The 65,453-nt window shown below is 40.5% G+C and overlaps 2 long non-coding RNA genes and 13 other non-coding genes across 16 annotated transcripts; all 15 read left to right on the top strand.

Moving 5' to 3' along the window:
• Window positions 1-14,181: 14,181 nt before the first annotated feature.
• Window positions 14,182-14,252, top strand: LOC143396131 (small nucleolar RNA SNORD113/SNORD114 family). The gene has a single exon (XR_013091007.1). It is a non-coding gene; the product is annotated as a small nucleolar RNA SNORD113/SNORD114 family (small nucleolar RNA).
• A 3,464-nt stretch (window positions 14,253-17,716) lies between these two features.
• On the top strand, window positions 17,717-17,792 carry LOC143396133 (small nucleolar RNA SNORD113/SNORD114 family). Its single transcript, XR_013091009.1, has one exon. It is a non-coding gene; the product is annotated as a small nucleolar RNA SNORD113/SNORD114 family (small nucleolar RNA).
• Window positions 17,793-20,140: 2,348 nt separating this feature from the next.
• On the top strand, window positions 20,141-22,142 carry LOC143393591 (uncharacterized). Its single transcript, XR_013090635.2, has 3 exons — window positions 20,141-20,217; window positions 20,471-20,539; window positions 22,065-22,142. It is a non-coding gene; the product is annotated as an uncharacterized LOC143393591 (long non-coding RNA).
• On the top strand, window positions 20,752-20,826 carry LOC143396132 (small nucleolar RNA SNORD113/SNORD114 family). The gene has a single exon (XR_013091008.1). It is a non-coding gene; the product is annotated as a small nucleolar RNA SNORD113/SNORD114 family (small nucleolar RNA).
• Window positions 22,143-22,786: 644 nt separating the features above from the next.
• LOC143396128 (small nucleolar RNA SNORD113/SNORD114 family) lies at window positions 22,787-22,863 on the top strand. Its single transcript, XR_013091004.1, has one exon. It is a non-coding gene; the product is annotated as a small nucleolar RNA SNORD113/SNORD114 family (small nucleolar RNA).
• Window positions 22,864-25,413: 2,550 nt separating this feature from the next.
• On the top strand, window positions 25,414-25,487 carry LOC143396129 (small nucleolar RNA SNORD113/SNORD114 family). The gene has a single exon (XR_013091005.1). It is a non-coding gene; the product is annotated as a small nucleolar RNA SNORD113/SNORD114 family (small nucleolar RNA).
• A 5,726-nt stretch (window positions 25,488-31,213) lies between these two features.
• LOC143393590 (uncharacterized) lies at window positions 31,214-38,659 on the top strand. 2 transcript variants are annotated; one of them, XR_013090634.1, is made up of 7 exons: window positions 31,214-32,377; window positions 32,653-32,729; window positions 33,717-33,799; window positions 34,669-34,754; window positions 35,755-35,817; window positions 37,464-37,621; window positions 38,552-38,659. It is a non-coding gene; the product is annotated as an uncharacterized LOC143393590 (long non-coding RNA). The 2 variants fall into 2 exon arrangements; XR_013090633.1 differs by having other exon boundaries at window positions 35,750-35,817.
• LOC143396122 (small nucleolar RNA SNORD113/SNORD114 family) lies at window positions 31,654-31,725 on the top strand. The gene has a single exon (XR_013090999.1). It is a non-coding gene; the product is annotated as a small nucleolar RNA SNORD113/SNORD114 family (small nucleolar RNA).
• On the top strand, window positions 33,222-33,292 carry LOC143396124 (small nucleolar RNA SNORD113/SNORD114 family). The gene has a single exon (XR_013091001.1). It is a non-coding gene; the product is annotated as a small nucleolar RNA SNORD113/SNORD114 family (small nucleolar RNA).
• LOC143396126 (small nucleolar RNA SNORD113/SNORD114 family) lies at window positions 35,093-35,164 on the top strand. The gene has a single exon (XR_013091002.1). It is a non-coding gene; the product is annotated as a small nucleolar RNA SNORD113/SNORD114 family (small nucleolar RNA).
• Window positions 38,660-44,502: 5,843 nt separating the features above from the next.
• On the top strand, window positions 44,503-44,574 carry LOC143396135 (small nucleolar RNA SNORD113/SNORD114 family). Its single transcript, XR_013091011.1, has one exon. It is a non-coding gene; the product is annotated as a small nucleolar RNA SNORD113/SNORD114 family (small nucleolar RNA).
• Window positions 44,575-47,073: 2,499 nt separating this feature from the next.
• Window positions 47,074-47,148, top strand: LOC143396123 (small nucleolar RNA SNORD113/SNORD114 family). Its single transcript, XR_013091000.1, has one exon. It is a non-coding gene; the product is annotated as a small nucleolar RNA SNORD113/SNORD114 family (small nucleolar RNA).
• A 2,354-nt stretch (window positions 47,149-49,502) lies between these two features.
• Window positions 49,503-49,577, top strand: LOC143396127 (small nucleolar RNA SNORD113/SNORD114 family). Its single transcript, XR_013091003.1, has one exon. It is a non-coding gene; the product is annotated as a small nucleolar RNA SNORD113/SNORD114 family (small nucleolar RNA).
• Window positions 49,578-51,170: 1,593 nt separating this feature from the next.
• On the top strand, window positions 51,171-51,245 carry LOC143396134 (small nucleolar RNA SNORD113/SNORD114 family). The gene has a single exon (XR_013091010.1). It is a non-coding gene; the product is annotated as a small nucleolar RNA SNORD113/SNORD114 family (small nucleolar RNA).
• A 3,680-nt stretch (window positions 51,246-54,925) lies between these two features.
• LOC143396121 (small nucleolar RNA SNORD113/SNORD114 family) lies at window positions 54,926-54,999 on the top strand. The gene has a single exon (XR_013090998.1). It is a non-coding gene; the product is annotated as a small nucleolar RNA SNORD113/SNORD114 family (small nucleolar RNA).
• The last annotated feature ends 10,454 nt before the right edge of the window (window positions 55,000-65,453 follow it).

The following is a 65,453-nucleotide window of genomic DNA, read 5'->3' as shown; positions in this document are numbered from 1 at the left end:
GCACAAGACAGAGAGGCCAGGTCACGTCTCTGCAGTTACACAGCTCATGAGTGCCTGCTGGGGTGGAACCTGGTCTGTCTGTCTGTCTAGCACCACAGCTCGGGCGCTGCTGCAGTGGGAGCACAGATTTGGATGAGGGGCTCAGAGATGGGTGGAAGGGCTTCTACCTGGCTAACTTGGCATGCACATGATAACTAACTTTGCTGGGGCACTGGTTTTGTGACTATGTTGCATGGAGAGGTTAGTGAGCTTTCCTAATGACACTTAACTTAGTCAGAGCTTGGGGCTGGGCTAAAGGGACAGGCACAGTTGTGTGGGCCTTTGTGCTCCAACCCCTGGGAGACCCTGCCTCAGGATAGTGCAGGACAAGTGGTAGAGGAAATGGGGGTGGGGTGGGGTTGAGTCCTGGAGGAAACGCAGGAGGGAGGGCGTGCTTGGAGGAGGGGCTGGAGGATTTCCTTCCCCGTTGATTCCTGCACGTTCATCAGAAACCTGTAGAGGCCCAGCAAGCCATGGACCCACAGGAAACAGATTTCAGGAACACATACGTGGCCCACCAAAGACGGATTTTATGAATATACCTATCTGTTAAAATTTTTCTACATAAACAAGGGGAAGGGGATGGTATCCCGGAGACTTCAGAGTGGTCACAAAGGTTTACAGAGGCAGCGGGGAAGGGAAGATGGAGGTGGGGCCACGTGTGGTTTGCCACAACTATTTTTAACAATCAATAAAATGAGAGTGAGGGATGCAGGGGGCAAGGGCAGAGTGGGTCGTAAAGCAGGGACTGTGGCTAATTCACCACAACTGAGGGATATGGGGAAAGAGCTCAGAATGGTTTGTGGCTGTTAATTTTATTATTAAGAATAATAAAAGAATACGAAATAATGTAATCAAGGCCTTGAATGGAACAGTTGTGAGAATCCTCTGGACAAAAGATGGTGACTAATTCAGGCCTGCTAACCTGACATTAATGAACAAGGAGGGTCCACAGGCCTTTTTCTTCCTTTCAGAGTGGTTTTGTGTTCCCTCAAACGGGCTCGCAGGGGTTCCTCTGCCAGAGGGGAGACTGTGGACAGGTAAAAGCCAGGCTTAATGGAAGTTCTCTCAGTAGGCAAAAATGATGACTGTGTAAATACAAGTGAAGAGTGCCGGAGGTGGCCAGAGACGGAAATGGGCTCTCCCCCCTCCAGCTTAGTGAGGTTCAGGTGAAAATCAAATTTGTATATAGCCAAGGCATGATGTCTTGATGTACCTAGGTACCTCATTGTGCATTGCTCTCCAGATCCAAGCCAATCAGCATTTCATCCACATCACAGTGACTTCTTCTGTGTCTGTGGCAAGAATACTTACAAGGTACTCTTTGCAAATTTCGAGAATTATTAGCTCAAGTCACCGTGCTCCAGAATTTTTCTCACAACTGCACGCTTGTACCCCTTGACCAGCTTTGCGTGGTTTTTCCCACTTGCTGACCCCTGTTAACCACGTCTGTGTTTCTGTAAGGCTGTTATAAAACCCCAACCCCCAAAGCTCTAGGCTGTGGTGCTATGGGCAAGAAGCTACCAACAGTGTATAGAACTGACGTTGACTTTGGGCTGGAGGGGACTTCAAGTGTATTTGTTGTATATTAAGCATGAATAAAATGAATCAATAAATAAAGTGCGAAATGCAAGATAGTCAAAAATGGACCATCAAAAATGATGTATTTTGAACTAAGGATTAAGATTCATCTATTCATGTACAATTGTTGATCATTTAAAATGATTTTTTAAAAATAAGACCTCTGTGGTTAAGAAGCATTTGGATGTACTGACTAATCAATTTGTTGTGGATTAGTACCAGGTTCATCTGTATTTACTGTATTTAAAAAAATAAATAAAAGCAATAAAAGGGTGAGTAGGAAATTATGATGAGATTGTGGCGTTGAGGGTCGTGATGACTGTAACTCTGCATGCCTGTTTTTTAGGAATGATGTCTGTGGGTTCATTTGTGGGGAAGAAACGTAAGGGCAGATTCTTGTAACAGTACATATTTTTGATTTGGGTGGTAAATTAATGCATGTCTATTGTAATAATAAAAATGAATAAATACAAATACTGATACTCATGTTTGGGCCAGTGGGTGAGACCGTATCATGAACCAAAGATTATGATTCGTCCTGTTCTGCTCCCCAATGGCCATTAAAAAGTGTAGGCTTTATCATGTTAATATCTTCCTTATGTCTCACAGAATGATGGAGGCCCCACATTGGGTGTGACGTCACTTTACCAACAGCGACCTTGGAGGTGACCTCTGTGGAAAGTGCTGTGGACCAGCCAATGTGAGTTGTGGCTAGTGCTACTGTTTTGGGCTTGGGTGGTTGGTGGATGGATATTTACTGAATTATTAAACCTGAATGGATATGTAAGTAAAGTCAAAGGTGACCATGCACAGGACAGTGATGAGACTGTCATGAATCTAGAGTGATAAGTCCAAGTAGGCACACTGTCACCAAATTAAAAAGAAAAAAAAAATCATTAGGCTGTTCTCTGTGTAGGAAATAGCAAAGAAAAATGGAATATGTCTACTTATAGATAAATAATATATATCAGATAATATGTGAGATATAAGTGCTTTTTTTGTTTTGGGGTTGGATGGTGGGTTCATGTATGTTCATGGATTTATTAAAAATAATGGATATATAAATAAATAAAATCAGAGGGTCAAGGATGGAGTAATGAAGGTTGTATTTAATAACTTATAAACCTTAAGTCATCTATATAATTCTCCAAAGTTGAGAGGCATCAGCACAATAATGAGTGTTTTCATTTACTTTATTAGCATTTTACTATTTATGCACTATGGTTTATATAAACACTTATTAGTGAAGTCTGGGATATTATCTGTGAGAGAGGCTCAGTCAGGAAAAAGGTATCAGTAGTCTTTTGTTTGTTGGGTGTGATAATATGAGTGTTCTTTCAAGGATTTTAATTTTAATTTTTTTAGTATTGGGGATTGAACCCAGAGGTGCTTAACCACTGAGCCTCAGCCCCAGTCCTTTTTTATCTTTTATTTAAAGACTAATAAGCAACATAGTTTGCTTAATTTGAAAATTAAGTTGCTTTTTGGTGCTTTGCTAAGTTCCTGGAGCTGGCTTTGAACTTGCAGTCCCCATGCCTCAGCTTTCTGAGCTGCTGAGATTTTAGGCATATGCCACTGCACCTTGCTCTTTCATAATTTTTTTTTCTTTTTTTGCAGTGCTGGAAATTGAGCCCAGGGTCTGAGTACTGCCTCGGTCAGCACTCTACCACTGAGTCAAATCCCCAGCCCTCTTTCATGATTTTTAAGGGATAAATAAATTTGAAAAGGGCTAAGCACAGACCAAGGCTTATTAATTCAACTCTACACAAGTGAGTGCCACTAAAAACAATCCAGGATGTTTAGTTTTCTAACAGCTGCTTCTTGTTGGACAGAAGGACACATGCTAGTTTAATCATGCATTATTTACGAGGACTTTGACTCTTATTTGGGTAGGTTAGGTTCATAAAGAAAATGGAAGTAATAGTTGGTGTTTTGAAATCTTTGATTGGACAGTTGTTCAAAGGTGTTCAGAAATAAGTAAATGAATGAGCGAAGAAATCGATGAAGAAATCAAGAGAGAAAGAAAAATGGGATAACGATGATCAAATCTTACTTTAGTAAATTTTCTGTTGTCTTGGTATCTAGTTTGAACATGAGTTTAACTTAGATTAGAAACAGGGCTCAGTCACGGTTATGGGTTGGATATGTGGTGTCCCCCAAAAGCTCACATGTTAGACAATGCAGGAATGTTCAGAGGTGAAAAGATTAGAGTATGAGCACTGTAACTTAGTCAGTGGAATTAACCCACCTGGGTGGATTAATTATGTGGATTAACTGTAGGCAGGTAGGGTGTAGCTGGAGGAGGTGGGTCACTGGGTGTGACTTTGGGGTATATATTTTGTCCCTGGTGACTGGAGCTCTCTGTGTTTCCTGGTTGTCATGTCCTGAGCTGCTCGCCTCTACCACAACTATCCGTCATGATGTCCTGCCTCACCCTGGACCTGCGGCTAAGGAATCGTCTGACCATGGAGTGACCTTGAAAACTGTGAGCCAAAATCAACTTTTCTACCTTTAAGTGCTCTTGTCAGGTCTTTCGGGTGATGAAAAGCTGACTAAAACATTCACCCAGCGGTTTCCCATTTCCCTCCTCCTTGCCGTTCCTCAGGGTCTTCCCTGTACAAGCACCTCCTGGCGGCACTGCCCACCTGACTCTCCCACTCACTGACACCCTCTGTGTAGACCATGAGCACATGGCGACTGCTCTCAACCGCCAGGTGAACTGTTGGCTCTCCAAGGCAGGCTACCTTCTGCTATTTCCTGTTCTGAAGAGTTGCTACCTACGTGTTTTACCTGACTGATGCCCGAAGCTTACTTTGGTTCATGTCGGGGCTGTCCTGGAGGGTGGCTGACTTGGTAGGAGTAAACTGGGTACAGAACAGATAAGAGCCACAGAGCCTCTGCCAGAATAAACAGGTTTCCTGTGAGAAGGACACCTGGTCACTCCTCAGCGGCTTGGGCGTGGTGATGTCTGCCAGGAATATTTATTGGTTTTGTGTTTTGGAGAAGATGACGTACATGAACAAATGTCTAGTAAAGGAGAACTCTAGGAAAGAGGAGCACGTGGCCAAGGTGGAGAGAACCAAGCAGTGAGCCAAGGCAGGGTCAGGGAGCCCCAAAGTGCATCCCAAGGGTGTCCCGTCTCTGTGTGGGAAGGGACTCTGCAGCTAGGGTTATGAACACCTAAGAGTCTGGCTCATGGGTATTGATTACCTTATTGTATCAATGAGTAAATCACTAAAAATTGAATAAGTTTTACAAACTCATTAAATAAACATGTAAATAAGTGAATAAAGAACAATGATGAGTGCATGTAGTGAAACAAGAGCTATTATTAATATGCTTTTGAAGTACTTAAGTCCATTAAACTATGTACACAAACACACACACACAAAACTGGTGGATAGTGGCTCTTGTCTCTAAAAAGAGAAATTTTACATAAATAGGCAAGTGGAAGAGCACCAATGTCGAGAATTGCAGGATAAGAATTTCTATTAATCCAGTGACAATATAATTGATTATCTCTGTGGGTCGGGGACACATTGGCAGATGTTAGTTGTATATGGAATTTTTGTCCTGTTTCTTTGGATTCCCAGCTATGAATTATCAAGGAAGAAGTGAATAAGTTTATGTCACAATTAGTTAAGAGAAGCAGATGATGGGCCAGTCAGGAGAATGAATTATGAAGCTCATGTTAGGATCCGGGCATTCGCATGCTGCTCCTGTCCCTGTAGATGGCATCAAGTTAGGCTCCTGTGTGTTTAAGGCTCCCGTGTAGATTCATGTGATAGGACAGTGATAGTGTCAGATTTTATATGACATTAAATTAAGCAGTAAACAAACAGTTACAGGGAGGGTCGAGTGCTTTGCCAATTAACAATAAAATAGTAATTGAAGGACATACCATTATGACCAATGTTCCATGGAACAAAATTAATATTCCTTCAATTGTGAACAGGTGGGATCAATTAAAAAAGATAGAGGAAGAAAACTGTAGCTTAATAATTCATTGGCCTTACCCCTAAGAGAAGGAAAATGTGACGAAGGGCAGAAATATTGTTAGTGAGGTAAGACGAGAGGTTCCTGGATGTGTTTTGTTAAATATTTAACGTTTGGGCAGATTGAAGGAAGAGGGCCAGTCCATGCCCTGATGATGAGAGGGTTGTGTAAGGGACACTGGTCCATCCTCATGTGGTGGTTGTCCCCTGGGGCAAACTGTCCAGTGTGGTAGCAACTGGAGCAACCGGCACAAAGACTGGGGTGGGTCATGTGATCTAGCTTTGTTGTGATAATTATGAGCCAATTAATGAATAAACCAGTAACAAATCTGGAAGTGAATATGCAGCCTTGCTCCCCAGCCTAAATCAATGATCAGCACCCTAGGTTGTCTGAATCAAGGATTTCGACTGAACCCCGTGACCCAAGGACCATTGTGCCCACACACCTAATCTGTTGTCCTGGTGGGACATGAACTTGTAGTTCCCGTGAGGGGGAAGGGCATCTTGGTTTGGGTCTTTTGTAGATCTTAGGTCTGCCCCCAGTGAGTCCGGACAATGGCGGTTACAGATTCATTAATCATGACAGTAGGTAATGGATATTAATTATTATTAAATGATCTCTGAGAAGTTGGGTTGCAGTGAGTCCGTGGGTCAAGGGTGCTGCCGTGTGGTTAGTAGCAAACATGGATGTATGTGAGCTTCCGGTTCTTTCCTGCTTGGCGATAGCTAATTCTATTAAGACTTTTATCAGGGGCTTTGAGTGTAGTGCAGGTAGAACACTGGCCTAGTTGTACAGGCCCTGGGTTCCATCCCCAGCACTGAGAGAATCAGTTTTTTTTTTTTTTTTAATGTATATATTTTAGTTGTAATTGGACACAACACCTTTATTTATCTATTGACGTGTGGTGCTGGGGATTGAACCCAGTGCCTCACATGTGCTAGGTGAGCACTCTACCACTGAGCAACCACAACTCCAGCCCCAAGAATCAATTTTTTTTTTTTAAGAGAAGGGAAAAAAGAAAAACATAATAAATTATTGAGAACTTCCCAACTGATAGAAGATCAAGTCCTGGCCAAAAGTAAGAGGTGTTATAAGATAGGAGCAATGATCCCATGAGGCCCGCTCAGTAAGTTTCTAGTGTATGTGTGGGTGTTGAGACCATAGGCAGGTGTTGGCATTATTTAGGGCTCTATCCCTGGGTATGCAGTCTCACAAACAGTGATGGCATTCTTATCGGTGAATGAAGGAAGGGAGTATTTAAAAGAGGGCAGACATGGACCATGGAAGACCACCTGTCATTTGAAAAGTTAATTGCAGAGCTGGGGATGCATCTCGGAGCACTTCCCTAGCATGTGTGAGGCTCTGGGTTCCATCTCTAGTACTGCAAGTAAGTAAATAAGTCATCGAATGAACTAAGGAATGAAAAGCTCAACGTTCCTCTTGTTCTGATCTACTGATGCCCATGTCAATAAAAGGAGCCTGAGATTCCGCCCAGGTTATTACCTGTAATAATACTGCAGACTGTTTTGCATTTTCTATGAAGATTTAAAAAGTTATACTGTGGGTAAATAGAAAAAAATGAATAATTGAATGAAATCATAATGCAATCGGAGAAGATGTGGGAGGAAATGAGAAGGTAAACTGAGTTATGATTCAGGAGCACCCATGAGAGAAGACCCAGGTTCTCGCCTGTGTGGGGGGTCTTTTCTAGACGGAATCGAAATGTGCATAGTTGTGACTTGCCTACAGGGGTGTTTAGAATTAGCAGTTTTTATTGTAACACGTAAATTACTAATTGAAGTCAATAAATAAAGTGGGGGACATTTTGGGCTAGTAATGGGAATGTGATGAAAACTTGGGTACTTAACACGTTGGGTACAGCAGGATTAAAGTCCCACAAACAAAACCTAAATCTGCAGTGCTTGAATTTTCTAAAAACTGCTTTTCACTCCACAGATCCAAGATACCAAATCTGATTTATTTATTATCCATTGTTGAAAACCGTGGCTGCTGTTTCTGTGGCTGAGGAGCAAAGGGACTCGGGTAAGTACCAGCGTCTGTACTCCGGGTCTGCAGGGCGAGTCATGCTATCTGGGAACTGCCATCAAGGGAACTGGTGGCTGCTGCAACCAGACAGCATCACAGCTCGAGAGCTGAGGGGAGGTCGGAGTTCTCTCCACAGAACGATAACTGCTCCAGGTAACGCACACACTAATTAGCCAGAGTTCGTCACCCCGCCTCTCGTATACTTGAAAACATCCAGTAGTGCACATGCCTTTATCTTTCAATTAAAGAATAAAGTAAAACAAAAACAATCCAAGAACACCACACTGGGAATGTGCATTGAACCGTGGATCAGGCCATTTCCCATAACTGGAGTCCACTGGGGACAAAGAAGAGGGTGTCGCACTCATTTCCACAGGTGCTCAAAATCCTACTCTGTTTTTGTCTCATGTTTTAAGAAAATATATCTGCAGTTAAAGATCTGGGTTTCCAGGCTTTGAGGGGCAGGGTGCACAGTGCTGTCCTTGCTGTAGCAGTGAAGGTGGCCACTGGGTTGGTCACTGTACTGTCTTCAGTTATGATGAAGTTGAATGATTGACAGGCAGACAGCAGTGAAGTGCAGGGGCTGGTGGGAAGCCGTGCGCAGCCCTGCGGTCCAACCGAGAGCAGGTCTCGCCTCCCAGCTCTGTGGGAAATGGGTCCACAAGCAGCTTTCTGAAGTAGGCAAAGATCTGTGTGGCATTTTTGTGACTCCTGGATATTAATATTTTTAATTGCTGAAGCCAGGAGTAAAATACAAGATAATATGTAAAGAATACTGTATGAATAAGTAAATGAAGAAAAGGTGCTGAGCTTGGATCCATGATAAGTTCTAGGGAAGACAAATCAAGAATTTGGATTAAACTTGAAACTGAAGGCCATTAGAACCCAGTCATGAGTGGCCTGGGCTTCAGTGGGTCCTGGGTGGATACGTGAATTCATGAGTAAATGAGTGTGTAGGTAAGGATGAAGATTGCTAGGTGTGGGTCATTTATGAGGGTGTGTCCTGGAAGAAGTCTTATTAGGAATGAATTTGTCTAATACTGAGTTCCCAAATAACACAGGTTGAAACCGTTGACCCCTTAGTGCACTCAGGAACTCCAGACCCAAATAGACAGACACAGGAGCATCTACAAGTCCACGCTGACATTCTGGATTTGTAGGAGTTTGCTACTTGTTGGTTTTATTAAGAAGAAAGAGAAAGCATTTCCATAAACAAAAAATTACAAGAGAAGAGATTTAAGTAATAGCTATAGTTTCATGTTCTTTGTGATTTAAAAGAGACCAAGCAGGGGCCAGTTGTAGAGAACATATTATATGACAACAATCATGATTAATTCGTCTTCACTGAAGTTTATGAAAAACAACAACAAAAATTGACAAGAGGTATATAGTCCAGTATTCCTGTGGGCAATGAGCAGGTGGGCAGTTTCACATTTATGTTCACATTTATGGTGTTCACATTTATGTGAACATAAATGTGTTCACATTTATGGTGTTCAAGGGTAAGGTCTGGGCTGGGTGTGGTGGAGCGTGCCTTGGCTACCTGGGAGGCTGAGGTGGAAGGATCACAAGGTAGAGGCCAGTCTCTGCAACTTAGTGAGATCCCATGTCAAAAAAGGGGTGGGGGGTGTAGCTCAGTGAAAGCCTGTGCTCCCCTACCATGGGCCAGGCAGTGGGCTAGAGCCCAAGTACTAGAAAAAGAAAGGTATAGAGTGTACAGGTCCTTAGGCACCAAGATAACTTAGAACATTAAGGAAGGTGCTCATCCATTGATAACCTAAGAGAAGGCCGACTGGACAACACGTGGCAGGTGAGGAGGGCTGAGCTACTGTCTCCTCTAATTTGGAGGGAGCTTACTATTTTTTTTTAAATTTGAGAAAGGGTCAAACATGAGCCAATATTGAGAATGGGATATATAATTAGAGTTATGATTAGTCTAAATATATTCACTGAGTTTTATTTTTTAAAAAGTCCAGAGAGGGTTTACTTGGTCCCATCTGTGGGTCGTGAGCATGTGGGTAGATATTCCAACTTGTTGTCTCTTTAACTGCTCCTAAGAGAACAAAGGAATGTGTTCATATCTTGATCAGTTACACAAAAGAAGGGTCAAAATACCAAAGATCATGCTTATTACTGTTACACCCCAATGACTGACCAGATAAATAAATAGCACTTGAGGTTCCCACCAGCCCTTTGGGTAAAGTGCAGGAAAATGCATAATTAATTTGTTCCATGCATAATTATAGACACGGATAAATACATGAACCACTAGCCGTGGAAATCAGAAAAACCTGTTCATCATTTGTGAGGCCAAGCCATGAAATAAAGATTTACATTTATCCAATTTGGTACAAGTGAGGTCCATTAAAATCAATAAATTTAGTTCTCAAATTTATGGGTAGAGAGTGTGGAGACAGATGTTTATGGTAGATAGGACATGGTGATATTTATTATTCTGTTTAAAAATAAAAACTAAGTAAATCAATAGCTAAAAAGGACCCTTCAGGGAAATGATGAAATTATGAGATGACACGTTCGACTAATACTGCAAGATAAACTTCATTAAACTACCTGAGTGTAGGTTTTTTTCTTTTGAAAGTTTATGTCTTACTTCACCAAATGAACATCCCCCAGTTGATTTAGTGATGCTGTCATGCTAAAGGTCTTGGTTCTCACCTCTGGAGGGAGGAAGAGAAGAGATTTATGTCAGTAATAGCTATAGTTTCATGTTCTTTGCTTGGGAGGTTGGTTTATCGTTATTGTCTGCATTTTTCAAAGTAATAAATGAATGTATTCATAAATAAGACTAACTAACATCAGCTGTGACCCCTGATGAGTTTGTGCTTAGATTTGGGATTGAGGGTTAACCGTATCCAATAAAAATGATGCCGGATGTTACATTACATTCATTGCTTCCTACTCTTTTTTATTTTTGCTTTGTGATTCACTGAAGTACTCCCCACTGGTAAAGGTTCTGACGATTAATTCCTGGAATGAGAAGCACAAAGGAAGATAGGCAATACTGTCAGTGTTCCTTATGGAGTGAGATGACGGTTCTGTGGCTATTGGTTGCATCCTCTTTAAATAAAAAGGGGCCAAGTGTGGCTGGTATGGAGCTGCTAGAATGCCAATTATTTCATGTGTGCAAAACATGACGTCGTCTATTAGCTCCATGGGAAATAGGCACATAGACAGTTATAAGTAGCATTCAAGGGATGTTATTTTTTGGACTTTCGATTTATGAGAATTTATCCTATTTTTAGTGGATCGTTGGATTAAAGAATAAGGAATGTATATAAACAAAGGAAGAAGATACAGCAAGCCTTGAGCAATAGGTATTCTGAGATGTGTAAATCAAGATTTCGATTGAATTCTGTAACTTACAGGTCTCTTGGGAAATCTCTTCCTCTTTTGTGTGGTGGGGAGAGTATACAAAAGTCAGAATAGTCAAAGTCCTGGGTAAAGTGCAGGGAAATGCATGATTGTTTCATTCCATGCATAATTATAGACACAGATAAATACATGAGCCACTAGCCGTGGAAATCAGAAAGATCTGTTCATTATTTGTGAGGCCAAGCCATGAAATAAAGATTTACATTTATCCAGTTCTTCAGGTTTGTGAATTGTATAGATCAAGATGTGTAAGTGCACGGTGCTGCTTTGCAAGTCTGCAGCAAATAAGCTATTATTCACTGTTATCATTTTCTGAAACAATGAGTCTCATGAATGGATCAAGTCATTCTTAGCGTTTTCCCCAGAGGGCATGACTTACTCCATGGGAGTCCTTGTTGTTTTGTGGTTTGGTGCTGGGTAGCTGGTTGTTGGCTTTATTTGGAAAAGAAGCAAATCATTCATGTTAGAAATGATTGTTGGAGTAATTGCCTAATTGAAAGAAGGCCAAGAGTGGACTATAGTTGTGCATGTGATAGTTTCTGTCCACTGCCCACTATTTAAAAAGAAAAGGACCTAGTTGATGATATCTGTGAGCAATGAGATATGGACAGATCCCGGTAATGTTAGTTGATGACATTGTCTTTCCTTGACTTTTATTCATTGGTTGCATTGTTAAAAGTGAAAGAATGAATGAGTTTATATCTTATTCTCTTACTTAAAGTATGGCATATTGTGAACTGGTGAGGAGCAGGGGTCTTGAAACAAAGTTATGATTAATACTTTTTTTTTTTTTTTTTTTTTTTTGCATAGGAAGAAAAAAGAAATCTAGACTTATCCTACTTTGGAAAAAATGCCAAAAATCAGCAGATGCATGAAGTGGTATTTCAATCCTGAACTACTGGTGGGTTTTATTCTTTCTTCTTTAAAAATTGAATAGAAGCAAATTATTATTTGAATAAAAAAATCATGAGTGAGTCAGTTAATGCATAAATTAGGGTAAATCCGGGATCAATGCTTCAATGATACATTCTTAGCAACACACAAAAGATTAATGAGGTTAGGGTCTTTATGTGGTTAGGGAGTATATAGGTGGATAATCATGGTAGTTTTATTTATTCTCTTGTGTTGGGTGGTAGATTTAGGTGTTTATTATATTAAAAATTAAACAGTAAATAAGCCAGTACATAAAATGTAGCACTAATCTTAAGTCAGTAATGAGAATGTGATAGGAACCAAGGCTCATGATCCATCTAATCCCTCACGACTCAAGTCTATTAAAAGGAGTTAAGTCTACCCTGTTCCATTTTTTATAAAATGTGCATTTTACTTTGCAGAATAAGAAAGCCATAGCTGATTTAATTATTCAGCAATAATACAGACATTGGCTTTTTCTCTGTGGGTAAGGAGCTTAGAGACCATTACAGAGAGAACAGTCAAATTTCATGTGCTGGGTTTACATGGTTCTTTTATCTCTAAATTATATCAAATAAATGAATAAATGACTAAGAACATAGATAAAACTGTGTCGGGCACGAACCAATAGTGAAAACAAAACAAAGTTGGTGGTAAATCCAATTTAGCACAACTTAGGGGGCTTTTATGCATTTTTAGAAGTTTTGAATATTAAAATCTAGTTTGTACCATCATTGATTTAATGTTTTTTCAATCATAAATATGGAGACCATGAATTTGTTCAAGTGGGTAAAGACAAGAAGAGGGGATGTGGTGTGAGTTGAGATGGGGTTCATGGGTGTTCCTGGGCTAGTTTGAGCATCTGTCACCTGAAAGTCCAAAGTCTGGAGGGCTCTTGGTTCTGAATTTTTTTGAGCACAGCTAACCTCATGTGATGGGTTGCAGTCAAAATGCAGACACACTAAAAATATTGTTTAAAATTATTTTCAAGCCTTGCGGATAGGATGTGTATGAAATATAAAGGAGTTTCATGGTTAGACCGGGGTCCTATCCCTGGAATGCTCATTACGTATATGCAAATATTCCAAAACCAGAAAAAATCCAGAGTCTGAAACATTTCTGGTCCAAGCATTTCTGGACAAGGGACACGTACCTGTGTTGTGTTAGCTATCTGTGGCCGTATGATGAATCACCCCATGATTTAATGGCTGAAAACATCAAAAATATCAATGAACTTTGATCTTTCTCTTAGTTTCTGTATAACAAGAACCCAGGAGAGGCTTCCTGGGCAGTTGTGGCCTGTGGTCTCTTGTGAGGTTGCAGGTGAGACTTTAGGGGGAGTCACCTCTGCTAGGGACCTGATAGTGCCGTGGGGTCAGCTTCCTGGCTCACACACATGGCTGCTTGTTGGTGGGAGCCACAGTTCCCTCCTGCAGGGAGCTTTCCTTAGGACTCCCCTGAGCAGTCAGTCCAAGACGGAAAGGTGGAACCCTCCCTCAGAAGGTAGAGCCATCAGTCCTGCAGGATCTGACACGAGATTCTGTTCACCCCGGGGTCCCTGGTGCCATCTTGGAGGTTGCCTACTACATGTGCTATCTTTTTTTGGGGGGGTACAAAGGGATGCTCGACCACTGAGCTACATCCCCAGTCCTGTTTTTTTTTTTTTTGTATTTTATTTAGAGACAGGGTCCAACTGAGTTGTTTAGTGCCTCACTTTTTGCTGAGGCTGGCTTTGAACTTGTGATCCTCCTATCTCAGCCTCCTGACCCGCTGGGATTACAGGTGTGTGCCACTGTGCCTGGTGGTCATGTACTGTTTTTACCATGGAGACAGGTTACATAAAAGGAGGGCAAGCACAGACGGAGTATAGATGCAGGGTGATACAAAGCAAGGAAGTCGAGTGTCGGTTAACCCAGTAGAAGTATCTTGGTAATATTTAAGGATCTTGTTCAGAGGTTTATATTTCATGGATGTTGACTTTTAAAATTTTTTTTAGTTATTAATTCTTCTTAGTTATATAGGACAGTAGAATCCATTTTGACAAAATTGTACAAGCATGGGAAAAATCGTATTCTGATTAGGACCCCCTGCTTGTGGGTGGGCACGATGGGGGGCGTCCACCCAGGTATTTTCAGGGGTGTCAACTTTGTTAGCATTGACGACTAATGAGTGAAGGGCAGAGGGATGGCCAAGTGAGGAAAGGTGTGCTGAGCCTGGACAATGATGAGTATTCTGGGGTGTCTGAATCAATGATTTTGATTAAACCCTGTAACTCTGAGGTCCATTATGAGAGCTGCCGTTACTAATTCCTGTGTCATAAATTATCTCACAGCAGAAGGTAGGGACATTCAGGATTCTGTTCCCAGGCTACCAAGATTCATGGGTCTGGATGTTATTACTGTAATTACATTAATAAAAGAGTAACAAGGAAAATATGTGAAAGAGTGAAGACAAAGGATAACCATACATAGCTGAATTATGAGACTGGGTAATATATCTATTATTATTTTACATTTGAAGTGGTCAGTTCCAACACAAATTGATTAATTCTCATGCCTGTTTGGGTAAGGAGCAGCTAGAGATTAAATACTGAGAAATTAATGTTATTGTCTTACATTGTGTAGGTTGTTGGTTGCTTGTTGAAAATAAGATCTACTTGGTTATATCTGGGAATAATAAACACATGGACAGCTGTTGAGGCCATTCAGATTTCTTCCTTCCTTGTTTTTATTAATTTTTTGGCTGGGGATTGAAGCCCAGGACCTCATGCATGCTAAGTGCCAACCCTGAGTTCCACCCCAGACCCACTTCAGATTTCTCCTGCCCTTCAATTCCATGCTCACAGATGCTGATGAGATTGTGAGTGAATTTATAAATATCTTCATCTTTTGGCCAATTATTTTGGAGAGGGTAAAGCAGTGTTTTCTAACCTTAGCAGTATTAATATTTTGATTTGGATTTTTTTGTATGTGTGGCTTTAGGATGTTAGTTTTCCCCCATCTTAATCTATACATTCAATGCAATCCCAATAAAAATCCCAGAAAATTGTTTCTGGGGATGTTAACAAACTCATTCTAATTTTTTCATAGACAACAGATTCACAATTATCTACACAACATTGGAAGCTCAGCAGTGTTCCACTGGGTGCATGGACCATATTTCCCTTACCCATTCATCCATTGATGGACATTAGGTGGATTACATATGTTGTCCATTGGGAATAGTGCTGCCAAGAACACGGAATTTTGTTAACAACCCCAAAATGATCTTGACCATCATTTTGTTGACTAAAGAGAGGGATAGACAGAGGTTAGTATCTTCAGGATTTATTTTTAGTGTGTTTGCATTTGTATATTGATATATTATTATAGTCAAATAAATAAAATTTTATAAAATAAGACAAAACACAGATCAATGAGAATGAGGTTTGATGAGAAGATGATAATTATTTGATTCCACCACTGATGTTCATAGGAAAATACCTAGCCTGCTGCCATTTTCTTAAAAAAATTTTTTAGATGTAGATAGACATATACCTTTATTTTATGTATTTTTATGCGGTGCTGAGGATCGAACCCAGAGCCTCACTTGTGTTAAGCAAGTACTCTTCCGCTGAGCCACAACCCAAGCCCTACTGTCATCTTTTTAAAAAAAATTTTTTTTTGAGAGAGAGAGAGAGAGAGAGAGAGAGATTTTTAATATTTTTTTTTTTTTAGTTTTTGGTGGACACAACATCTTAATTTTATTTGTATGTGGTGCTGAGGATCGAACCCGGTGCCCCATGCATGCCAGCGCGCTACCGCTTGAGCCACATCCCCAGCCCGCTATTGCCATTTTTATAAAATAAAATATTTATTTTTTTAGTTGTACATTACCTATATTTCACCTATTTTTTTAAAGAGGGAGGAGGGAGAGAGAGAGAGAGAGAGAGAGAGAGAGAGAGAGAGAGAGAGAGAGAGAGAGAGAGATTGAGATTTAATATTTATTTTTTAGTTATCAGCGGACACAACATTTTTGTACGTGGTGCTGAGAATCGAACCCGGGCCGCACGCATGCAAGGCGAGCGCGCTACCACTTGAGCCACATGCCCAGCCCCTCACCTATTTATTTTTATGTGGTTCTGAGGAATGAACTCAGGGTCCCGCATATCTGAGACAGGCACTCTACCACAAGCAATCACCCTTTTTGCCACTTTTATAGAGGACTTTTTATTTTTATTTTTTTTAATACCAGGGATTGAACTCAGGGGCACTAGACTACTGAGTGACATCCCCAGCCCTTTTATTGTATTTTACTTTGAGACAGGGTCTCAATGAGTTGCTTAGTGCCTCAACATTGCTAAGACTGGCTTTGAACTTGAGATCCTTCTGCCTCAGCCTCCCAAGTCACTGGGATTACAGGCGTGCATCATGGCACCTGGCCTACTGCCATTTTTTATAAGGCACATGTAGATTACTGCACAGAGACTTTTTTTCAGTTGTGAATTACTGGCTCAGTTACAATTTTGGTTATTCTTTAGATCATAAACAGCGAATCATCCATGAGTAATCATCATTCAACTTTCGGTGGCCTATGCATAATTCTATCTTACAACATCTTAATTTATTGACTCATCTAATTACAGGTGGCACACACCTGTAATCCCAGCAGCTTGGGAGGCTGAGACAGAAGGATCACAAGTTCAAAGCAATGGCGAGGCACTAAGCAACTCAGAACCTGTCTCTAGATAAAATACAAAATAGGGCTGGGGATGTCAATCAGTGGTTGAGGTCCCTGAGTTCAATTCCCAGTGCCGAGAAAAGAAAGAAAGAAGTAGGTGAATATTTACCTCACGAGGCAGTGCTTACCAGTGTGAGTTGGGTATTTACACAACAGGTGTTGGTCATAGGGGTAGATCTTATTTTTGGGTGACAGATGCAACAGTGGTGATAACATTGTTTCAAAGCAAAAATAAAATGCTGAATTAATTATAAAGGACCACTGTTCACTACTATGTACTTCCACATAACACCTTGCAGAGTCTAAGTCAGGCTAAGTCTATGTTTCTCCCACAGGGACCATAGGAGAGTGGCTTATTCCCGAGAAACAAAGCCTGGGTGGTTGGCTCTGTGGGTAACGAACATAGAGAACAATGTAAGTGAGACCTCACCCTCCTGTCCTTGCCTGTGCTGCTTTTTTACTGTGTGCAGTGGTTGTGCAAAGGAACCCATGTACACAAGAGAAAGAAACATCACCAAGAACGGACCGGTGATGGGAATATGTCACGAACCAAAAAATAGGTTTAATCTAATTTGATGCAATGAAGGTGACTTTATTTTCATTTTTAATTTTGGAGGTGACTTTTAAAAGGTAGTAGTTGTTTCAGTTATTTTCAGAGCTGTTTAGCTTTGTAGCTTACTTTCCACCACACATGATTGGAACTTTTCCCTGTCTGTGTGGTCCATGGCAGCCGGGGAGATGGGGAAGACGCTGCGAGTAGAGCAAGATGGTGGTTTCATGGCTTTTCATTAAACCACCTTTGAAAGTGGGCAAACTGAGTCCAAGAAGGTCACGGAGGACCCGTGGCCCCTGCAGATCTTGGTGTGCAGCACAGACGCCAGTAGGTCACACATGTTCCCTGAGGTCCAATGTTAAAGGGCTCTTGTCTATGAGGAGAGGGTGGCTCCTATGGAGGTCCTGTTCCTAAAACATTGTGATTGTATTGTTGTTAATTAATTAATTAATCAATAAACAAAGGAAGAAAATGTGCTGGACCCGTGATGAGTACCATGGGGTATCTGAAATAGGATATTTTGATTAAACCCATATGTATCTCTGAGGTCCATAGAGAGAGACATAATTATTCCTCCTTTGGACGTGAGTTAAGGTAAGGTAATGTTTCCTTGGTTTGAGGGATATATTCCCCCCACCCTTTTTTTAGTACAGTGCTAGTTAGATCAAGCCCAGCAACTGTTCCACCACTGAGCTACACCCTCAGCCCAGATTTTACTTTTTGTAAAATTATAAAGTCAGCCTATTAATTTTAAAAAGTCTGAAAAAAGAAGGCAAATTATGCAATTATTAAGAAGGAATGTCATGCCACATGGATTATTAAAACTTGTCTGAGTCTCCCAAAAGATTTATAGTCAAGGCTCTTGCCATTTTGGTGAAGGTACAGGTGGTCATTTGTATACAGAAGCTTGTGATTTGTTGTGGTGATGGTTACTGATTGATTGTTTTGTTAAGGAAACAGGTGCATATTCATATAAATCGTTGGTAAATAACCACATAATTGTCAGGCAAACAGGGTCAATGATCCAACCATTCATCTTTTCACTTTTACTAATTTTTATTAAAATAACATAAAACCAAATGGATCTGTTATCCTGAGTTCAATGACTGTGGACATGTAAATACTATTTTGTGTCATGGCCCGGTGCTGTGACATTACAGATTATAGTGTCTTGATATTTGAAAAGCAAGGCATGATTTTTTCTTAATTTTTAGTTATACATGACAGCAGAATTTATTTTGATATGACTATACAAGCATGGGATCTATCTTATTCTAGTTAGGATCCCATTCTTATGAATATACATGATTTTATGACTTTATTTATTTTTTTAAGTCAGCAACCTGGACCAATTAGGAACAAATGTCATGAAGATTCCGATCCCTGTTTTTTTTTTTTTTCCATGACATTAACCAGGGGCTCTTGTATTTAGAAAGATGTATATGGAGTTTTAATCTGGTTCTTTAAAGCATGAGGACATTTTTAAAAGTAGGCTTTCTTTCCCCACTATAGAACGCAAACCACAGTGGAGATGTTATTGCTCTATAATCAGTAACCATCATTGTTACTTCTCAACAAGGAGCATAAAGACCCAAGTGAGGAAGCCTCAGAGTGATTGTTCTGGGCACAGATGGCCTTCCTCCTTCAAGGGAACCCACTAAATTATTTCAATAAAATAATTGTTGATTGGAATGTTCATGAACCAAAAATCACAAGTAATTTAACTCAGCCCCACTGAGGACCAAGAGTGAAGAGATGGAGGGCATTTCACATATTTAACTTTCTACTTTATGTCTCTTCCAACCATGACCTAGTGTAGTCCCTTATTTACAAACCTTGCCAACTCCTTATGGCAGGAGTGCTTTGAAAGGTAGTTTTGAAGAGCATGTACTTTGTTATTAGGTCCATGGCTGCAGGTTTCACCAGCCAATCAGAAGTTAGGATTGACATGAAGCATGTTGTGCTGACTGGTCCGTATGTTGGACCAGGGGCTCACTATGATAAGATGTCTCATCTCTTTGCTCTCAGTGAAGGGGAACAGTGAACAGATTCTGATTTCATTAAACCCATTTGTTCTTGGTCTTCTTGTCATTATGGGGTTCTGAATGTATAATTATTATTCATGAATCAGAGAATGATTGAACTGGTTCAAGGAGGGATAAATGCTTGAAGAGATGGAACGCCAATGGATCAGTGGTGAGCATTGGTTGAGGTGTCCATATCAACCTTCTGATGAAGCCCTCTGTGTTAACTCGGGTTTGTTACAGAATAAGAAGCAGCTAATATGTTCTGTAGAAATTACCTAAGAGCAGAAGTTAGGAAAATTCAATAAACTTGGCCCTGGGATTTTGTGGTTTGAAGATATGGAATGTATTATACCAAGCAAATCAATACCTTCGTGAGTTGAGAAATATACATGAAAGATTAACAGAGCTATTCACGGAGCAATTAGTAGAGGACAATAAAACAAATATTATTAGCATTATTACTTGCCATAAAGAAGGGCAATTATTAATCTGAAGTAAAATGAACAGACGGAGTCTATAATGCTTTATTTTAATGTGGAGCATAATACCGATAGTTACAAGACTTTTTTTTTAAATTTGCTTCTTTTTTTTTTTTTAATTAAGAAAAGGGAAAGTGTTTGTATCAACCAGTAATCCTCTGAATACCCATCTACTTACTAGATGTTTATCTAGGCAGGTATTTGTAATTGTTATAGATCTTTTTTTGGGGATGGGTGGTGTACTCAGTAGTATTTATCACATTATTTAAAATTAAAAGTTCAATTCTGACTAATGAAAAATTGCATTTTGAGTCAAAGTTTATTGCTACCTAGTTCTGCTTGAATAATCCATTAAAAATAAATCTAAATCTATTCTAAATCTTTTTCCTCCCCAGAGTGAACACCAGGCAGCTGATTTAATCATTTAATCAAGAATTATTGTCCTGAATGAGGAGCAGAGATGCTGATAAAGGTAAGCCCCTTGGTTCATAATCTCTGCTTGGCTCATTTTTTTCATGGTTATTAGCTAAAGAATTTCAAAGTAATAAATGTCTTCATACATAAAATAAGTAAAACTCTCCAAATATGGAGCAGTAATGGAATGTGTTAGGAACACATTCCACATTAACACAACTGAAGTTATTTAAAAAAAAGACAGAAATTATTTAAATTATTCTCAGAACAGTTTAATATTATTCTTCCTTCTGTACCATAATTGATTTCAGCATTCCCACATGTGTGGAGATCCTGGCTGGTACTGCCTTTGGGACCGTCCACAAGAACATGGATGATCTGTGAGTGTCTCAGGTGATGGAGGACAGTAGGGTCATTAGTTTTCACTGAGCCATCTTTGCATATGGACAGATTAAATAAAATAAAACCTCTAAGTGCTGTTGAAGAACTTTGGTCACAGTTTAAAGGAATAAGAGCCTAAAAACTCATAAGATCTTTTCTTGGGGATTTTGTGACTGTTTTGTTATTTGTGAGTAGGTGAATTAACCAGAGATGGACCCGTGATGAATGGCATGGGGTTTCTGACACGAGGACAGTGATTAAACCCATCTGCAACTCTGAGGTCCATTGCCAAGCGGTACCGGTATTTATCCCCTGGGAGAGAGAAGCATCTGTATGGTCTTTTTCTTTTGGTTTAGGCATTTGAATGACATTATCATAACCAAACTAGCCATGAATGAATGTCAGTGAGTGAAGAATAAGAAATATATGTATGTAATTATTTTTTAAGACATATAATGAAACATGGGCCATTATTAAAACCATTTTGAGATTCTTAGTCCCAATTAATTAATAGTTGAGTCTGTTTGCCCTCTCAGACCATATAGTCATCTGAAGATAAAAGAGGCATGATTTTGTTCTATGTCCATTGATCATTTTATTAAGAAAGAAGGAATGCATTTACATAAATGAATCGTTGATTGAATGTTTGAGTGAGAGAGCATGGAGCAATGATGAGACTTTTATTCAACTGCATGTACAATTAATGCAAATTTTCTGTGCAGTTTTACTTAAGCAAACAAATTGAACCAATTTGCTACTCTTTGGGGTAATTACACAAGAAAAATGTAAATATTATTCAGGGTACTTATCTGGTGTAGGTGGGCTCACATATAATGAATTATAATGCTAATTCATAAATTTGTGTCTTAATTTTTGAAAATGTTACTAATCAAAGTGCCAATGGAAAACATGCAGTTGTGTATAAAGATCCTGATCATCTTATTATTCAAGCTTGTATTCATATTCAAGGCAAAGATTTCTAGACCTTTCCAGTGGTGCATATAGAATTTACTATATTACTGTTTCAGTTCTATTTTGATGGTTGTTTAAACTTCAGAGCTCTCTTAGACAAATTATCACATGAGTAAGTAGAGATATTAGTGAATTAATAAGTATATTAAAGGGGTTCACCTTGGACTATTGGCAAGATTGTGTCATGAATTGAACCTCCAGTGGATCCAGTTTTGCACAAAATTCAATAAAATGAGGATCCTGCTCTCGCCCATGTGGGTAGCAATAACGGACTGGCAATCCTAATAGTTATTTTTGTTGTTTTCAATGCTGGATTCAATGGTGTTCATTATATTATTTATCCCAAAATACATTATATTAGTTAATAAAGTTTTGTCCTCTCTTCTAAGTCACAGAAGTTAATAAATATAAAGTACTGCTCTCTTCCCAAATGTTTAGTATAGAACACAAACAAAGGTTTATGGTTAATTGATTACTACACAAGTATGGTTCATTTAAAACAATTTAATCCAACTATTCAATCCATTTGAATACTTGCTTTTTATCCTCCAGGTGAGCACATTCACCTATTCAATCACTGTCTTCCTGTGAAGACCTTGCCTTTCCTCTCTTTGGATAAGAAGAGAAGATGTCAATGTAAGTAAAGATCGAAGTTCATGTTCTTGCTGATGGTAGGGCTTAATCATGTATTCACAGAATGATTTCAAAGGGATCAGTTCAGAAGTGGTCATGTCTTGACCAGTGGTGGAAATCATTATATGTTAAGAATCATGTTTAATCCAATTCAGAACAATTGAACTTCTTAAAACAAAAAGATGAAAGGCATTTCTGTCATGTTAAGAATTTTTTAATATGTAATTTTGCTTTTATACCCCAGTGGATTTAAACACTTCTCCGGTGATATTGTTGTAGACTCTTAATCCATTGAGGTGAGAAGAAGAGGAAATGGAGACTCTGACCTTTTCCTTAGCCGTGGTATAAGATGGCAGTTCATTGCGTCATCTTGAAAACATGGATGCACTTTAAATGAAGGTGGCCCAACCATGGACCAGTGACTAATAGCAAATTGATGTGGTGCTGGGAGGTGGATCAGTTCATATCCGCATGTCTGGAGATGGCAGAGATTTAGGTCCCCAGCTCTGTGGGGGTGTGAACTTTGACAGCCGTATTTGGATCTTCAGAGCCCTTGATTCATGGCTGTTGATCATATTATTGGGGAATCAATGAATAAATCAGGAATATTAACATTGAATAAAAGCACAGAATACCAAGTCTGGATCAATGATGAGTGTGCGTGGGGCATCTGAATCAAATATTTTGATTAAACCCAGTCTGTAACTCTGAGGTCTGCTCTGTCTATAACATCACAATTCACTATTTAAAAGAAATGTGCTTATAGACATTAGAAATATCTGAGGGAACATGTTTTTGTTTTTGTTTTGACACTGGGGATTGAACCCGGGGCACTTTACCACTGAGTTACACTCCCAGCCCTTTCTTTAAAAATGTTTTATTTTGAGGCAGGGTCTCACTAAGTTGCTGAGGCCTTCTGAGTTGCTGGGATTATAGGCACATCCCACTGCACCTGGCAGAGGAAATGCATTTTTGCTCTTTTGTTTTTCATAGGTTTATACTGTGCTATTTTAAGTAAATCAATGCCTGAATAAAGACAAGGAGGGCCGTAACTCATATAATATGAGGGGAACAAATTAATCAAGGATTGTTTATTTCTGAAATTTTGAGTTTCAGTAAAGTGGGTGTTGACAGAGTTGGTCTCCATATTTTTGTTTTGGGCTAGTGGTGAGTTGCTCATTGCATTTCTTATTTTTAGAAGTGGCATATAATTAAATTATATATTTGACATAATAACATTTATTATGTTGTGATCATATTTATTATGTCATATTTATTATAATGTCATAATAACAATATAATATTTATTATTATGTCAAATACATTGTATTATTATTATGGAATATGCATATCAATTAACTAATAAAATTGGTATGTATATTCCATAATAACAATACAACTAATAGTTGTGCTGAATTCATTAATGTAGTAATAACTGGAAATAATTAAATAACTTGATATAATTAAAAACTGAAATACTATGACGAGATAGTTATTGAAATGTGGAAAAAGCCTAAGCAAGAAAAATTTGAGTATGAACATAATTACTACAAATCCTCTTATTCAATGATTTTTATTTAGAAGAAAATTATAAATGCATTTTTGTATGATTTTTGTTAATAAGTGAGTGTATAAATAGACACTTGCCCATTGCTCTCAGGGCTTACAAATATTGTTGCTATTTTTACAAATGAGTAAAAGAATAACATCACAATTCACTGTTTAAAAGAAGGACCAGTAAAAGACATGTGGTTTGTGAAGTGGCATCTTTTATTCTGTGGACCCTCTTGAAATCCAGGTGCACAAGGCTCAGGCCCCTGCACCTTGATGGAAGAGTGGTATAGACCTTAATCTTCATATGCAACTTGCCATTCGCATGCAAATTCGAATTACTTTAAAAACAAAGATTTGGTTCCTCAGTCACACCGGCCACTTTCCAAGTCACATGTGGATAATGGTACCATATTAGATGATACTGATAGAGAACTTCTGTTATCCCTGTTCCCTTAGGGGAGAGAGGGACAGTAGAGACAAGTGGCAGGAAATGGTGCTCAGTTTTAGGTAATAAATATTATTATTCATTATTATTAAATTAATAAACCAGTAAATATAGGTATTAAATTACAATGTGGCCCATTGACCAGATTGTGTCATGAAACATGAATTTAAATTCATTCTATTTTGCAAAATTTTTCTTCATTAAAAAATTCTCTGGCCTTGCTGGATATGGTGGTGCACACCAGTTATCCCAGCAACTCAGGAAGTTGAGGCAGGAGGATTGCAAAAGGGAGGCCAGTCTCAGCAATTTTACAAGATCTGCAGTAACTTAGGAAGATTCTGTCTCAAAAATAAAGGTCTAGGGACGTAGCGCAGTGGTAAAGCACCCCAGAATTCAATTTCCAGCTTCCCTCCCACCCCAGTATCTGGTCTTTTTTTGCTGTAAGGTAAGATTATCTAGATATATATTAATCATCTTTTTTGGGGGGGTGATAGAGTCAAAAAATTATGTGGTATTTTTTCATACTAAAGTACTTCAGTAGATGAAGATAATATCACTGTTGGATTGATGATAATTGTGTGATATAAGCCAATGATTGTGATTAATCAAATAAGGCAGAACTAACCTTTATTTAAAAATATTAAAATTTTATAGTTTTCATTTTTTTGGAACTCTGTCTTTTCCTCCTGAATGAGCACAGCACCTTGGATTTGGTCATTCTCCATGATGAAGACCTTGACAGTTGCTTCCATGGGTAAGGAGCAATGTAATTAACAATCGCAGTCTCCATTCTCTGTTCATATGTGGCCACTGAAGTATAGGACCAAAGATTGTGCACAAAAATTAAACGTAGGAAGTATGGACCTGTCCTAGAGATGTGTGAAGGGACAGCTCAACTTAAAAAAAGAAACTTAAGAAATAAAGTGGAAGGAATTTAATTTCCAGAGCTGTTTGACATTCTGCATCGTTTCCGCACTGTGGTTGATTTAGGAACTTCCACAGTGGTGGAGGTGCACATCACTGTGTCCTAGTTGTTGAGGATTTTGATTGCTCATTAAACCCTCTTTAAGAAAAAAACAACACATTCAATGAATGTGGCCCTCATGGGCCAGATTCACTGAATAGGTCATGAGAACGGCACTGAGCTCCTGTCTGTACGCCTTGTGGAGTTGAGTATAGGGACATATCGAAGTCATAGTCTTTTCTTTTGAGCCTGTGACTCATGGGGAAGTATAGGCATAAGGGAATGAAGAAGGAGAGTGCCGAGTCTGGACCAGTGATGAGATTGGAGGGTGTCTGAATCAAAACTTTTGATTAAAGCCATCTGGAACTCTGAGGTCCGATTTATACAGTAGTTTCCCATTTTTCTCTATCTTGATCAGCAGAGTACACATTTTATGGAAATAGACTGGGTTTATAAGTAATTCAGTGCATGAATAAATAAAGGAATGTAGAGATAGGTCTATCTAAAGAGAGCCCAGCGTGGTTCAGTTCTGTGATGCACCGTGCATTATTATTGCACGTTTCTGGAGTACTGAACTCCAATGCTACATATGAATAAAGATGGTTGCTTTTTTGGAAAGAAGTATGTGACAGGTGTATAAGAATTTATATAATATTTTGATGTAAAGGGTTTGTTTGCTAATTATTTTTGATTAGCAAAAGGAAAATTATATAAATAGTAAATGAAGTAGTAATGTAATTGGCAAAATGAATGAGCATTGTTCACCTTGAGGATATACCAATGAAAAGAATTATTATTATTCCAACTATGAATTATATTATAAATAAGCAAAACATCTGTTTTTTTTAATTCCTATTTTCATGTGCTAATTGTACACATTGTAAGTTGCCCAGGCTGATCTTTTTTTTTTTTTTTTTTTAAAGGAAGAGTGAGAGAGAGAGAGAGAGAGAGAGAGAGAGAGAGAATTTTTTAATATTTATTTTTTTTTAGTACTTGGCGGACACAACATCTTTGTTTGTACGTGGTGCTGAGGATTGAACCCGGGCCGCACGCATGCCAGGCGGGCGCGCTACCACTTGAGCCACATCCCCAGCCCCGCCCAGGCTGATCTTGAAGTTGTGATCCTCCTGTCTCAGCCTCTAGAGTAGCTGGGTTTTAGGTGCAAGCCCCCGCACCTGGCTCATAGCTAAGTTTTTAAAAGTGGGCAAAACATGGCCGAGGAAGAAGTGAAAATGATACTCTTTCTCATTCAGGTGTGGGAGTGTAGGTCCTTGACCATGAAAGTCAGCTCTGTTCTGCTTGGTCCTGAGTTGACCCCTGTATGTAGGTGTGCCTGTTGTGTGCATGGGAATAGATGAATGAACATTCTATCAGCAAACAAATAAAACAGTGAAAGATAACATTGTAGGGTCAAATGCAGATTATTGGTGAGGACTGACAATGAATCATGAATTTAAATTCACCTATTTATTTAAAAGACTACTTAAAAAAAGAGATTATCTGTGGGCTGGGGTCAGTGGACATGTGTGTGCAAAAGTGTTAGTTCTTACTTTTGATTGATGAATTTAATAATGTTCATTCTATTATTTGAAATTAATAGGCCAGTAAATAAAATAAATGAAAAGTTCTTTTTCTATAAAGTAAATAAAAAGAAGTCCTTCAATGGTGGAAACTGAACTCAAATCTAGAATGTGATTAGCCTACTGTATAAGTCAATGTCTTTTAAAATATCTAACCCTGTACTATTTATTCTTTTAAACATTGGTATTTGATGCCACAGAATGAAGACCACAGCTGATTTATTTAGTCTCTACTGTCAAAGATCTTAGCTGTTGCCTTTGTAAGTAAGAAACCTAATGACTAAAGTAAGTAAAAGCTCAAGTTTTGTCAATTTGCTTGATATTTTCATTAGTTGCTTATTGAATTGCTTGAATTAAGCCATATATGGAAAAGGGACATGTGTTATGAAACTCAGATTGATTCAATTAAGCACAGTTGTAGTTAGAGCATAGAAGATATTCCACTCATTTTCAGAGCTAATCATTCATCTAATTTCTGCTCTACATCTAATTCAAAATTTATCCAGTCACAAAATCTAGGGTCGCCATGTCAAATGGGGTTGCCCCATCCGTCCGTGGCTGTCTGTATTTTAAATGTTGGGGATTGCAGGAATTCTGGTGTTCGGTTGCTGTAGTCCTCTTGGTCGCTGCCTGGGGTTGTGGGGCAGTTGGTAGCACGTGTCCGTCACATACAAACTACCTGAGGAAGAGCGCAAGGGAAGGTGAGAGACAGACAGAACGTGTGGGCCAGGAGCAGGACGCTTGCTCCACCCGGGGCCACTCCGTCAAGAGGTCCTGTGGAGGGAGGAGGCCTTATCTGCAGGGAAACAACCTGTAACCAGATCCTGGTAGTAATCCAGGTTATTGTTCTTGGCTTTTTAAAACATCCATGATTATTGATGTTTTTTTACCCTAGTGAAGCCGTGCATAGATCTATAAATAAAGATAGAAATTAAGAACAAGATTGCTATCCTGAATCAATGATGAGCAGCACCCTGGGTGTCTGCATCAAGGATTTTTGACTAAACCCTATGCCTGGGAGGCCCATTGCAATAAGATTGAGATTTGTTGTCTCTATAAGAAATGAGCTGATTCTAGGAGTTAAAAATAATAGGGATAGTGTTTTGGGGGCTTCTGAGTGTGGAATATATTATTTTCAGTAGAGCAGGGCATAAATAAACCAAGAAACCTATAAATGAGAGAGAATGGATGACTCTCATTCAAGCATGGGGGTTGATAAGGCAACGAGAGTCCCCGCTGACACATTTTTGGAGGACAGTTCCAGGGACATAGGTGAGGAGCATTGTGATAGGTGGATGCTAGACACTGTTTTGTTCTAATTAGGTTTTATTTTTTAAAAAAGGCAAAATATTTACTTAATTTCATTATTGATTAATTGAAAGAGGGCATAGGTCGGGATCTATGTTGAGAGCCTGTCACGTGGCCAGTTCTGATTAATACAGTGATCTGCACTGTGCTTAACATCAGTTCTTTGGTTTAATTAAAAAAATAATAAAAAAAATGATTGGATCTTTTTTTTCCATGTCTAATGAGCATCTAGACAGGCATTAATATTGTGCAGTTCCTGTGGAGTCACAGATATATAATGGTCTCATTATGAACTTGAAAAATAGTAAGTTAATGCCGCAGTTAATCATTTAAAAGGAAACAAATCATGGACCAAGGAGGACCCAGGTTCTGAAACAGGGAGATGGATCAGTGTAGTTCCCCACGCGCTCCAGATAGTTTAAATAGACTTAGGACCTTGCATTTTTGGAATGATGGCTATGTTTATGAATTTAAATAGAATTTCCCTTTTTTGGCTTGTTGATACAATGTCCTTAAATATGGAAGAGCTAAATGACATCACGTGTACCTAGAGAGGTCCTGTGTGTCCATGTGCATGTGGATATAGCTGAGTGTGCTTCCATCCACATCCTGTATCAGGGTTTATTCAGAAGATTCAGCACTTCCCTGCATGGGTAGAGGCATGCAAATAGGCATGTGTGATAGTCAGGGTTCTTATTCTTTTTTCTGGTACTCATTATAGTATATTTAATATTCGCCCAATTGGTGGGTCCTCAGGGATGCCATAGGTATGTTTAAATGTATGACAGGCACTGAGTTTTATGCTGGTCAAATATTGACTTGAACTGAAATAGAAAAAAAAATCCCTCTATCTATCTAATCTGCTTTTTTTCTGTTTCTATTCTGCAGAATGGATGCACAGAGATACGATCTTTCTCTAGCGAGGAAGGTTTTGGTTGTTATCCTTTTGAGTAATGAGGTTAGAAATCTATGTAAGTAACAGATTAATTGATTCTGGTTTTATGGTTTATCATGGACGTTAATTCTGTCATTGAGAGGGAATAAGTGGGTACATATACAAGTGAAATGAATGAAGGTCAGACATGGACTAATTCATCATATCTTTGGTCCATTAAAAAGAAAGAAGCAAGACCATTCTATTTTCATACTCAATTTATTCGTGAATTAATTAATGTAACATTCATTATTCTGTTTTATTTCTGAGTGTCAGTTGATTTATCCTCCCTCTGCTTATGAAGACATAGTTCAGTCACATTCCAAAATGTAAGATATCGTCAGCTCTGTGTGTGTGGAGTAAAAGGATGGGATCATGCTCATTTTTGTCATCTCCTTAAAATTGGGTGAAGTAGCTAAAAGATGATCCAACCCTGACCTGTAAAAGAGTGGGATTAACATAAAGCACAGGAGCTCGCTCTTAATTACTAGTCTACAAAACTAAGCCTGTCACTCAAAGAGAACTATCTACTTTCTCTGTGAGAAATGGACTTTGGATAGGTATTAAGCACACCTCTCGAACATTTTTTTTTCTTTCTTTTGTGTTACTGAAGATAGTACCCAGGGCTTTGTACATGCTAGGCAAGTACTCTACTCCTGAGCATAGCCCCAACCCTGTAAGAAACTTCAGTTTCTTATTATTGTGTTTTGTGAACCATAAGTATTGATTATATTTTAGTGGATTCTTGAGCTGGGAACAAATGTATGAATGTCAGATGATGAAGAATGCTAAACAAGGAGCATGCTGGGTTTTTGTTGGCTTTGAACCAAGGGTTATGGGTAGTCCAAATTTGGTCAGTGCCAAATTAGTATTTTCCATTCCCACAACGACCCCTCTGGCTTAGAAACATATAAACATATCCTAGTAATAGGCATTGTTCTTATTATTCTAATAGGGTAATTTGGTATTTGTTCATTTTAATACAAAAAAAAGGAAAAGAAAAAATGTTGAATAAATAAATGAAAGTAAGCAAAAACGACCAAATGGCACAGGAAGTCTGGATTATGTAACAAGGATGATGGTTCATCCTGTACGTTGCAACCTCTACCCAATATAGGAGACACAGGCTGCTTGTGCCTTGGACATTACACATGCAGGGAGAAGCACTCATTTATTTTACTTCTGCATTGCTGGTTTGTTTACCCCATTGATTTTTTTTAAGCAGTGTGAATGCATGATCAAATTAGTCCATGAGGAAATACATATAGAATAAATACGAATGTTCAGCGACTTATGCGTACATCCACAGAGGTGATCAAGACCCATTGGTGGGGCTGTCAAACAGTCATTTAGATTAATTATATTTGAGAATATTCTATTTTTAAAGTAGACATACATTGTGATCTACATAGGATGGGGCATAGAAACAGCAGCTCATAGTAGATGTAGCTCTTTTCCTTGTGTTTGCTGATCAGTTAATCATGTTCATCATACAATTAAAAAGAAAATCTGAGAAGGTCCTAAGTGAATCATAAACCACCAGTGACAAAACTCTTGTCACATCTCAAGGACTTTAATTAGTTTAGTCATACATGACATCCACAACACGGAAAACAACCACAGAGTTTCCTTCCTTCTGACATCGGTTTTCTGTTCCGCAGCCTAAACGCCTGACAGCTGGTTTCATCAGTCTCTGGTGATGGAGGCTTGGATATGTGCCAGTGTGACGTGGAGTGCAGAGGCTGACCCCAGGAACTGTCAACGTTCTCCCATCCGAACACAGGCCCCTGTCATGAGGTTCTGAGTTAGAGAGTTGTGATTTTTATCATTATAAGTTGATTCATTTCACAACCAATAAGCAGATCTATAAATAAATTATAGAGGATGAAGCATTGTCCAACTCTGAATCCATGTGTTTAGGCAAGAAGTCCGGGGACTGATATTTAAGGATGCCTCCTTAAATATCTGAAAGGTAGTGACTAGAAGGGATAGTCCATGTTTTTTTCTGGGTCAGCTCAAGTTTGACAGCGTTAATTTTAACATAGAGGGAATATGTAGATATTATCACAGATTCATAAATACCCTAACAGAAAGGACAATAAACAGATTAATAAAGATAGATCAGCCAGTTTTATAATTTGCATTATTCTGAGTCTCCAGCCTGATTTTAGCCTTGTGGTCCCAACCTGCCTCTCTGTTAGCACGAAGACTCTTGTGAATAGTAGTGCAACTTTCCTTTTTGGATTAGTTTGTTTAAAGTGATTCTCTGTTATAGGAAAAAGATGTTCCCAAGATGGTGTTCCCAAGATGGTGTTCCCAAGATGGTGACTGAATTCTTCTGTAGTCATGAGGTTTGTGGTCACTGCCATGTTGTTCACAACGTAGGAGCCAATGTAAGTTGAGTCAAATTGCTTGTCCTGGAGTGGGTGGTATTTCAAGTATATTGGTGATATGATAAATGGATTACATACAATCTGAACATAGCAAATGTGGCTGGATGACAAATATGTCAAGAACATGAAATATTATATTGATTAATCATCATTTATACAAATAACATTGGTTAAGGAGAGAGGAGAAAGATCTAATAGTGGGCAATGCCCTATTCCTAAGGATCTTGTTCTCAGAAATTTGTGACTCATAGTTACATAAATACTTTCAGTGAGAAGATGAATTGGTCAATAAGCAGCTGTAGATATTATTGAGAAAAGAAGAGACAAAGTTGGATCGATGATGACCACTGGTGGCATATGAGTCATGGACGATGACTGCAGGTCTGGATATCTGAGGTCCAATACAGATGACACCTAGTAGATACTGGGTGATGTTTGGTCTAGATGTTAGGAAGAGTCAAAGATGTTTTTCTTTGTCTCTGGATTCCTTTTTTCTTTTAAAATATTTTTAGTTGTACATGGACAAGATATCTTTTTTTTTTTAATTTTTAATGTGGTGCTGAGAATTAAATCCAGTGCCTCACATGTGCTAGGCAAGTGCTTTACTACTGAGCCACAATCCCAACTCCTGTCTCTGGATTCTTGAATTTTGATTTTATTTTTATAATTGATTCAAAAGTCTGAATTACTAAAGGAGAAACACTATTCTCTGAAGGACAAATGATGTGTGAAGGCACAAAACACCAATGGTGTATATTGAATCACAGATATCCATTAGGAAGTGAAGGATCACTTTGGATGAGGATTGTATATTCATGAAAAAAATGTCCTATGTCTTTGTTCTGGGCTGAACCCCATTCAATGTTTATTTTCTCAAGGAAAAAGAATCATAGTTTAATACAAACATAAATGACTAATAAAATGAAACAAATGCATGGAGTAACAGTGTCTTTAAAATCTGTTGTACTTTGTACTCTTCGGAATGAGTGTTCCAAAGATGACCAGAGCTGCAAGGTCCATGGATCTTTCTTGTGTTCTTGGAGAAGAGACCAATGTAAGTGGAGTGAGGTTTCCTTTCCTGGATTGGGTGGTGTTTCGGGAGGCTCACTGTATCCATAAAAGCAGTATATATGTAATTTTAGAAGGGCAAAAATGACCAGAAGATAAACATGTCTTGGGCATGAATTGGCCAGGTTCTATATTCTTGGTTTCTTGAGCAAAACTGTGATTTAACTCCTACAGAATGAATTATGAAATGGAAGGAGAAAGGCAAGGATCAAGGGACAGAAGGTCAATCTTTTCCTAACCCCTTGTGCTCTGTACCCTCAGAGTGGACACTCTTCAGATGATTGACGCATTCTTCTCTGGCCCTGTGATATATAGTTCCCTGTGTGTGTTAGGAGCAGGTGAGTCAAGAGCTTTTGTGTTGGCTGGGGTGGTTTCTCCAGGCCATCACTGTCGTAGAAAAAGCATTACACATAATCTATGAAAACAACAATGGCTGAATGATAAATATGGCCTGGCCATGATCACATTGGTTGATCACAGTTTGTAAAATCAACATGGCGTCGGGGAAGAGATGAAGCCATGATGTTAAAGATCCTGTAGATAGCTATGCTGTGTCTTTAAGGTTACTTTTTTTAAAAAGTTTTTTTTTTTTTTTTAGTTGTAGATGGGCACAATGCCTTTATGTTATTTTTTAATTTTTTTTTATGTGGTGCCGAGCCTTGAACCCAGTGTCTCACATGTACCACATAAGCGCTCTACCATTGAGCTACAACCCAGGTCATCTTTAAGGTTCTTGATCTCAGATACTTGAGAGTCATAATTATATAGTGGCTTGAGTGACAATTTGACAATAAGCAACTGAAGATATTATTGAAAAGCAGGGTTGGTCTTGGACTAATGATGACCACTGTGATGTATGAGTCAAGGATCGTGATTATAGGTCTGGAAGTCTGAGGTCCAAAACCATAAGACAGCTAGTGTATTCTTTGTTACCCTAGGGATAGATATTATCAAGAGTCGAGGATGTTCTTCTTGAACATTAGTTCTATTTGTTATAATTGTATCAAAAATATAAATAAGGAAAGAAGTGGGCAAGGCTTTCTCCAGTGGGAAAACCGTGTACTCTGCTTCCTCAGACCCTTGATTCTTAAAACCAGAAATCTACCTGGGAGGAAACAGATGAGCTATGTTTTTTTTTTTCTGGAATGGATGCTGTGTCCAGTTTTTTTAAAAAAGTGTTGGGAACAGAATTCTGTTCAGTGTTTGTTGGTTTTATGAAGAAGAAAGTGTGATAATTTAATGCATGGTTCATGAAGAAGTAACGGAAAAATAAATGGACAGAATTCCAATGTCTTTAAAATCTGTTGTGCTCTGTACTCTTACAGTGGGTGCTCCCAAGGTGTTGACAGCATTCTTCTCTGGCCACAAGGTCGGTGGATCCTGCTGTGTTCACAGTATAGAGATTAATGTGAGTTGAGTGAGAGTTCTCGCCCTGGGTTGTGTGGTGTTACAAGGAGGTTCACTGTATTGGTAAAACCAGCACATGTCATCTCAGAAGGGCAACCGTGGCCAAACAATGACCATGTCATGGCCGTGAATCATTATGTTGACTACTCAGTAATGGCTATATTATTTTGAGCGAGTAAGAGTCATATTCAAAGTAGGGAAAGCTCCTGTAGAGAGCTGTAAAGTACATGTCAAGAAGTTACCCTAAGGCCTTTGGACCATTGTTATAAATATTATCAGTGAACGGATGGATAAGTCAGTAAACAATGGTAGAAATTAAGGGAGCAGAAGAGCGCCAATCTGGGATTCAGTATGAGTCAAGGATGATGACTGTCTCTGAAACTCTGAGGTCCACACCAGAAGACATCTAGCTTGTAATCCTAGGAATAGATATTAGGTATTATCTAGGATATTGTTCTCTGTCCTATGGTTCATGAATTTTCATTCTATTTTTATAATTGGAACAATGGTAAAATCCTTACATCAGTATATACAATATATAAAAAATGAAGATAAAATGAGGGAGGCATTGTCTGGTTATGAAAGTATATGTCAAGGCCAGAAGTAGCTTGAAAATGTTTGAAAAACATGGAGTCTATTCAGACATAAATAGTAGTGATGTTTTAGAGCCTTGGACGAGAATGGCATGTGCAGAAAAAATAATGGTTCTGAATCCTTGCTAGGGTCAAGGCCACATTCAGTGTTGTTGGTTTCTTGAGCAAAACTGTGATTTAACTCCTACTGAATGAATTATGAAATGGAAGGAGAAAGGCAAGGATCAAGGGACAAAAGTTCAATCTTTTCCTAACCTCTTGTGCTCTGTACCCTCAGAGTGGACACTCTCAGATGATGGAAGCATTCTTCTCTGGCCCTGTGATGTATAGTTCCCTGTGTGTGTTAGGAGTATTGTGAGAAAGGTGAGTAGAGTCAAGAGCTCTTATCTTGACTGAGGTTGTTTCTCCAGGACATTCATTGTCCTAGAAAAAGCATTACACATCTATGAAAACAACAATGGCTGAATGATAAATATGGCCTGGCCATGATCACATGGATTGATCACAGTTTGCAAAATCAACATGGCGTCGGGGAAGAGATGTAGGCCATGAACCTCAAGACCCTGTAGAAGGCCATGCTGCATCCTTCAGGATGTTGATCTTAGATGTTTGAGAATCTGCGTTATCTAGTTGCTATGCGTGACATTACAGATTCATCAGCAAGTAACATTGATCACACAGGAGGGAAAGAGGGCATGTCTTGGATCCATGGAGACCACTGGTGGCACATGAATCAAACATGATGACTGTAGGTTTGGAAGTCTGAGGTCCAACACCATAAGACATCTGGTGTTTACTCTGTTATCCTAGGGGTTGATGTTGGCAAGAGTCAAGGATGTTGCCCTTGGTCTCTGTGTTCTTGAACTCTATTTTTTATGATTTTTATCAGAAAATAAAAGTAAGGAAAGAAGTGGGCAAGGTGTTCTCCAGGGGTCCAATTGGGAGGAAAGGTATGGGATGGAGTCTTTTTCTAGAATGGATGCTGTAAAGTTCCAATGAAAATATCAATAATTAAGTGTGAATAAATACATACGAATAAGTGAAGCATGATAGCATTTTTATAGTCTGTGGACATGTAAAATGTGCCACCAATTTTTATGGAAAATGTAAATATATTAATTATACATTTTTTTAGTATTTCTCTTGTATCTAAAGCTGATACAGATGATAAAACAAAGAGCTACTCTTCTTATTCTGAATTTCTGAAGATTAGTTAACTAGTTTTTTTAGGGTCTAAGGAAATGTGAAATGTGCTACTCCAAATCAAAACCCATATGTATATCTCTCTGAAATGCCGACTGAAGGATCAGTGTAAAAAGCATGTCAATGTTTGATCCCTGCTTTTCTCTTCTTTCTAGAACAGATGCACTCTATTTGATTGATGGATTTCTGAAGTTGCCTGTCTTATTGGGGAACTGATAGAAATGTGAGTGGTGATAATAGTTTTTTGAATGTTTTTTTTTTCAGGAAAATAGCTTTTTGAATGTTTTTCAAGAAGGCGTTTCATGTATTAATATAATGTGTTTAATACTGTCAAAGAAAGCCAATTGTCTCTGATGATAGTTATGTATTCATATGAAATACTGTGTGGTGCTCCACCTGGACCCTAATGGTCCTTGGCCAGCACCATTCATGATGCATGGCTGATAAGCACCAGGTGAGGAACTGGAAGTTCCAAACAAAGGCAATCTAGCATGCTACCTCAGTAGGAAGTGATCCTGCAGGGAGATTGTAAGATGCGAGTATTGTGTTCTTGATCTTTGCATTCATGGATTTTAATTCCAGTATTATAGTTGGATATATTAAAAGTATCAACAAATGAATATAAATAAATAAATAGGTAAAGTATCATCCAATTATGAAAATGTGTGGAAGGAAGAGAGCCCATTAATACAAGTAAATTAGAAATGCTCAAGTCTATTAAGAAAGGCATCGTTTAAGAATGGTACTTTAGCTAATGATCATATAAACTGTACAAGTAATAATCATTATGATTAGTACAAATAGGGCAATGAAGAATTAATAAACTAAGATAAGCAAATATGTGAAGTATTTTCCAATTATATAAATGAGCATGTATCTAAGGGCCTGAGCTGGAAAGACTGGCCAGGGCGGCCCTGGCTCGGCGGTCAGTCACATTTTTGCTTTGTGCTCCTCAGGATGGATGTGCACGTGGGCTTACAGATGCCCCCGTGTGTGTGGCCCATGATGACAGTGTGAGTCCTAGCCCCAGACTCATCCTGCTAGCCCAGGCTGCTGCTGAGGTGCTCCCTCTGAATTTAAAAGCTGTGAAATGTCTTCTTTGAAAGCCGTCCACGACACGATGATATATATATTTGTGATATGTATGTGGCAATAAAAATTTACATGATGTGTGACATGAACAAATCCATGTAGAAGCATTAATAGCCAAAGTACCTAGAGGTGTCAGAAGTTAGTTTACAGAAAGCTATAGCACTGATCAAGGCTCCGGCCCATTATTTTTCTGTGCTTTTATTATTATTAGAGAATTAATGAATTCAGTCATAAAGAGGTATATACGAGAATGAAGACAGGCCCAACCAGGACCGTGGTGATGACTGTGGCACATGAGGGATGCAGGGGTGACCGCTGCACTGGGGACTGGAGCCACAGCTGTGTTGCCTCTGGCCGCTGCTTATTCCGTCCTGTTGGCAAATGTGGGGAATACAGAAGAACCGTGGTTTTGATTTTTGTGTTCGTGGACTTAGGTTTCATTACAGGTAGATCAGTGAGAGAATAGGCAAACAGGAATGAATAAATATGAATGAGCAAAATGTTGTCTGATATAAATCACATGAGATACGAGAAAGGAATAATGTACGTTGAAAACAGTGAGGTCTGTAAAGAAATGAATAGTTAAAGGGTGTTATCCTACGGGATAAGGAAGACGTAGAAAAATATACATACACAGATATATGCACCCATATACGTGTGCACATACATATGTATTTTAATGTTCTTGTTTTATTTGTGTCAAGATTGATATTGTTGATTTTTCTAAAAGAAAAATTAACATGTATTAATTCTGAATATTAAATTAATGATTGACAGGTGACCTGCATGGACCGGTAGAGATAAGGTGTCAATTTTGCTTCTGTGGTTTGTTCTGCTTTTCATTTCCCTGAAGGAGACCCCTGGGCTGTGTTGAGCATTCTGCCTCCATCGTGGGTTCAAAGGTCGCCTATCTTGGTAGGAGCTTGGGCAGCAAGGTGAGTCATGCGTGATGTGGTTTGCTCACGGTGTTCACTGTAATAATTAAGAAGTACCAAAAATAATTAAAGAAAAAGCTATCTATAACCCAACGATAAATATAGACAGGGCAAGAAACATGTTAGTTGTTGATATTTACAACTTTGAGAATGATTAAGGAGAATATAAAATGAAGTGAATGATTCTATAAACAGATATTGAGGATATTTAAGGATCTTCAAGGGTTTTTGGAATTGTGTATATTTTCCAGTCACACATGTTTACTTTATTGTTATTAGATTATAGATAAATGAATCATTAAGGACATAGAAACGAGCTAGACATGGTGACAAGCACCTGTAGCCCCAGGTACTTGGGAGGCTGAGGGCGAAAGATCTTTTGCATCCAGGGTTTCGAGGCCAGCCTGCTCCACTTAGTAAAACCCTGTGTCATTAAAAAAAAATGTAGAGGTAATGACTCTATAGAAGGACTTAGGATTTCATAAGGATCTTCTTTTTTGGTGGCTTTGGATACTTTTGCAATAAATGGATCAATAAGAGAATCAGTATAAAATTAAAATATGTTTCACAGTTTCAATGTATAGAATTTTCAGTCAGAATATTTTAAAAATTAAAAAAAATCAATGCACAATTAAAATAAGTAAAAATGAAGACACTGTAGCATTGTCTAATTATCAGGAGTAGGTGAGGTGAGAGAAAATACTAATTAATAGTGATAACAATCCGGTAAGGAAAAATGGTTCTGGCTTCCGATGACGTAGATAATGTGGATAATGCTGGCCTTCTAGTTCTGCACTGATGGAAGTTTCACATTGTTTTTTCTTAATGGAATGTGAAATGTATCGCCTAAGTGACTGAATAATGACCTGTGGGTGTGAGATCAGTGGAGGGAACATCGCAGTCATGTTGTCATCTGCTCTTTCTCTCCAGAGTGGACCCGCCCCGACCGGTCAAAGCATCTGGCCCTGACTGTGACCTCTGTGGCAGACCATGGGTGCGGGAGCATAAAGATCAACATGTGGTCGTCAGTTACCATCTTTGGGAAGTTTATTTATTTTGTTTGGAACATTCAAAGTTAATAAAAGAAGTATATTTAAAGTAAAAAGAACAATTGTTGTCCCAAAAAAAAAAAAAAAAAGGTGGGATTAACGTGAAACATTGTGTTGATGAATCATTTTTGTGGCGATCAGGATGATTGAAGTGGGGCCATGGATTCTGGAGACATTTCTGTGGACACTTGAATCATCATATTTAATACATCCCTGAAACACTGAGGACCGTGTCTTGATATGCCCAGGTTGACAGTGAATCTGTAGCTAATGTGGGTGTCAGGTCTTTCCTTCTTGTTTTCTCTTTGTCCCTTGGAGTTTAAAAATCATAGGATTTAAAAAAAAGTAATATTAATGGATTAATCAATGAAGAATTGTAGATGGGAATGAAATGCATGGGGCACGTGGACCCTTGATGGCAAGGGGCGGCGGCGAGTCCTACGCAATGCGAAGTCAGACACAGAGTAGTAGCTGCCCGAGGCAGGGGTGCGGTGGGAGAAAGGGGCAGATCAAAGTACACCAAGCATCATTCAGAAAGGCAGAAGTTTAGGGGAGCCTCACCCAGCCTGGTGAGAGTGGTTGCTGACAATGGGTAGCACTGTCTCAAAATGGCTCAAAGACTAGATTTTTAAATACGAGAATATTTACAAAAATGTACAAATATGTACAAAAATGACAAGGCTATGAATTGATAGACGTGTTTCATTAGCTTGATTTAAACCATTCCACAGTGAAAACATATGTCAAAACAGCACATTGTATCCTGGAAATATATATAATTATTTGTCGATTAAAAATGGAAAAAGAAACCCTGACTAGACCGATACTCTCACATGAGACAGATTTTAGAAGTATGAAAGAATTATTTTCGTGGATTTTGATCTTAGTGTAATTTGTGGCCCCTTGGCAGAATTGCATGCACAGTGAATGGGAGGGGGCGTGGAGGGCGGAGAGTGCCTACTCTTAATGCCCCTCTAATACTGTTAATGTAAGCTGAAACCTAAGGTCCTCCAGGGAATGTCGGTGGATCACGTGTCTTATCTCTGACTTAGGATGATACAGATAGTATGCTCAGTTTTTATTCTGGGCCTATGGCAATTTTGATATTTTTCATTTTCTTACGGAAAAATAACAAATATGAACCCAAAGTCATATAAACTTAATTGCTCACTAAACAAAAGGAGGATTGTGCAGATCAGCCTTAGTCATCGACTCTGTCCTTCTCAGGATGGGCAGAGCCGGGTGGGTAGGACGAGGCTGTGCGGGCACCTCTGTGTGTCGGACCGTGGAGACCAGTGTGGATAATGGCCAGTGTGCTCATCATTGTCTGGTGTTTTGTCCGGGATATCGAGTGTGCTGTCCCAGAAAGTAAGGCTGATCCGAGAGGGCAGCCGTTGCCCTGTGATCAATATGGCGTTGAAATGGAACATGGCGTTGATCCATTGATCTTTTTTTTTTTCTTGTCACAGTGAGGATGAATGACGAAGGAAGAGTAGTTGATGAGTGTGATTGTCTAGAAAAATATCAAGCATCTCCTGTGCAGTTTTTATGATCAGTAGATATTTATTTTATCATTACTAGAGAATTACAAATTAATTGCTTAACAAAAGTAGTTGAGGATGCAGAGAAATTGACCCAAGACAAGGTCATGACGATGACCCTGGGGTATGAGGTCTCTGTAGTGAGTGACTGCTGTGTGCGCCATGCAGCGAGACCTGATAATAACAAACAAAGTATGTCCGTTTGGGTTGGATTCTAGCAATGTAAAGGGACCATTTTCTTGGATTGTTTTTTCTATAGTTGGGTTCTACTGTCATAAATGACAACAACGTAACAATCATTGGAGAAATGTAAATAAGCGAAGATAAGAAGTGTCTACTCCGTGACCATGGCGAGGCAATAAAAATACTAAAATATATTGAAAATACCAAATTTTGGGCTGGGACTGTGGCTCAGCGGTAGAGTGCTTGCCTAGCACATGTGAGGCCCTGGGTTTAATCCTCAGCACTACATAAATCAATAAAATAAAGATATCATGTCCAACTACAACTAAAGAATAAATAAATATTAAAAAAGAAAATATCAAATTTCATTAAAAAAGAATTTTTTATTCTTAAAAATTAAAAATAGTCTATTAAAAAAGGTGTCTTACTTCTTTGAATGAGGATGATTTAGACAATTCAAATTGTGGATCAGTGGAAATTTTGATATTCTTCATTTTCTTGAGAGAAAACTTGATAGGTATTACCTCAAATTCATATGCACCTAGAGGGTTCGATGAGGGAGCACCTCCATCTGGGGTCAGTTGCTCAGCACGTGCACTGCTGAACTACCCCCAGCACCGACCACACTCTGGGTGCCCAGGCTGCCTCTCTGTGCTGAGGCACTCGGTCCACTCTGGGCTGGAGTGAAGCACATCTATTGGTTTTTGTGACAAGGGGATCAATCAGGCAAACGGTTCCCAAGACAGGTGGTGGGCACACAGATGGATCTTATGTGGTCTTTGAGTGTTTGTGATTGACACGTGTTTAATTATGATTGGCAAAATCACAGAGTCATCAATAAACCAGTTTAGGTGAGGACGAAGGAAGGCCCAGCCTTCGTCCACCGAGGGCAGCTGGTGGCACCTGAGTCACGATAACAGGTGCCATGTCTGGACATCTGAGCCAGACCCAGCAAGGTCCTGTCCCATACTTTCACCTATACAGGTGGATTCATTGATGGACACTAGATAACTAGGTGTGTCAGACAGTAAATAAGTGCATGAAACCTGGTCCCGCCATGGACGTCTGTGGCGAGGCATGGAATAACGTGAATATAAACAACACATGGGAACACGTCAAGCAATCAGTGGACTGAAGATGTCACTTCTTTTCCTAAGGACCATTAGGCAGGGACACGGGTAGGCAGCGTCCAGTTTTGTAGGTGTGCATCCAACACACCCAAACATGTCTCTATGTTTGTATCCATGTTTATATTATGAAACAGTCGATACCCGACTGTCGGCACAAAGGACCATCTCAGCCTCTAGCTCATGTTCTTTGTCTCATTGTCCCCAAGAAGGACACACGCCCCCTCATTTGTATGTTCCTCCATGGAGCGAGCTCCGTGTTCCCTCGAGGCTGAGGGCAGAGGACCACTGTGAGGAAGGCTCACATCCTTCTGAGAGTTTTGCCACGAGGTGGTCACTGTGTCTTTAAAAATGTGAAACATAATCCAAAAGGCCAACCGTGGACCACAATTAAGGTGGAATTAATGAGATTTATGAATCCCCATGGGATGAAAGTTCATGGAAAAAATACATGGATACGCCGGGTGATCCATCAGACATGCACAACACTCATTGCCCTGCCTCTCAGGTTTTTGTGAAACCTAGTTTTAAAACTTACATCAGTAAGGTAATTAATTGATCAATTAACAAATACACACGAGAATAAAGAAAAAGGGATGTAATCCTGAGTCACAGGATGAGTGTTCTGTGTGTGAACCTCTGAGGTCCAATAAAAAAGTGGGTGTAGTCTACACCTCTGTTTAAAGCGCCCCCCTAGACTGATATCAGGAAAGTTAAAGGCTCACTTTTTGGAATGACCCAAAGGAAGAATTAGTGTACAGATTTAATATGATGAAGATGGTCTCACATCCCCACCGGTCCTGTACATGGGTAAGTAATTAAAACCATGAACACACTAAATATACAGATATCTAACAAGGAATATAACTGTCTCCACCCTCGTCCTTCTCTGGACAGGAATGACATCTACAGCCAATAACCAAGTGCTGTAATGTTGGTTTTCTCCAGAGAAGAACAGTGAACGTCCTACTTCCCTGTGCAGTGTAACACTGAGCAAGGGCCAAGTGAAAGGCGGGGCCCCAAAGAGGAATCACAACCTTGTGTTCATGTGTTCCACGTGGTACAGTTCCGAAACTTTGTGGTAAAGCAGGAAACATACCAACATATACAGATCATAGTGCAGTTCAAAGAGCAATAACTGGTGCGTGCATGTCTCCTTTTGACTAATGGTGGTGTAGACCTAATCATAGACAGTGTTCTGGGTCAATGGCAAGTTCCAATTAATGAATTGGCACAGATCAAGAATGAGCAGTGAGCATACCCCATTTGTTGTCAACATCTCTGCTCTCTTCTCAGAGTGGACATTGCCTTTGGACAAGAGGGCTGGCCCCTGGTCAGGTGCTGTTAGCGCCCTTCTGAGGAGGAGCTGCAGACCTGTGTGAGTCCTGATCAGCGTCCCTGCTTGGGATGGGTAGCAGGCCTAAGACCATTTACCGATTCACAGGAAGTGTACGCATAGGCACAAGTGTGACGTTCGGTACCTCCCATAGATAACAGGAGGGACATGAAGCATTGCATTGATTATGCATATGACACAGAGGTGTCAATGATTACACATACAGATTAAAACAACAAGGCATTTCAGACTTAGTGAATCAAAGGCTTATAATTTATCAATTAATGAATTAATAACTTAGAAAGTAGCAATGGTTGGACAGATTGAAGACCCATAGTGAATCGATGATGACTGCTGGAGGTGTCTGAGTGAGGACTGTGACTTGCCTCTGGACCTGAGTTCCTTCATTAAGTGCAATGTACAATGATTGCCGTAAAGTCTCAGGGTGAGAGATGCCAAGAGGGGCGCATCTTCATGAGTTGCCACCTTCTCTGCCCTCTGCTCCTCAGATTGGACCTGGCCTGTGGACAGGAGGATGGCTCCGTGGTCTGGTGCCCTTCGAACCCTCCTGAGGGAGCTGCCCATCAGTGTGAGTCCTGGTCAATATTCCTGTTTGAGATGGGTTGGCTTGCATAAGCCATTAGTCAAGTATAAATTGATGAATCAGAAAGTAGCCATGGTTAGACAGGTCAAGGACCCCTCCTGAATCGATGATGACTGCTGGAGGGGTAGGGGTGGAGACCTCTGGATCTGAGGTCCTTCCCTATCTCCCACCAAGTGTGTTTGTCTAAATGTCTCCCTGTGACAGATTAAAAGTGGGGCACTTCTCCAATCGTTGTTATCTTCTCTACCCTCTGCTTCTCAGAATGGACATGGCCTGTGGACAGGCGAATGGCTCCATGGTCAGGAGCCATTAGCACCCTGTTGAGAGGAGCTACAGCCCAGTGTGAGTTGTGGTTAGTTTTTCTCTTTGGGACGGGGTGACTTGCATAGGGCTTATGATCATTCAATTAGTGCATAAATAATGATTCAGAAAATGAAATGGTTGGAGTGAATGAGCAGTCGTTGTGGAACAATGATGATTCTAGGAGCTGTATGAGTGAGGACAGTGACTACCTTTTAAATCTGAGGTTCTTCTCTAACTCCAACCAAATTTGATTGCTTAAGTGTCTCACTGTGACAGGTGAACTCTAGGGCACATCTCAATTTGTTGTCATCTTCTCTGCCCTCTGCTCCCTAGAATGGATATGACCTGTGGACAGAAGGGTCTTCCATGTCCATGGTTGGAAGAAGCTGCTGACCACTGTGAGTCATGGGAGTGTTCTTGTCTTGGTTTGAATGGTTTTCTTGAGTACTTCCTGAATTATAAAATAATTTAAAATATAATAAAAAATAGACTGTATATTTTTGATAAATATACGTGCACTATGAAGTATTGATACTGTGTATATGAAAAATTGAGGGTTATTAATGAATTAATTCCAAGATTCTAACATTGGAATGATTCCATAATAGACTAGGAATAATGTGGCTCTTCTTTGGGTTTTGTGAATCAAGGTTCTATAATTATAATTATTCCATTAATGAATTAATCAATAGGCAATGAATGAATTAATCAATAGACGAATTAGAACTCTTTGGACAAACAGAGGATGATGACTAGTGGTGGCGTATGAGTCATAAAATATGAACACATGTCTGGCTTTCTCTTCTTGAAATAATGTTATTAAACAGGCATTAGTAATATAGAATATATTTATTTTTGGTCAATGCATTCATTGATTTTTATTCTATAATTGTATTTGGATCAATGAAAAATCTGTATAATGGAAATACTATTATAAGAGGCTTGACCAGTCATTGCTACGTATTACAACTATTGACAGCAATGTAAGTAAATGTCACACTGCTGTGCCTTCCTTGGCTAAGAGTGTTGTGCACAGTATGATTGATAGGTATTACTCAGCATCCGGGACAAACAATATTTCTGGTTATTCATTTTTGTACAAAAAAATGATACCAATATCCTCCAGATAATGAATTCCTAGTAGAGCAAGTACAGGGATTATGAAAAGCCAGGGTCAGGGGACAGGTGTCCTGTATCAGTGGTCTGCTTTGTCCTCTGTTCCGCAGACTGGATGATTTTGAGCCATTAATGCTGCCATCATGTTGTCATGGAGTTTGGATTACGTGAGTAATAGCTGATGTTCCAGTTTTATCTGCTTTTTTTTTTTTAAAGAAGTATTGCTACACTTAAAAAATTACATATAACCCTAGAAGGCAAAATGTTCCCACGTGAAGTATACAATGTATAATGTTACATTCGCCAGCTGTACATGAGCATAAAGCTCAGGATGTCACAGATGCTTCTTCCTGGTAAATAATATAGATGAAGCTTAGTGAGATTTAATGTTTCTTTTCTAAAAAATTTTAAACCAATATAAACTAACCATGGCCCAATAATGAATATGATGAGGAACCTTGCAGTTATTAATTGATCATGAGCCACAGGGAGGTTGAATATTGAGAGATGCTGTATGTTTGGCAGAGGATTCTACAGACAGATGTTGGATTTGTCCAGCAGCTTAGGTTCTGGACATCATGTTTCATTTTATTCTTATACATTAATTAATTACCTAATCAAAACAAAGGTGCAAATGAATGAACCATGAAGAGACCAAGACATGACCCTGTGCTCTTGGCTGGTGTCACATGAGCCACTTGTGAGGGAGGCAGCGTGTCTGGACATGATGTCCAACATGAGAGGAATAGAAGTGCTTTTGGTGGGCACCATCCTCGGGACCCAGGCAGGAACATGGAAGGATCTTGGTCTTCCCCTGTGTGGTTACACTTGCAAATCCTACAACTATAGTTACATGAGAAGATGCCAGACAATGGTGCACTGAAGCATTGTTTAATGACAGAACTCAGCGGTGGGTCATGGAACACATGGTGTCGGCACACAAGTCCAATCTGCGCTGGTGTTCCATGGCCAAGCCTTCATGGCTTAGAGGACACAGTGAGTGCAGGGACCCTGCAGGGTTCCTGCTATGGTCTGGGGCCATTTTGAATTAGCTGCTTTTGCTAAGAGCTAAGACTTTTGCAGAGGCCACAAGAGTGAGTTTCTCAATGAAGAGTGAAAAGCAAGGGTCAGTGGAGAGAAAGTCTCAGTGTGTTGTTTGTTTGCTTTTCTTTCCCTGGGTCTGCTGTGCGCTTGTCCCCAGTGGACCCTCTTGAGCTGGTTTGGAACTCCTCCGTGGCCAGGTTCTCCATGGGTGACTCTCCAGCAGACTTGGAGGTCAGTGTGGGTCTTGGTCTTTGTTCTTGCCTTGGTTTGGGTGGTGTGCTTAGGGGAACTCCTTGTATGTTTGAAATGTGTGTGGTACCACCACATGAAGCTTAGTGTAATCCTTTTAAATTTTGGAGTAAGATGAATCTTGATAAGAAGTAAACCAGATATAAAAAAGTGTGAATGAGTAGTGATAGATGTATATTGCGGTGAGGATCTTGCTAGATCTTTATCATGCAGAGTTATGGCCTTATTGGGTGTTTGTGAATCACAGTCTTTGAGGAACATTATGAGTGAACTAACAGATTAACAGTGACTGTAGTTCAATAAACCTGTTATATGTTTTATGAACAATTATAAGAGCTGTGCACAAAGTTTCCAAATTTAAAGTAGTAATGGCCACGGTGGTGCATGCCTGTAACCCTAGCTGCATGGGAGGCTGAGGCAAGAGGATCGTGAGTTCAAAGCCAGCTTCGGCAAAAGTGAGGTGCTAAGCAACTTGGTGAGACTCTGTCTCTAAATAAAATACAAAAAATAGGGCTGGGGATGTGACTCCGTGGCCAAGTGCCCCTGAGTTCAGTCCCTGGAATCCCCCCGCCCCCTGAGCAAAAAGAAAGTAATGATGGTAATGTTAATGACCTTGGTAGGAAGAGATGTGCTCTGAGATAGCACACTGTGCACAGACCTGTGTGCAGTTAGTCCACACTCATCAAAGAGTCTGAAGAACGTTTCCTGTGATGCCAGTGTGAAGCTCCTCATTCAGTACTTGCCACTGCATATGTGGGTCACGTTTCCATACTGCTTCCCATTCATTTGTACAACTGGAATAAAAATTAGTACACAGCTCAAATTGTCAAGTTGGATCTACTCATGCAGACACTAAATGTAGAGATGAATGGAATTGGCTGACTGAGGTGGGTCTTTCCTTGGACTGCTGATGATCACTGCCGGCGTATGAATCTCTGATCATGAATAATACGTTTCTGGAACTCTGAGGTCCAACCCCAAAGGGAATAGGATCAGCGAAGGTGGGTGGGTGGATGTCTCACTCTTGCCATCTTCTCTGCTCTCTACTCCTTAGCATGGATGCTTCCGAGGGGATGGAGCCATACCTCCCTGGTCGCCAAACCATTGGCTGCATCTCTGCGTCAGGACTTGGGACCAATGTGAGTCATAGCTAGAGTTCTTTGGGTGGTTCTGCTGGATCATTGAAGGGCCTTTGCTTAAGTTGTAGAAAATGTGAACTATAATACATTAGGCACACCCAAGGCCAAAGATCAGATGAATGGGAAGTAATATACCAAAATACATGTGTACAAAGCTGAGGATGGTGTTTGGAGAAGTAGAGTGGTAAGATGGTACCTATACAGATGACCACCACCAGGGCTATCTGTGGGCTTTCTGGGAATAAGAAGGTTTTCATGAATTATTAGTGAATCAATGATTAAATCAGTAGGTCACTGTTGTATTTGACTCATATACTATGAAAGTGTCTAGAGCCAGCACGATAGCACACAATTGCAATACCAGAAGCTCAGGAGGTTGAGGCAGGAGGTTCATAAGTTCAAAGCCAGCCTCAGCAAAAGTGAGGTACTAAGCAGCTATTTTGTATAAAATACAAAATAGGGCTGGGGATTTGGCTCAGTGGTCAAGTGCCCTTGAGGGCTATCCCACAACAGATTAGATCTTTATTTTCAAGTGTTTTATGCTATTATTTTATTTGGACCAATAAACAAATCAGAGGTCCAACAGAAGCAGACCCTGGTTCATACCTGCTATGGAATGGATCCTATGTGCAATGTCAGGTGATGGTAGGATGCATGGATCTTTCTCTCCATGTATTTCATGTGTATTCTTATAACCTGATTAATGGTGGCAGAATAAGCATATTTAGGCGCTGCAGCATTGTCCGCTGGTAAAGTACATGAAGGGTATTTCCTCTGGGGTCAGGAAGATATACACAGTGAAAAATTATACTTGAGCATTGTTCTTGATCTTTTGCAAGCTAGAGTTTATCCTATTTTGAGAAAAACAAATATTGCCGTAATTGATGGAAGCCAAGTGAAGGATGTGAGTGAAGGATGGGATGCATCCATCAGTGGAGAGGTCGTCCCGGGCTTAGTGTGATCTTGCCTGCTTGGTGCTTCACAGTGGCTGTCCCTGACTGGTATGAGGACCCTGCTGTGTGGAGACATTCTGTGCTGTCACTGTGTTAAGGAGGTGACCACTGTGAGTGATAGCCAAGGTGTTTTTTCTTCTCTGGGGGATGGTGTAGAGGTATCATAGCATCCTTAAAATTCTTAAACAAATAAAAACTAACCATGGCCCAATAATGAATATGATGAGGAACCTTGCAGTTATTAATTGATCATGAGCCACACAGAGGTTGAATATTGAGAGATGCTGTATGTTTGACAGAGGATTCTACAGACAGATGTTGGATTTGTCCAGCAGCTTAGGTTCTGGACATCATGTTTCATTTTATTCTTATACATTAATTAATTACCTAATCAAAACAAAGGTGCAAATGAATGAACCATGAAGAGACCAAGACATGACCCTGTGCTCTTGGCTGGTCACATGAGCCACTTGTGAGGGAGGAAGCGTGTCTGGACATGATGTCCAACATGAGAGGAATAGAAGTGCTTTTGGTGGGCACCATCCTCGGGACCCAGGCAGGAACATGGAAGGATCTTGGTCTTCCCCTGTGTGGTTACACTTGCAAATCCTACAACTATAGTTACATGAGAAGATGCCAGACAATGGTGCACTGAAGCATTGTTTAATGACAGAACTCAGTGGTGGGTCATGGAACACATGGTGTCGGCACACAAGTCCAATCTGCGCTGGTGTTCCATGGCCAAGCCTTCATGGCTTAGAGGACACAGTGAGTGCAGGGACCCTGCAGGGTTCCTGCTGTGATCTGGGGCCATTTTGAATTAGCTGCTTTTGCTAAGAGCTAAGAGCTTTTGCAGAGGCCACAAGAGTGAGTTTCTCAATGAAGAGTGAAAAGCAAGGGTCAGTGGAGAGAAAGTCTCAGTGTGTTGTTTGTTTGCTTTTCTTTCCCTGGGTCTGCTGTGCGCTTGTCCCCAGTGGACCCTCTTGAGCTGGTTTGGAACTCCTCCGTGGCCAGGTTCTCCATGGGTGACTCTCCAGCAGACTTGGAGGTCAGTGTGGGTCTTGGTCTTTGTTCTTGCCTTGGTTTGCGTGTTTTGAATCATAGGCTCTCATAAATATTATCAGTTAATTAATAGGTGAATGATAATACTCTTGTGTTTTGTTATTCATATATATTTATGTATGAATTGTCCAACAAATCAATTTCTATTAGTTTTAGTTGAAAGAGAGCTTAGCACTGGACCAATCATGACATCTGGCTGCATGTGAGTGACTTGTGATGAGCACCTGGTGTTTGAAACTCTGAGGTCCGATTGTTGCATCTGGTCCCTTCTTCATTTCTGATCTTTCATCTTTCAATATCAGTGTTGGAGGGTCTTATTTTTGATCCTTCTGTTCATGAGTTTTGAAAATAATGTAAGTGATCAAGAATGTATAATTAAACATGTAAATTAAGAAAGATGAAGATGGTCAAACATTGTTTATTAATAAAATATATAGTTAGCTAAATGAATGTTAACACAGATATAATATGCAGATGAAAATTCTCATGATAAGTAATAGCTAATCATTACTCTTGGCAAATTTGAGATTTTATTAAGAGGAAAAGAAATCTAATTACAATAGATTAATCAATGTCTAAATTTCTCATTTATAGTAGATAACATGGACTATGGAGAAAAGGTTTTCATCATGTCCCCTGCTCTGTACTCTTTGGAAGTGACGCAGTCACCTGATTGAAGCTTCTCTTGTGACCAAAAATGTCATGCTTCCTCTGAGTTAAGAAAGACTTAAGGTGAGTTTTTTCCAAAGTTCTTTCTTAGCTTTACTCATTTGAGTGTGTTCATGGTAAATGAAATACTATTAAGTTAATTCAATAAGGAAAATAAATTCAAAAGATATGTTACACAATATTATTCTGTTGTTAATAATATATATTATATTTTTAAAATATATGAAAGGAGACGTTCTATGTTCTCACCTCAAAATTCATAAATATATGAGGTAATGCATATATTGATTAGCTAGATTTAGTCATTGTACAATCTGTATAGATTGTACAATGTTATACATGAGGAATACATAGATATTTTTTTATTATGGATTTTATTTTTTTAAATACACGACAGTGGAATGTATTACAATTCTTATCACACCTATAGAGCACAATTTTTTATATCTTTATATAAAGTATGTTCACACCAATTCATGTCTTTATACATGTACTTGTGTTTTTGTTTGCATTCAATTCTTATTACACATATATACCACAATTTTTCATATCTCTGTTTATAAAGTAGGTTGACACTGAATTCATGTCTTCATACATGTATTTTGAATAATGATGTCCATCACATTCCACCATCTGTGCTAATCCCCTGCCTCCTCCCTTTCCCTCCCTCCCCTCTGCCCCATCTAGAATTCATTTATTCCTCCCATGTTCCCCGTCCCATCCCACTATGAGTCAGTCTCCTTATATCAGAGAAAACATTCGGCATTTTTTTTGCAGGGGGTGTTGGCTAACTTCACTTAGCATTATCTTCTCCAACGCCATCCATTTACCTGCATATGTCATGATTTTATTCTCTTTTATTGCTGAGTAAAATTCAATTGTGTATACATGCCACATTTTTTTATCCATTCATCCACTGAAGGAATCTTATCTCTCAATTAAAAACTTAAAAAGTTTTAAGTGAGTAAAATATTTACCATGACCTAATTATTAGTATCAGATTAAACATTAAGTTATTCAGTTTAATTTTACTCTTATGTTGATAATTGTTCCTTAGATTGATGTCCAAAGATCTTTTTGGTTATTCTAAACCATGCAGTTTTATTGTTATTAATGATATAGCCCTTTTGTTGATCAGAACGTCAGAACAAATGCAGAAAAGGTTATCCAGTCAGGGACCAATGATAGCAATGATGACAATTTGTGTTACAGACTATGAATAATGTGTGTCTGAAGCTCTGAGGTCCAACACACTACAGAATTAGTCCACTTTCTCTATTGGAATTGACTCTAGGAAAAAATCAGGGATGTACACACATGATGTCATTGCATTTGTGGCAATAGGTTCATTATTAATGTGTCATTAAGCTAATGTAATAAATTCATAAAGAAGAGGTGATGTATTCTCTATGTGCATTTACATTGAGGCAGGAAATATTGGTTATATGTGCAGATATTTAAGTTAAAATAGAAATATTGTTTAAAATGTATAACACTTTATGGCTATTTAGAAACAGTGTTACCATTTTAGGTAAGAATTGTATAGACAGTAAATAAGAGTCAGTTTTCTTATTCTGGGTCAGGCTCAAGATGGAGATATTCCTTTTGTAAGATGTATGTGCATGCACGCGTATGTGTTCATACAGAAGCACAAAATATACACATACATATGCATACACACAAACACACACAGCACAAATTAAATAGTAATAAACAGCTGAATGACTGCATGAATGAAATGAAGAACATAGAAATCAGTGCACACAGAGCTTCCTTTTGACTCTTGGAATGAGCCACTGAGGTGACTTACATTCTTCCCTGGTCACCAGCTGTGGTTGCTTAAGAGTGCTGGGATTCCTGTGAGTAATGGCTAAAGTCCTCTCCCTCGTGTCAGGGTCTTTCTCCATCCTACAATTATGAATGTATTATTAAGAGTGTGATATTTTGATTTGGAATTTGGTAGGAGATAAAAGCATTTAGTATCAATCTTCTCATAGAGAAATGTCTACATTAGAACCCAGATAATCGATAGTGTTCAAAATTGAAAGCAAAACCTAGAAGGACAAGAAGAAAATGAGTTTGGCAGGTACAGGAAACATATTCTGTTTTCTTTTAATATTGACTTTTTAGTTTTAGGTGGTCACAACATCTTCATTTTCTATGTGCTGATGATGGAGCCCAGTGCCTTATGCATGCTAGGCGAGCACTCTACCTGTAAGCCACAACCCCAGCCCTGGAAAACATATGTTTTAGAAATAGAAACAATACCTAAAAACACAGAGAAATATTTGCAATTGATTCTGTTCAGGGGTGAGATTCAGGATTACAGAAGGCTTTTAATTGTGATAATTAACTTGTACAAATAAAAATTTTAGAAATTAAATTAAGTTGCTCTTTTAAGCCCCATACAAATATATATCTGAAAAAGAAAAAGAAAATCCTCTGTTTGCTTATTTTTCAACTCTTTGCCTGCTTTAATTCTAGATAAATAAAATCTTAATTTTTTCAAAAAAAGAGTGTGAAGTAGTTAAAGAACACAATTGTTTCTTGTGACATCTATGGATATGGAAGCTTTGTATAAATGAATGTAGCCACAAAACAGGATAATACACAAAAGGACGTCATCATAGGAGAGTACTTCTTTGTGTGCAGATCAGGGTTATAAAGCCTCTTCTAATGCAAAAAGACGTTCCTAACTCTTCTGAATGGTTGCATTTAAAAATTTTTAATTTATATTCTCAAATTTTCATTACCAAATATAATCAAATGAATCATGGAAGAAGTCAGGTAACAGTGGTGGAAGATGGCAGTCTGGGCCAGTGATGACTGCAGGGGTCATATACGTCATATGTGTGGAAGAGGTACCTGGAGCTCAGGTTCAGAGTGGAGAACTCACCCCCTCCTGTGGGTGTGGTCCTGCAGGCAGGTGTCAGGGTTCCCAGGAGCCTTGGTCTGGTACCTGTGGCCATGTATCTTCAAACTCTCATGCTTATACCTAGGAAACGACCCATCGATAAATACAAATAAATAGACATGAGTGAACTAAAACATGGGTGATTCCAGAAAACTATTAAAGTAATGTGAACCCCAAATCCAGTTTAAGGAGAGCCCCAAGAGAGTGTACGTTATAGACAAAGGTTCATTTTCTGTCAGGAGTATGTTCAAAATTGTTCGTTTTCATATGGAATGTGTACTTCAAATTACTGATTACCTCAGTGAGTGGCTAAATGTGAGGTAAAAAACAAGGAACAGGGTACAGAATGTCCTCATTTAAAAAGCACTTGCTCTCATTCACACTCCTCAGAATGCACCCCTCCCCTGGCTGAAGGGCTCTGCTTTGGTTGCATGTTTTGTTAGGAACCCGGAGAGCACTATGTAGCTGATGTTCTTACCCCTGATTTAGGGACTTACTTAAGGACACAATAGTTCTCCTGGTCCATCTGGGATGTATTTCAGGACTCCCAGTGAATGCCAAGCCTGGATACAGCCCTGAACCCTACACCCACTTATGTTTTTCCCTGTATGCATGTATTTAAAATAGTTGAATTATAAATTAAGAGCAGTTAGTTGTCCACAAGAACTAATGATAAAATAGAGCTGTTATCACATATACTGGAATAAAAGTTGTTTAAAACATGATTTTTTTTTCCTGAAATTTTTAATTAAATATTCTTGGATCATTGCCATCCTGAGTAACTGAAACTATGGAGATTGAAAGCACTGATTATTAAAAAGCATTAAATGTAATAAATAAAGGCAAATTGTTGCCTAGTGGCAAATAAGGGATTCATATGATGTATTATTGATTAATGTATATAAGAAATACTAAGAGTAGTGAGTGAAAGGGATGTAGTATAATGGGAATGATCCTAGTTGAGTATTTGGGATCTTCAGTCTCTTCTTGGACCTTTGTCATTCGTAGTGTTTTAAAATTTAATCAATTAAATAATTCAGAAATGAATGAAGAAATTGTGGGCCTTCCCCAGGCCTACAAGACATGCTAGTGTGAGTCAAAGATTAAAAATGTATGTATGACACTCTGAGGCCCAACATAAAGACAAATCTTGTCTTTGTTTTCACACACTGTCTTTCTACCATTATTATTGATCAATGAAAGAATCAGTGAAAAAATAGATAAATAAGTCGACATAAAATAGATGAAGCATTGCTGAAGTACAGAATTATCTGATGAGGCCAGAAAAATGATTAATGTACATTGGAAACATGAAAGGCAATAAGAAATGAATGGCACTTGAGTGGCAGCTCTTTGGCTGATGATGATACCGTGTGACTTACAGGCAGGGTTTGTGTTCTGGGTCAGTGACAAGTTTGAGGTTGTTCATTTTCTTGAGAGAAAGGGAATGATGTACCCAGAATTACTGATTACAGCTCTGATGTATACATCGGAAGGAACTCCCTCGGGATGGTTCACGCATCCTTCGTGGGTTTGGAGACTGATGTGAGTCATGGTGCCCTTGTGTTGGTTTAAGGATGTTCACTGTAGCATTAAAGCTGTGCCATATGGAGAGGGCCAGCTAGGGTCCAATGACAAGCACAGGGTGCACACAAAGTACTCTATTTATTAATTCATTTATGAAAAGTGAGGATTTTTAGTAAAGGAGATACTTTTTAAAAATATTTTTTTTAGTTGTAAATGGACAAACTATCTTTATTTGTTTAATTATTTTTATGTGGTTCTGAGGATCGAACCCAGGGCCTCACACCTGCAAGGCAAGTACTCTACCACTGAACTATAGCCCCAGCCCAGTAAAGGAGATATTGATCAGAGAATGATTTCATATGCAAGTTAAGGATATTAGGACTCTTCATGGGTTTTGTGGATCATAGTGCTTTAAAATTATTAGTAGTGAATTTCTGAATTAATCAACAAATCATCTAAAAATAAGTCAAGAACAAATGGCCCCTTCCTGGACCAATGATGACGACTGGTGGTGTGTGAGTCAAGCATGATGACTACATGTGTCTGAAACTCTGAGGTCCAATGCCAAGGACTCTTGTCCATTCCCCCATTCAGAGGGGTCCCATAGGGAGATGCTGGGCACGAAGTTATGGGCTTGGTTTTTGTGCTTAACACAGAATGAATTATAAGGTACTCTTCTGTGCCAATGGCAATTTCAAAGTTGTTCGCTTTCTTAAGAGAAAATGAAATGCCAACATTTTAAGGAATGATTTTGCACGTGTGACTGGCTAGATGATAGACTCTGCACAGAGCAAGGGTCTGGGGAGGATGCCCCAGTCTTATCCCCTCCTCTGTTTTCTACTTTCCAGGATGGACATGCTCCAGTTGACTTTAGCACTCTCTCTGGGGCAGGAGCTCTGCAGCTCTATCTGTGTGTTCGGAACATGTTGACCAAGGTGAGTCGACAGTCTGTTCCCTCCATGACCCATCCTAAAAAGTGTTGCCAGGAACATACAAGGATCTTGTGTCAGGCTGTTGTGTTGATGAATTCATCATGATGGTATTACAAGGAATCAATGGTATCAGTGGCCACATAAGTGAACATATGATGCATAAAGGTGGTAAACATGATCATTGTTAAACTACATGATAAGTAAAATAATATTGATCATAAAGTGGAATGAATGATATTGGAACAAATGTACTTCCTCCTCCTGTGTATATTGTCTTTGACTAAATATAGTAATGGAAAGGGAACACATAATACTGTTTGATCTGAGACATTTATACATTTAGTGTTTGATTTGTTAAGAGAAAAATAAATATCATCACAAATAACCTGGGAGACTAGGTAATTAGAGGGAGGCCTGGGGATCAGTTAACAGAACGTCTCAATGTTTTCAGGCATCTGCTCTGCTCTGTGCTCCTTGGAGTGGATGTACCTGTGCCGATTCAAGGGTGATCCCTATGGTGGTGAGCTCTTGCCTCAGCAGGCTCCGAACAGAGGCATCAGCATGCGTCATATTTGGTGGTTGTCTGGGTTTATGTCAATGATTAATATTTCACATGTTAATATGAAATCTTACTTTAATGTATAAAAGAAGCCTAAGTTTCATTAATGAAAGATTTTAGGTTTTTGTAAATATAATGTGATTGACTTCTAGGGACATCAAAGAGCTTGCTCTTTTTGTGATTTGCATGTGTCTCCTTCTTGGTTTCTCTCCCCCTCTTCAACCTCTGCCCTCTGGGATCTCACAAGGTTATGTTGCCCTAGGTGATCTCAAACTCCTGGTCTCAAGGAATCTTCTCCGTCAGCCTCCTGAGTAGCTGGGACTGGGGGTGCCTCCACTTGACCCAGCTTTAAGTGGTTAGGTGATCCCATAAAGAAGAGTAGTTGCGCATGCTGGGACAGAGGGCCAGTCCTGAGATGCAGAAGACAGGGGAGGCTGTGCTGTGGATGTTCCATGTGAAGCACTGGGCACCATGCAGACAGGATCTAGTCCTTTCCCGTATTCAGTGTGATGCCATAGATGGGGGCAGGAATACCCAAGGGCTGGTTCATGGTCTTGTCCATGAGCTTTGAAAATGTCATCCTAAAAATATCAATGGTAGTATGAAAACAAATGTATAAGTGAATAAAAATGAAGAGGCGAAACATTGTTCATGGCTAAAGCAGCAGCAAGCGGGAATGCCAGGGCGTGCTGGAGTGGATGATAGATGGAGCAGGTGTATAGCTTTGTTGACTAACAATGGTGTATGCACTAAGGAACAGTGATTGCCCCGAGTTCTGTCCATGTTTGAAGCTTTCTAAGAAGAAAAGTAAGCAAATATTACCCTAAATTAATAAATATCTAAGTGACATGTAAATTGGAGATAGAAATTATGGGTCAGTGGACAGAATGTCCCAATCTTTTTATTGTTATCTCCTTGAAGTAGCCTGCAGAGGAGATTGGCTGAGCTAATTTAAGCACTGTGCCACATCACATTCTCCTGTTACTTCTTTCTTCTGAGGAGATCATTTTTTTGTTTGTTTCTTAATGAATCGGAATCAATCTTTCTGTTTGGAGAATGCTGCACACAGATGGTAGGAATATAGAGTGTATTTGATTTTTATCTTTTGTTCATAGATTTTTATTTTACTTTCATAATTATTTTTTTATACAAAAGAGTCGTATAGACAGTGTTCTTGTCTTGAGTTCAGTCATTTCTTTCATTTTATTTCTCTTGTTTGTATGGTACTAGGGATATCCTAGAATCCAGGACCTTGCACATGCTAGGCAAGTGCTCTGCACTGAGCTATATCCCCAGCATTGGGTACAGTCAACTTCTTGAGAGTCCACATAGCATCATTAAAAATTATCAGACAAGCCATGCACAGTGATACATGTCTGTATTCCCAACTACTCTGGAGGCTGAGGCAAGAGGACTTGAAGTTTGAGGTCAGTCTCAGAAACTTAGTGAGAACCTGTCTCAAAATAAAAGTTACTGTTTTTATTTTTGTCTAAAGTACTACATTGGTGAATATATCTTTCTAATTAAAAAGGATTGGGAAATACATTTACCTTCTAATATTTGTCTCATGTCAATATTCAGTGTTGTAATTATTTTTTATGTTTTCGTGGAGCACTTGAGTTACACATAACAGTGTTCATTTCCCTTATCATACATGCGTGGAATAGCATTTGTTTCACTTCAATCCTCACCACTTACTTTTTCCCTCCCGTTTTCCCTCCCTTTCTCTCCCCCTGCTCCCTTCCTCAATAAAGGGTTGGATACAGCTCAGGGATGGAACTCTTACCTGCATATGTGATGCCCTCAGAGCCATCACTAGTACAACGAAGAAAAAATTAGCAAATATTTATCAAAGGCCCATCAATACAAATGGTCCATGCCCTCAATCTGGAATATCCTACAGAGAGATAAGGGAAATAGCCTGTATTTGCCTTGTACCTCATATCATGCATTTTTATTCCTTTGTAATAAGATTAATAAACAACCAACATATAAGAATATAAGAATATAAAGATAGGTGATGTACAAAAAAAATGCTGTACCAGTAAAACCTGGTGAGGCAATGTATACTGTTAACGTACACTAAAACAATCTAAAAAATAAAAGACTCATAATAAACATCTATTTAGAAAATTCAGCATAGACATTATTCAACAATGTTTACAGCTAGTTCACTCAAAAGTTCAGAAATATACATTTTCTGGAAGAGAAAACGTAGAATAATGAATATCCAAATAAGGAACAAATAGTAGGAAAAAGCAGAGTGCATTAGTGAACACATACAAACAGTTGTCATCGCATGTGCTCGCTCCACCTCAGAGTGGACATGGCCTGTGGACAGGAAGACGATGCATGGTGAGGAGGAATTATACACCAGTGTGAGGTGTGGTAGGAATTCTTGCTTGATACGGGGTAGTATGCATAAAATTATTGACAGAATTATTAAAAGATGTACAGCAAAATGAAAAATGTGAAGTTGGGTAATTAAAGAAATAACAGAAAGTTGAAGATTGATTATGCATCTGTGAGACTTTTGACTAGCACTGAGGTGTCAACTTACAAAGGTTCCACTGCAGAATAAAGAAAACAAGACAAATCAGACTTGATGAATAATGACATTTATGATTAGCAAATTAATGAAATAATGTAGTAAAATTACAGTAGCAATGGATGGAAGTAAAAAGAACATATCCTGTTGGATTATGATGCAGAGGTATATGAGTGGGGAAAGAGACAAGCATTTGGATCTGAGATTCTGCACTAAAAGAAAAGCAAGAGGATTACATAATACTCTGAATATGACAGAAAAAAAGCGGGGAGAAACTTCATTTTTTGGCCCATTTTCTGCCCTCTGCTCCTCAGATTGGACTTGGCCTGTAAAGAGGAGGATGGCTCCGTGGTCTGGTGCCCTTAGGACCCTCCTGGCCCATGAGTGTGAGTCCTGGTGAATGATCGTGAGTGGGAGGGTTTGGCTAGCATGCGGACTGTACCAATCAAGTGTGAATTAATGAATCTGACAGTAGCCATTGTGGGAACGGTGGAGGAAACCGGTTAGATCGATGATGACATGTGGATCTGTATGAGGGAGGACTGTGAATACCCGCGGCATCTGAGATCCTTCAGTATCTCCCACCAAGGGCGATTGCCTGAGAGACTCAGTGTGTCAGAGGCAAAGTAGGGCACATGTCAATTTGTGGTGTTCTCCTGTGCCCTGTGTTTCTCAGAATGGATGCGTCCTGTGGACAGGAGGATGGCTCCATGGACTGGTGCCCTAAGGATCATGCTGAGGCGGAGAAGCAGCACCGTGTGAGTCCTTCTCTGTGCTCCTTCTTGGGACAAGGTGGGATCTGTAGAGCTTGTGGTCAGTCCGTCGACACAGTGCTTAATGATTTAGAAAATAGCATGGTTGGACAAAGTGAGGACTTGTTGGGCTCGATGATGACTGCTGGAGGTGTCTGAGTGAGGACGGTGACTAACCTCTGGATCTGAGGTCCTTCCCTCACTGCACTTGGGGGTGATGGCACAAAAGTGTCTTTGTGAGAGGAGAAAAGTGGGGCCCACCTCCATTTTTGCCCTCTTCTCCACCCTCATGTTCTCAGGTTGGACAACGGTGATGGACAACAAGATGGCTCCATGGTGAGATGTGATGAGCCAATGGCGGGCGGGGGCTGCAGAGAAGTGTGAGTCGTGGGCCGAGGTCCCCTCTTGGTGGGGTGGCATTCTTTGGGCTTTTCCTCATTCGAGTTGTGATTTACTCAGTGAATGAGTGAGAGAGTAGCCCCTTGGGAGAAAACTGAGGACCCATAGTGAATCGACGATGACTGCTGGAGGTGCATGAGTGAGGACAGTGACTTGCCTCTGGACCTGAGTTCTTTCCCTGAGTGCAATGCACGAGGATTGCCAAAGAGTCTCAAGGTGAGAGATGCCAAGGGGGGGGCGTATACCATTAGTTTCCACCTTCTCTGCCCTCTGCTCCTCAGATTGGACGTGGCCTGTGGACAGGAGTATGACTTTGTGGTCTGCTGCCCTTCAGATACTACAGGGAGGAGCGGCCCATCAGTGTGAGTTCAGTTGAATGACCGTGAGTGGGAGGGTGTGGGTAGAATGGGGCCTGAACCAGTCAAGTATAAATTAATGAATCTGAGAGTAGCCATTGTGGGAAAGGTGGAGGAAAGCTGTTGGATTGATGATGAGATCTGGATCTGTATGAGTGAGGACTGTGAATACCTGTGGCATCTGAGATCCTTCGGTATCACCCACCAAGGGCGATTTCAGAGAGTCTCAATGTACCAGAGGCAAAGTAGGGCACATGTCCATTTGTGGTGTTCTCCTGTGCCCTGTGTTTCTCAGAATGGATGGGTGCTGTGGACAGGAGGATGGCTCCATGGACTGGTGCCCTAAGGATCATGCTGAGGCAGAACAGCAGCGCCGTGTGAGTCCTTCTCTGTGTTTCTGCTTGGGACAAGGTGGGATCTGTAGAGCTTGTGGTCAGTCCGTCGACACAGTGCTTAATGATTTAGAAAATAGCATGGTTGGACAAAGTGAGGACTTGTTGGGCTCGATGATGACTGCTGGAGGTGTCTGAGTGAGGACGGTGACTAACCTCTGGATCTGAGGTCCTTCCCTCACTGCACTTGGGGGTGATGGCACAAAAGTGTCTTTGTGAGAGGAGAAAAGTGGGGTCCACCTCCATTATGGCCCTCTTCTTTGCCCTCATGTTCTCAGATTGGACGAGGCCCATGGACACCAAGATGGCTCCATGTTGAGGTGTGATGAGCCCATATGGGCGGGGGCTGCAGAGAAGCGAGAGTCGCGGGCAGAGGTCTCCTCTTGGCGGTGGTGGCATGCTTCGGGCTTCTCCTCATTCGAGTTGTGATTTACTCAGTGAAGGAATGAGAGAGTAGCCCCTGGGGAGAAAACTGAGGACCCATAGTGTATTGATGATGACTGCTGGAGGTGCATGAGTGAGGACAGTGACTTGCCTCTGGACCTGAGTTCCTTCCCTGAGTGCAATGCACGAGGATTGCAGAGTGAGAGAAGCCAAGGGGGGAGGCGCGTATACCATTATTTGCCTTCTTCTCTGCCCTCTGCTCTTCAGATTGGAACTTGCCTGTGGACAGGAGGATGGCTCCGTGGTCCCGTGCCCTTAGGACCCTCTTGAGAGGGAGGGCACATGAGTGTAAGTCCTGGTGAATGGTCCTGTGTGGGAGGGTTTGGCTAGCATGGGGCTGAACCAGTCAAGTATAAATTAATGAATCTGAGAGTAGCCATTGTGGGAAAGGTGGAGGAAAGCTGTTGGATTGATGATGACATGTGGATCTGTATGAGTGAGGACTGTGAATACCTGTGGCATCTGAGATCCTTCAGGATAAACCAAGGGTGATTGACCGAGAGTCTCAGAGAGCCAGAGGCAAAGTTGTGCAAGTGTTTATTTGTGGTATTCTCCTGTGCCCTGTGTTTCTCAGAATGGATGCGTCCTGTGGACAGGAGGATGGCCCCATATTCTGGTGCCCATAGGACTGTGCTGAGGCGGAGCAGCAGCCCTGTGTGAGTCCTTCTCCGTGTTCCTTCTTGGGACAGGGTGGGATCTGTAGAACTTGTATTTCCTCTGTGAACACATGGCTTAGTGAATTAGAAAGGAGCAGTGTTTAGAGAAAGTGAGGACTTGTTGGGCTCCATGATGACTGCTGGAGGTGTCTGAGTGAGGACGGTGACTAACCTCTGGATCTGAGGTCCTTCCCTCACTGCAGTCTGTGGTGGTGGCACAAAAGTGTCTTTGTGAGAGGAGAAAAGTGGGGCCCACCTCCATTTTTGCCCTCTTCTCCACCCTCATGTTCTCAGGTTGGACAACGGTGATGGACAGCAAGATGGCTCCATGGTGAGATGTGATGAGCCCATATGGGCGGGGGCTGCAGAGAAGTGTGAGACGCAGGCAGAGGTCCCCTCTTGGTGGGGGTGGCATTCTGAGGGCTTCTCCTCATTCAAGTTGTGATTTACTCAGTGAATGAGTGAGAGAGTAGCCCCTTGGGAGAAAACTGAGGACCCATAGTGTATTGATGATGACTGCTGGAGGTGCATGAGGGTGGACAGTGACTTGCCTCTGGACCTGAGTTCCTTCCCTGAGTGCAATGCACGAGGATTGCAGAAGAGTCTCAGGGTGACAGATGCCAAGGGGGTTGCGGGTCTCTATTAGTTTCCACCTTCTCTGCCCTCTGCTCCTCAGATTGGATGTGCCCTGTGGACAGGAGGATGGCTCCGTGGTCTGCTGCCCTTCAGACACTCCCGAGAGGAGCGGCCCATCAGTGTGAGTCCGGTTGAATGACCATGAGTGGGATGGTTTATGTAGAATCGGGACTGAACCAGTCAAGTATAAATTAGTGAATCTGAGAGTAGCCATTGTGGGAAAGGTGGAGACAGCTGTTGGATTGATGATGAGATCTGGATCTGTATGAGTGAGGACTGTGAATACCTGTGGCACCTGAGATCCTCAGTATCTCCCACCAAGGGCGATTGACCAAGATTCTCAGAGTGCCAGAGTAAAAGTAGGGCACGTGTCCATTTGTGGTGTTCTCCTATGCCCTGTGTTTCTCAGAATGGATGTGTGCTGTGGACAGGAGGATGGCTCCATGGACTGGTGCCCTAAGGATCATGCTGAGGCAGAACAGCAGCGCCGTGTGAGTCCTTCTCTGTGTTTCTGCTTGGGACAAGGTGGGATCTGTAGAGCTTGTGGTCAGTCCGTCGACACAGTGCTTAATGATTTAGAAAATAGCATGGTTGGACAAAGTGAGGACTTGTTGGGCTCGATGATGACTGCTGGAGGTGTCTGAGTGAGGACGGTGACTAACCTCTGGATCTGAGGTCCTTCCCTCACTGCACTTGGGGGTGATGGCACAAAAGTGTCTTTGTGAGAGGAGAAAAGTGGGGCCCACCTCCATTTTTGCCCTCTTCTCCACCCTCATGTTCTCAGATTGGACAACGGTGATGGACACCAAGATGGCTCCATGGTGAGATGTGATGAGCCCATATGGGCGGGGGCTGCAGAGAAGTGTGAGTCGTGGGCAGAGGTCCCCTCTTGGTGGGGTGGCATTCTTTGGGCTTTTCCTCATTCGAGTTGTGATTTACTCAGTGAATGATTGAGAGAGTAGCCCCTGGGGAGAAAACTGAGGACCCATAGTGTATTGTCGATGACTGCTGGAGGTGCATGAGTGAGGACAGTGACTTGCCTCTGGACCTGAGTTCCTTCCCTGAGTGCAATGCACGAGGATTGCCCAAGAGTCTCAGGGTGAGAGAAGCCAAGGGGGGGTGGATACCATGAGTTGCCTTCTTCTCTGCCCTCTGCTCCTCAGATTGGACCTGGCCTCTTGACAGGAGGATGACTCCGTGGTCTCGTGTCCTTTGGACCTCATCCTGAGAAGAGCTGCCAGTGAGTGTAAGTCCACTTGAATGATCCTGTCTGGGATGGTTTGGCTAGCATGCGGACTGAACCAGTCAAGTATTAATTAATGAATCTGAGAGTAGCCATTGTGGGAAAGGTGGAGGAAAGCTGTTGGATTGATGATGACATGTGGATCTGTATGAGTGAGGACTGTGAATACCTGTGGCACCTGAGATCCTTCGGTATCTCCCACCAAGGGCGATTGACCGAGAGTCTCAGAGAGCCAGAGGCAAAGTAGGGCACGTGTCCATTTGTGGTGTTCTCCTGTGCCCTGTGTTTCTCAGAATGGATGCGTCCTGTGGACAGGAGGATGGCTCCATGGACTGGTGCCCTAAGGATCATGCTGAGGCGGAGAAGCAGCGCCGTGTGAGTCCTTCTCTGTGCTCCTTCTTGGGACAAGGTGGGATCTGTAGAGCTTGTGGTCAGTCCGTCGACACAGTGCTTAATGATTTAGAAAATAGCATGGTTGGACAAAGTGAGGACTTGTTGGGCTCGATGATGACTGCTGGAGGTGTCTGAGTGAGGACGGTGACTAACCTCTGGATCTGAGGTCCTTCCCTCACTCCAGTCGATGGTCGTGTCGTAAAAGTGTCTTTGTGAGAGGAGAAAAGTGGGGCCCACCTCCATATTTGCCCTCTTCTCCATTCTCATGTTCTCAGGTTGGACGACGGTGATGGACAACATGATGGCTCCATGCTCAGGTGTGATGAGCCAATGGCGGGCGGGGGCTGCAGAGAAGTGTGAGTCGTGGGCCGAGGTCCCCTCTTGGTGGGGTAGCATGCTTCGGGCTTCTCCTCATTCGAGTTGTGATTTACTCAGTGAATGAGTGAGAGAGTAGCCCCTGGGGAGAAAACTGAGGACCCATAGTGAATCGACGATGACTGCTGGAGGTGCATGAGTGAGGACAGTGACTTGCCTCTGGACCTGAGTTCCTTCCCTGAGTGCAATGCACGAGGATTGCAGAAGAGTCTCAGGGTGAGAGATGCCAAGGGGGGAAGGATACCATTAGTTTCCACCTTCTCTGCCCTCTGCTCCTCAGATTGGACGTGGCCTGTGGACAGGAGGATGGCTCCGTGGTCTGCTACCCTTTAGACACTCCTGAGAGGAGCGGCCAATCAATGTGAGTCCTGTTGAATGACCGTGAGTTGGATGGTTTATGTAGAATGGGGCCTGAACCAGTCAAGTATAAATTAATGAATCTGAGAGTAGCCATTGTGGGAAAGGTGGAGGAAAGCTGTTGGATTGATGATGAGATCTGGATCTGTATGAGTGAGGACTGTGAATACCTGTGGCACCTGAGATCCTTCGGTATCTCCCACCAAGGGCGATTTCAGAGAGTCTCAATGTACCAGAGTAAAAGTAGGGCACGTGCCCATTTGTGGTGTTCTCCTGTGCCCTGTGTTTCTCAGAATGGATGGGTGCTGTGGACAGGAGGATGGCTCCATGGACTGGTGCCCTAAGGATCATGCTGAGGCAGAGAAGCAGCGCCATGTGAGTCCTTCTCTGTGCTTCTGCTTGGGACAGGTGGGATCTGTAGAGCTTGTGGTCAGTCCGTCGACACAGTGCTTAATGATTTAGAAAATAGCATGGTTGGACAAAGTGAGGACTTGTTGGGCTCGATGATGACTGCTGGAGGTGTCTGAGTGAGGACGGTGACTAACCTCTGGATCTGAGGTCCTTCCCTCACTGCACTTGGGGGTGATGGCACAAAAGTGTCTTTGTGAGAGGAGAAAAGTGGGGTCCACCTCCATTATGGCCCTCTTCTTTGCCCTCATGTTCTCAGATTGGACGAGGCCCATGGACACCAAGATGGCTCCACGTTGAAGTGTGATGAGCCCATATGGGCGGGGGCTGCAGAGAAGTGAGAGTCGCAGGCAGAGGTCCCCTCTTGGTGGGGTGGCATCCTGAGGGCTTCTCCTCATTCAAGTTGTGATTTACTCAGTGAATGATTGAGAGAGTAGCCCCTGGGGAGAAAACTGAGGACCCATAGTGTATTGACGATGACTGCTGGAGGTGCATGAGTGAGGACAGTGACTTGCCTCTGGACCTGAGTTCCTTCCCTGAGTGCAATGCATGAGGATTGCAGAGTG

The sequence above is a fragment of the Callospermophilus lateralis genome, chromosome 3, assembly GCF_048772815.1.
Source record: "Callospermophilus lateralis isolate mCalLat2 chromosome 3, mCalLat2.hap1, whole genome shotgun sequence".
Lineage (NCBI taxonomy): Eukaryota > Metazoa > Chordata > Mammalia > Rodentia > Sciuridae > Callospermophilus > Callospermophilus lateralis.
This window is presented reverse-complemented; position numbering and strand designations above follow the sequence as displayed.